The 71288-nt window shown below is 39.1% G+C and overlaps 6 protein-coding genes across 6 annotated transcripts; 2 read left to right on the top strand and 4 right to left on the bottom strand.

The window, feature by feature from the left end:
• The first annotated feature begins 21952 nt into the window (after window positions 1–21952).
• Window positions 21953–34887, top strand: LOC110729723 (protein ABHD11-like). Its single transcript, XM_021909512.1, has 5 exons — window positions 21953–22590; window positions 32090–32328; window positions 33264–33376; window positions 34062–34202; window positions 34316–34887. The coding sequence occupies exons 1-5, from the start codon at window positions 22326–22328 to the stop codon at window positions 34566–34568; spliced, it is 1011 nt and encodes a 336-aa protein (XP_021765204.1). The 5' UTR covers window positions 21953–22325; the 3' UTR covers window positions 34569–34887.
• Window positions 34835–35841, bottom strand: LOC110729734 (histidine-rich glycoprotein-like). The gene is made up of 2 exons (XM_021909523.1): window positions 35655–35841; window positions 34835–35518 (listed from the first exon to the last, which is right to left on the bottom strand). Exons 1-2 carry the CDS (start codon window positions 35763–35765, stop codon window positions 35027–35029), a joined length of 603 nt encoding a protein of 200 aa, XP_021765215.1. The 5' UTR covers window positions 35766–35841; the 3' UTR covers window positions 34835–35026.
• A 2503-nt stretch (window positions 35842–38344) lies between these two features.
• On the bottom strand, window positions 38345–40601 carry LOC110729717 (40S ribosomal protein S14-2). Its single transcript, XM_021909500.1, has 6 exons — window positions 40449–40601; window positions 40196–40315; window positions 40057–40102; window positions 39252–39337; window positions 39029–39158; window positions 38345–38679 (listed from the first exon to the last, which is right to left on the bottom strand). The coding sequence occupies exons 1-6, from the start codon at window positions 40449–40451 to the stop codon at window positions 38612–38614; spliced, it is 453 nt and encodes a 150-aa protein (XP_021765192.1). The 5' UTR covers window positions 40452–40601; the 3' UTR covers window positions 38345–38611.
• A 4481-nt stretch (window positions 40602–45082) lies between these two features.
• LOC110732193 lies at window positions 45083–46121 on the bottom strand. Its single transcript, XM_021912117.1, has 2 exons — window positions 45768–46121; window positions 45083–45676 (listed from the first exon to the last, which is right to left on the bottom strand). Exons 1-2 carry the CDS (start codon window positions 46119–46121, stop codon window positions 45083–45085), a joined length of 948 nt encoding a protein of 315 aa, XP_021767809.1.
• A 2488-nt stretch (window positions 46122–48609) lies between these two features.
• LOC110732184 (protein ANTAGONIST OF LIKE HETEROCHROMATIN PROTEIN 1-like) lies at window positions 48610–49762 on the bottom strand. Its single transcript, XM_021912105.1, has 4 exons — window positions 49508–49762; window positions 49189–49414; window positions 48850–49103; window positions 48610–48774 (listed from the first exon to the last, which is right to left on the bottom strand). The coding sequence occupies exons 1-4, from the start codon at window positions 49760–49762 to the stop codon at window positions 48610–48612; spliced, it is 900 nt and encodes a 299-aa protein (XP_021767797.1).
• Window positions 49763–51830: 2068 nt separating this feature from the next.
• Window positions 51831–54512, top strand: LOC110729690 (ubiquitin-60S ribosomal protein L40). Its single transcript, XM_021909469.1, has 5 exons — window positions 51831–51983; window positions 52107–52193; window positions 52345–52447; window positions 53911–53977; window positions 54205–54512. The coding sequence occupies exons 1-5, from the start codon at window positions 51881–51883 to the stop codon at window positions 54229–54231; spliced, it is 387 nt and encodes a 128-aa protein (XP_021765161.1). The 5' UTR covers window positions 51831–51880; the 3' UTR covers window positions 54232–54512.
• The last annotated feature ends 16776 nt before the right edge of the window (window positions 54513–71288 follow it).

Raw genomic sequence — 71288 nt, 5'->3', positions numbered from 1 at the left:
AGGGCATCCTCCTATATGCAAAAGTTCCATAGGGACAAGTAAAAGTTGTTTTCTCTTGGTCATCCGGGTTTATAGGGATTTGAAAGAAACCCGAATAACCATCAAGAAAGCAATAATACTTGTGCTTGGTTAGTCTTTCAAGCATTTGGTCGATAAAAGGGAGAGGAAAATGATCCTTGTTGGTGGATGCATTTAGACGTCTATAGTCTATGCACATCCTCCAACCGGTCACCGTTCTAGTTGAAATGAGATTACCATTCTCATTTTCAACTACGGTCATTCCTCCCTTTTTAGGGACCACATGAACGGGGGAAACCCATCTAGAACTCGAAATGGGGAAGGTGATGCCGGCATCAAGGAGTTTGGTGATTTCTTTCTTCACCACCTCCCCCATTTGAGGATTGAGTTTCCTTTGCCTCTCAATGGAAGGCTTAGCACCCTCCTCAAGTGTTATGTGGTGCATACATAAAGCGGGGCTAATACCTTTGAGGTTATCTATGGTATAGCCTAAAGCACCTTGGTGATCTCTCAAAACACCACATAACATTTGAGTTTGGCACTCGTTCAAAGAAGAATTCACAATAACCGAAAAAGTTGAATTGGGGCCCAAAAACTCATACCTTAGGTATGATGGTAGAGGTTTCAACTCTACCATTGGAACACCCTTACCTTCTCTTGAGGTAGCTACTTCTAATGCATCATGTGTTGTGATTCCCATGCACACTTGCTCATTTCTTGATTCCGTACTTCCTTCAAGCATCTCTTCATACAATGCCATCTCTTTGCTTTGGTCACCTATCTTTTCCTTGTTCAAAAGGACATTCTCAAGGGCATCGTTAGTAGTGAGCAAGTGCTCATGCATAGAAGTTACAATAGAATCAATAGTATCAATCATCATGCAATTATTAAGACTAGAGCTTAGATATTTCATGCTCTCATTCAAATCAAATTCTATCACCTCATCTCCTACTTTTAGTGAAATTTTAGCACTTTGAACATCTATTAAAGCACCCGAAGTAGCAAGAAAAGGTCTTCCTAGAATTATTGGAATGTTAACATCTTCATCCATCTCTAACACAACAAAATCCACCGGGATTACAAACTTCCCCACCCTTAGAGGAACATCCTCTACCTTACCCTTTGGGAATTTAATAGAGCGATCGGCCAATTGTAGGGTGATGTTGGTGGGTAGAAGTTCCCCTATCCCAAGTCTTTGGTATACCGAGTATGGCATTAGGCTAACACTAGCCCCTAGGTCACACAAAGCATTATCAATTTGCATCTTGTATATTGCACATGGGATAGAAAAGTTACCGGGGTCTTTTAATTTGGGTGGCATCTTGTTCATGATAATTGCACTACAATTCTCGGTGAGACTCACCGTTTCAACCAATTCACACTTTCTCCTTCCACTCAAAATATCTTTAAAAAACCTAGCATAGTTAGGCATTTTCTTGATAGCATCGGTAAAAGGAATTGAAAGGTGAATTTGTTTCAATGTTTCAAGAAATTTTCCAAATTGCACATCTAATTTGTTTCTAACAAATTTGTGAGGATATGGTAGTTTTTGCAATTGTTTTGTTTCTCTCTCTTTTTCTCTTCTCTCTTCACTCTCTTTTTCAAAATCTTTCTCTTTCTCAAATTCTTTTTCTTTCTCACATTCTTTCTCCTTTTCATTCTCATGGTTTTGCTCTCTCTCTTGTTCAAAATCACTTTTAAAGGGAGGCTCACTCATGTTCATTCTCTCATTGCTTTTTTTAGGAACACTTTCTTCCAAAACTTTACCACTCCTTGTTGATATAACATTTACGGGCCTCTTAGGATCTAGTCCTTGGGGTGGTAGTTTAGAAGTGCTAGTCCCTTCCTTCAAAGCATTGGCCAATTGTGAAATTTGTGTCTCTAGCATTTTATTATGGGTCATCACTTCACTAAATTTCTTTTCACTTGAGGCCATGAAAGAATTGAACATTTTAGTTTGATTTTCCATCATTTCCTCCAAGCTAGACCTACTATGTGGTGCTTGTGCATAGTGGTTGTCTTGGGAAGCCCTATTACCTCTAACATTCGAATTGGACGTATTTTGATTAGAAGAACCTCTATTATTATTGTTGTTCCAATTGTTCCGATTATTAGAGTTTCCCCCTTGGTGAAATTGCCCTTGATTCCCATAGTTTCCTTGATTATTATGATTATGGTTACCATAACCACCTTGTTGGTTGTAGTTACCTTGGGGATTTTGGTCCCTTTGGTTCCTACTTCCCCATTGATTTTGATTATGGTAATCGTAATCATTTCCTCTTTGGTTATAGGAATTCCCCCCTTGTTCTCTTCTATTTGGTGGTAAGTATCTTTGATTGTCATTCCTATGTCTATTATCATAAGACAAAGCATTGACTTGTTCATTTTCATTTTCATTACCATCTTCGTATTGGGGTTGGGGTTGGAAATCATAATTACAAGAAGAGGTATCATGGTCATAAGACCCACAATTTTCACAAAACAAACATCCATGAGGCATGTTATTAGAAGTAGAGGGAGAAGAGTTAGAATTCATACCTCTCCCCTTAGATTGGGAGGGATGCTCTTGTGTTGAACTAGAGGTCTCTAGTTTTGCCTTAATGGACGTCATCTCCTTTCCAAGGTTGGCGATTTGGGAGGTCAAATTGTTGATGGCATTAAGGTGATCAACGGAGTAAACCGCATTTCCTCCCTTGTTTAGAGAATCTCTCTCTCCTTCTTGCCAATCCATGTGGTGCCTCACCACATCCTCAATTATCTCTATGACTTGCTCCTCCGTCTTGTTCATAATCGGGCCACCCGCTCCTGCATCCAAGCTAGTCTTTCCTTGTGGGCTCAAGCCCCCATAGAAAATTTGAAGCACTTGATATAACGGAATTCCATGATGAGGGCACTCCCTTTGATATTCCTTGTATCGTTCCCATGCTTCATAAATGGTTTCACTAGCTTTTTGACGGAAACCTTGGATCAAAGCTCTTGCCTCGGCCGTCTTCTTTTGGGAATAGAATCTTCCTAAGAAAGCCGTGGTGACCTCGTCCCAAGTTCTCAAGGAGTTAGGCCTCACCTCCTTCTCAAGCCATTCAAGAGCTCTTCCTATCAAAGAAAAAGGAAACAACTTTAGTCTCACAAACTCTTGAGTTACCCCATTTACCTTGATCGTGTTACAATATTTTTCGAACTCGTTCATGTGTGCAAGAGGGCTCTCATGTTTTGCTCCACTATATTGCCTCCTTTCAATCAAATTAATCATTGCGGGCCGAATCTCGAAGTCATTGGCTTGAGTAACGGGTGGAGCAATGCCGCTTGAAGCTCTATAAGCTCCCGGAGTTCCCAACTCCTTTAAAGGTCTTTGAGGTGGTGGTTCCGCGTCACCCATTTGATCTCGACCCTCCTCGAAATTGGTCTCTCTAGCTGGGGGAGTAGTAAACGGCCTAGAACCGGCTCTTTTTCTCCTTCTATAAGTTTGCTCAATCTCGGGATCGTAAGGTGCCAAGATCCTGTTATGAGTTCTGCGCATACACTCTCAACAAACGCAATTAGTACCAAGGCTACAAGTGTAGCCAAAAAGAAACAATCTTTTTGAAATTTTTTTTTATGGTGAACTAGACTCAAGTAATCAATTAGCTATCAACAACACCGTTCCCCGACAACGGCGCCATTTTGATGGGCGTTAGAACGGTCGTACATTCCACACTCAATCAAACACATTTATTAACAAACACCTTACAAACCAAGCATAACGACAAGTAAGAGTTCGGTCCACAAGGAACGGGATATGATTGCCAAAGATCTTTACACTTAAGCTAACTCGAAGTCAATTGGTGAATTGGGGTTCGTCAAGAAGACAAACAAACTATGGTTCTAAATCAATGAATTAAAGATACTAGGGAATGAGATCCACTCAACCAAGGCAAATAGGCAAACGGGGAGTAAAATAGACAAGATATAGCAAGGACTATATGTAAAATCAACCTCATGCAATTAGAAAACAACTCACACTACTAAACTTAGATTCCTCATTAGTTTAGCAATAGATGATACATAATCAAATTACAATAAGTAATGACGTACTCAATTTACACTTCCATGTCAAATTAGGCATATCATACTATCAAGCTCCTTAGTCAAGGGTAGCTAAACCTATCATGAGGAACTAACAAGCAATCTGATATAATCAATTTAATTGCAATACAAACATCAATGCTTCTCCCACATTTGCATAGTTAACCCAAAAGGTCGAGCTTCACCCAACCCCTAGCAAGAAGACTACTCACAACTCATGTTTATCAACATGCAATCAAGAATTAGGGTTCTAAATACTTCAATAATTGGGGAAAAGTGGTTAACAATTGAAATAACTATCATCCAATAAAAAATTACCAAGAACTAAGAAGATTTAAATAACATGCAAATACCAAATAAAATCTGAAATTAAAAGGAAGAAGGTTGGAGAAATTACTAATTGAAACTTCAAATGTTGAATACAAATTGCCAAACTTTGAGAATAATTCTTGAATTTCACTAATACAATGATTTGATTTGATGAAAACTAAGCTAAATTAATCCTAAGGAATGTTTCAAACTAAGAGAGGTTTCTGAAAACTAGGCTACTGTACCCCCTTTCTAAATGAGCTAGAGGGGAAGTATTTATACTCCCCGAAACACATAGGGAAATCCGTCAAAAGAAAACGGATTCCCAGCGAGGAGCGCCCGCTCCACAATGAGGAGCGCCCGCTCCTAAGCTGGGAGCGCCCGCTCCTTTCGGCTGCACGCCCTCTCCAGAATGCTTCAATGAAGGATCAGATTTGAAAGTGTCAGGGAGGAGCGCCCGCTCCTCACATGATGCACGCCCGCTCCCCTGTTCCAGCAGCATGGGCAGATTCAATCTTCAAAGGGAGTAGAGCCCGCTCCTGGTGAGGAGCACGCCCGCTCCTAACAGCACCTGAACTTGGGCAGAATGTGGCTAGAGTCGAGGAGCGCCCGCTCCATGAGAGGTGCACGCCCGCTCCTAACAGCACCTGAACTTGGGCAGAATGTGGCTAGAGTCGAGGAGCGCCCGCTCCATGAGAGGTGCACGCCCGCTCCCCTGGAGCGCCCTCTCCAATCTTCAATCCTCTTGTCTTAAACACGATTCATGCACCGAAAGCCTGCCTAATTGAGTCCATAGACCTGCAAAACATGGACAAACACAAACCAAGAGGGGGGGAAAGCCGAGACAAAACATTTTCATTCAAAATTGGGTTAGAAAGAGGGGAAATGATCGCAAAATCGGGTTTAAATTTACACAATAAGTGGTCAAATAAACCACTTATCAGCTTCCCAATTGGGATCCAAACTCATATTGCAAATATCATAGAGGCTATGGTCACACCACCGAAAAGTGTTTCACCCTTAAATATCACATTCAAGACGTCATTGATTCAAATTGCCTTCATGTTCCTCCGAGCAACAAGAAGGCCAAGATTAATTACAATGGCGACAATGGCAAGAGCAGGAAGAACGACAATCCTTCTTCCGCTTCTTCCCATCAAAATTGCAGTTACATCGATGAAATCTGGGCTCTTGAGAAAAATGTTTTAAAGACCAAGGAACCAAACAGAAAGTTCACCCCAATTAGAATAAGCTACAATATCATCTTTGATCGACTCCATGCCAAGGGACTCGTCACTCCAATTGGACATGTGCAAGATCCACCAGTTGAAAGGAGAACAGCTAACTGGATATCTAATGCCCATTGCAAGTACCATCAAGGTAGGGGTCATACTACCGAGAGTTGTTGGAAGCTAAAAGTGGTCATCCAATATTTGATCGATAATAACAAGCTTCCCGTTCCTCCAGCTGGCAAGAAGACCGAGTGATGAACACAAAGCACGATGCAAGCTTCTTACCAAGATTTCATGCTTTCTTCTTCTTTTTTCAAACCCTTCCCCAATAAGTCTAGCATAGGCACCCTCTAGCATTTCCCTTAGATTTGAGGCACAAGGTATACCAATGATTTGAGGCGCCCCTTGTAGCCACATCATATCATCATTACCCCTTTAGAATATACAATCCTTTCTTGATAAACCATTTTGAGCCTCGTCTAACGATAGACCTCTCTTTTTTCAACCTACATTTACCTAACCTTGGGATGGGATGGTGTGCAACTTATGCAATTTTCAAAGCAAAATACAAAATCTTGAGTGATTTTTACCAAAGAAAATTTGAAAGTTCAAAAAAGCAAATAGCAATATGAACATGTCTTTGATATGAACACGTCTCAGATTGCGTCTCTTATCGAGTGCTCGGCACTATGCCTTAGAAACATGAATGTTAAGTGAGTGATAGACCGCATGATCGGGATTGCCCACTGTAGGGAATATTTCAACACTCAACTTTGAGCCCCACTGTGATCAAGCATTTAAGCATGGTGGCGCCCAAAGGGAAAAAAGCTAGAGCAAAAGAGTCGCCTACAAGTTTTAGGAACTTGTAAACCGTTCACGGGTGTGAAGGTTACACCCCATTCACAACCACGGAGATCGCTAACTCCATAGTGGTCCGGAACCATGACTGGATATTCGGGGATGATGGTACAAATCCAACCTAAAAGAGATTGAACCCGCCCTAAATAAGCCTCTACTTAATTCTTATGATGTTCATGTGCGCTTTCCGATCAATATACATACAACAAGTTAGCCTTAAACATGTTTATTCTATGTTGGTTGATTATTAATGCACAAATATTTCTATTATTGGCGATCACTTGAACTAAAATCATATTAAACCTAAATCAAATTATTTAGGCGTGATTTCAAATACAAATTCCTTTTAAACCTGCAGAAAGGGCGTGATAAAGCAATAACAATGAATAATAAATAATCAAGCAATGTATAATAATTATAATTGGCACGAAAAATCATCATCTTAAAACAATATCTCGAAAAAATATTAGCAAGATCCTAGGCATGATACTAAACGGATTAATAACAAACCCTAGCATGTCACTAAATCATAAAAATCAAAGCTTTAGCCTCAACATTATACTAGAAAGAAACATGATATTAGAAATATTAAAATAGCACCCTAAACATGATATTAGGAATCAAAAAAGCATCCTAACATGATACTAGGAATTAAAATAATAATCTAAGCATGATTTATATATCAAAGTAATAAGGATAGTAGATCTACTCACTTTGAAGCCTCGTACCTCTTTCTATCAAAACAATACACACTTTAGTAACTTCAAGAAAGATTAAATCAAATAATATAAATCAAATAAGAATTTAAATAGAGATTAGGGACCAAACCCTCAGAACTATCAACCTTTCACGTCGAGGGCGAAGGCAACTTTGAGCTTGGCTAGGTGTATTCAAATCTCGCAAAGGTCGTATGGTGTGTGTTTAGACTAAGGTCAAGAAAATCAAGAGAGAGAGAGAGAATAAACTTTAGCTTAGAGAGAGAGAGAGAAAGATGATGATTGTTGGTGAATGAAAATGGAGGAAATCATCCCCTATTATAATTCGAATCGAAATAAAACAGGTTTCATCGCGTGGCAATGGATTCATCGCGTCGCGATGGCAATATCGCAGCGCGATGCTTTTCAGAATATAAGATTCATACAGAATCCGACTTCCAATAAAATTGGGTTGGTCGAATATCCGTATTTATCCTTATTTTATCATAATTAAATCTATTAAAAACACTCGTTTTATTCGAAATAAAATCCTTAATCATTATCTTTTCAAAACAGGATAATTAGAATCTTAAACAACCTTCTAGAAGATTCTATAAGATTAAGATAAATCCTAATGGTTTTTAGAAATATAATGGACCCTCCACATGATCATTGGGTCCGCATACAAAGCTCAGTTTGGGCCCAGTTTAGTATTTTGGCCATAACTTCCTCGTTATAACTCGGATTTAGGGTTATAATATATCGTTGGAAAGCTCTTTCCAATCCCCATCAAACTACACAATCATTGGACCCAGATTATGGACTAAAATAAACTGTATTGGACGTTTTTAATAAATAGGACACAAAATAAATGATTTTAAGGGACACGAAATTAATTATTTTGGGTTTAAGGGCACAAAATAAATTATTTTTACTTAAAACACTTAAAGAAAGGTTAAAAATGGTCAAGGATAAAGGAAATTCACGAGACTCGTCAACTCTTTACCTAAAACGATAATCAAATACGTGAAAGGTACTCATCACTAGGTTTGGTTTTGAGGAGACACAATCAGGTGTCTACACCCACACTTATCTAAAAAAAGATTCAAAAACAAATTTCAAATGCAAAAAATAAGAAAAATGAGTTCAAAAGTGAGAAACTTCAAGCATACAAATACAAAGATTCAAATGCAAGGTTGCACACCTTAGGGGCTTATTTTGGGTCTTGAGCCTTTATCCCTTCTTCAACCTTTAGCCTAACCCCGTTACAACCTTTAAAAGACCTCTTTGAGGTATACACACACTTGTGCGAGGTTTGGTTAGAGCTACGTTCGGCCTGATTCCTAACGGGTACGTAGGCAACCTCACATTGGGGTGCGGCCATAAGAAAAAATGCATTCATTGATTCATATTCATACATGATCATATCAAGGGATCTCCAATGTTCATCCCTATCCATTTAGAGCTAGACTTGGGGGCTTGATCCCTACTTCATTAGCCTACCCGGCCTAAGAGTCACTATCATTTGGCTCTTCTCAAAATATTTTTCCACACCCTTAGCCTTTGTAGCTTAACCTTAGTGCCACTTTCACGCACATCACAGATACATAGCCAAATAATCCTTCCCTTAGTAACCCGTTGTCATGAAATCTTGATACAACCTTGAAGCATGCCTTGTCTTCTTCGAATCACACGCCCATAATCATCAATGCACCACAAAGTATGAAGTACTTAGCCTCCACGCCTAAGTTACCTAAATACTTTCATTATCGAGTCATCACTTGAGATAGTCTAGGATGCTACAATCCTTGCACCATGAAATACAACACCAATGCATACACTTAGTTAAGCTTACTTAACATGCATCATTACTTGATTCATTCTTTTCATCTTTTTCCTTTTGGGGAAGCTCAAGAACTTCATTTCTCACCAACACTCTACCTTCATTCAACTTCACGTCTTTCTTTTCGGGATAAAGTTGGTACCCTCCATAAAAATGACGGAAAGTTTTTGTTTTTCTGCGTTTTCGAGTTGCACGAGCACAATCACCACACTGAGTTGAGTCTGTTGAACGCACGAAAATTAGGTCGTTAGCTAACCTCCCTACGATCAAAAAAATTTATAAATCCTAAAAATAACCCCTAAACAAGTCTAGTGGTAAGTTCGGAGTCGAACCACTAGGAACGGTAATGCTAGATTGTTCTTAATCTAATGCTTAAGCAATGTCGAAGTCGGTTTATGGATAGAGGACACTACAACTACACTAAAACACATATAAAGAACAAGGTATGATAAAGTCTACTAGGGGAAAAGATCTGCTTTGTACAACTAATAAGCAAATGAGAGTCCATTTGATAATCAATCACGCAAAGAAAGAATTAAATTAGGAATTGACTACACACAAAAGTAATATCTTAAATTCCTAGCCTAGATCCCTCTTTGACTAGGTGCATAGAAGAAATTTACCTAAAATGCAATCAAATATATCAATTCTAATTCACCATACCTTGTCAAACTAGAACCAATATGTAATTAAGTTTGCTATCATGGGAGATCAATCCAATCTAAAACAAACAACATGCTATCATCAATTCAATCAATTTAATCACACAATTATCATCAAATTTATCTCAAATAACTCAATTAATCATTACAAAGCTTCACTCAACACCTAGTAGAAGGAAAACTACTCAAACATGATAAACAAAGCAATTAAAGAAATCATAAAGAGAAGAGAGAGTAAGAAATGCTCATTGATAAGAAATGGAGATCTTCAAATCATCAAATTCCTCATTTGATTATCCAAAATCCAAGAATACCATTGTTTTTTTTCACTTTCTCTCTCTAAAATTTGAGAGTTTCTCTCTCTAAAACCCTAAACTACTAAAATTTAAGAATGAAATATCTCTCCTTTTACAAATGAAGCCAAGGGGTATTTATACAACCCCAAATAGAAAGGACGAAGATAACAAGGAAAAAGACCCGGATACAGGTCTGCACGGGCGTGCCAAAGTTGGCACGGGCGTGCCAAAGTTGGCACGGGCGTGTAGACTGAGCAGAAACTTCAAAAAGCTAAAACAGAGTCCTGCATGGACGTGCCACATTTAGCACAGTCGTGCACAATCTGCACGGTCGTGCAACATTTAGCACGAACGATAGAATTTCCTAATAGAAGCAGCTTCGTTTCAGAAGACCATAACTTCTTTGTTACTCGTCAGAATAAGGCATGTGACCAGTCGTTGGAAAGCTCTTGAGATAAGCTTTCATCTCCAGCTAAAATCACTCAGAAATATATTTTAGATCAAAATATATAGGCGTTTTAAGTTTGATCTTTGCAAATCAAGTGCACATTTCTTCATTATTTGTTCTTTTATGTTTTACATTTCTTCAATCTTGAGCAATGAACTTATCCAAGTGTTCCTAAACATAAGAATAAACCAATAAAGTTCAATCTAATGCAAGAAGCAACCAAAAATATGCAAGAAAAGCCAAAATTGATCAACAATGACATTTCACATGCAAACACGACAAATGAAATAGAACCTTATTAAAACCAAGTAAAAAGATATCAAAACAATGAAAAACTAACTAGAAACTCCTAAAAAATATTGACATAAATGACACTTATCATCTGCACACGCGTGTCAAAACACATTGAGTCGAGTTGATTTAAACACATTGAGTCACACAAAGAGTTGAGTAACACCAAACCTTGGGTCAACCTCAAGATAAACATAAGAAAATTCCTACATAATCAATAAACACAGGAATAACTACGGTGCCGGAGGAAGAGGAACGTCGAATTTATCATAAAACTTTGCACTCCGCGGGGCCAACCCTTGACTAGCATCAGCACCACTAGTCGTCGGAATGGTAATGGTAGGACTATCCCACTGAGAACCTCCGCCAGCCAAGGCTAAAGGAAATTCACGAGACTCTTCAACTCTTTACCTAACTCGATAATTAAAGACGTGAAAGGTACTCATCACTAGGTTTGGTATTAGGCAGACACAATCAGGTATCTATAGAAGCCCCCACTTTGACTGAGTTTTGAAAAACGTAAGTTTCAAAAACAAAAGTCAAAGTATCGATAAGGACGGAGAATGATTCAGAACGTTCTGCGGTCCTAAACCATTCTTTTTACGCCAATACCTGTAGAAAAATGTTAGTTCTACAAATAAGGGAGTTAGAAACACGCATCTAGCACCGTCGAGTACACACATCTTGTCAGATCCAATTTGTTTGACAACCTCCATAGTGCTTCGTGAACGCCATCGAAGGCAACAGCGCTTCGCTATCTTCATTTGTAGTGACAATCTTCCACACCCAAGGGAACGTCGTAGAAGGTGACCATGCTTCACCATCTTCAGTTTTTGTGGCCGTGCCTTGCCACGGCAGTGCTTCACCGCTTCATTTTTGTTGTGGACATGCTTCGCGGGCCACGGCAGTGCTTCGCTACTGTTGTTGATGTTGTGGCAGTGCTTCGCCACGGCAGTGTTTCGCCGCTGTTGACAATCTCCTCCATGCTTCGGGACATCGTCAAAGACCGCAGTGTATCACCATCTCCAATAATCTTGCCATTGCTTCGACGTGACAAATTAATACTAACAACCTCCACTCCCTAGGGAAAGCTGTCGTAGACCTCAGTGCTTAGGTGATCCCCAAATTTTTCCAATGCTTCAGTATGCTGAATATGCGCTCCTCCAATGCTTCGGTGGATTTAACTAGTGTTTCGGTGCTTAACCAATATTTAGGTGCAATACGCTTTGCCAATGCCTCGGCGCGTTTTAGGTGTAATGAGCCAGTGCTTAGGCGCTTGTGCTTTGCTTATGAACCAATGTTTAGGTACATGTGCTTTGTAATGAGCCAATGTTTAGGCGCTTAAGTCCATGAGATGATCGTCGTCAGGCCGATCATTAATCAAGATCGTAATCGAGCCGAATACTAATCAAATCAATTGCTTTAGAGACTAACTGGTGTACCAAGGAGCCCAAACGCTGAATATGGTCCACATAATCCATTTATGGGGTCCTGAAAATCCATCTCTAGAGACAGGACACGCATCACGCGTCGTCATATTCCATCACGTCGCGATATTTTTGCGGTTTTTCGGATTTAAATCCTTTCTTCTTCATTTCTCGCTGCTGCTCGCGTTTGCTCGGAAGTTTATCGATTCTTCGAATTGCTCGTTCTTGCTTGTTTCTCAACCAAATTCGCTCAAATTTGTTGCAAGTCGACGCACTCTTACTCTTGTTTGGCGATCTATGTGAGTTTTGCTTGAACTCGTCTCTATTTGGATGAATGTCGAGTGTTTTATTTTTGAATTTCTGGAAAATTCGAAACATGTTCATGCTAATTGCCCAAGTTTTGTTGAATTTCTTGCCATGAAATTGCTTGTATATGTTTGTATGTTGCTTTGTAAGTATTTTAAGACTAGAATTACTCAATTTGGTGAAGAAACGAGCAATTCACCATTGTTGAGCACTCTAGGTCTGTGAGCACAATGTGGGCTGTCCTTCATGATTTTTTGCTTACTATTTGTGCTTAGTTTGTTTCCATAGTTGTTATAGACTTGCAAGAAATTATTTTTATGCTCAAAATTCTTATTGCGCGAATCAAAATCATGCTCTATTTTTGTACTTCGTACTCTTTTTTTTTAGAACATAGTATCATGCGGCTAGGTGAACTTAGATACTATAGAATCTTTAATTTATTGTTTCCCATGTCAACAATATTATGGCTCGACGTCGAGGTTCCGGCTCACGTTCTCGTTCGGCTCACCGGGAGGACGAACCCGTTTGTGACGGCAAGGGTGCTTCCACCAGTTGAAGCGGATGGCTTCCTGAGTGGGACGAACACACCCTATTGGGAATCGCTGACGAGCACGTTTGTTGCCATGGCTCGGGCAACGACGACATCGGAGATCTTTCCGATCGCTACATCAGGGAAGATGCGGTGATGAGAGCTCTTTTGGGAGTCTTGAGGCTTGACTCCCCTTATTCAATACGCTTTTGTTGTTCACCCTTTGCAATTCAGCCGACACGTTGTTCGAGGTTTAGTGGAGTTCTTCTGGTACACCACTGACACCTTCCACTTTCCATGGGGTGAGATGACTATGACCCCTCTTGACTTCTCTATCATCACCGGATTAAAGTTCCGGTCCACTACACTCCCAGCCAGTGGGAACCATACTTTAGCTTCTCTTGAGGCTATAGAGTTGCTGGGCCCTGTGGTTTACCGAGCCCGTGCTGAGGCTTAAGCGTTGAACAACAGTATGAAATCAGCCCGCAGGTCACTATTTGTGGAGGCTTTTTCGTGACGATGCGACCACCCCAGAGCAGCAAGTACGCACTTTTGTTCTCATTTTCCTGTCGGGGACCTTTTCTCCTGACAGGGGAAGTCGCGTGCTGTTGTAATATCTTTCTGTTGTCCGCGATCTCCAGCTGGTCGGGAATTACGACTGGGCCAGTCTGGCCTATGCTTACTTCCTTCTAGCGTTACGGCTAGCATATCGTCAGCGGAAGTGTGAGGCAAAGATTACTCTTTCCGGCTTCTGGAAGATCGTAGTGGTATTCATTTTATTTAGCAAGCTTAGCTTCTTTTTCGACCCTCTATCAAGTTATAGACCTTTTCTTTTATCACAGGTCTGGTTCTGCAAGTACTTCCCTTCTTTGGCGCCAGCGAGGCCTCAACCTAAAGGGATCCCCACTACTGCCAGTTGGGGTGAACCTATCCCGATTTAGCGACCACTGCTTCCGTTAGGGATGCGATTCTTGAGGTAAAGGTTGATCCTTTTATCTTGTGTTTATTGTTTTGCCACAAATCCTTGACTTGTCTTTTCCTTTGTTTATAGCACCCTAAGGTCCACTATCGTCCATGGACTAGACGGGGCGATTTCGGTCTGGCCTCTAAGTATACCGTTGAGAGGCATTTCTTCTGGGGTACCTACGATGTAGAGTGGTACCTAGGTGAGAGGGTGGCTATCCAGCACTCCTCGGATGTTCACATTATTCCTGCGGGTCCTCCTGAGCAGATGATGAGTCTGGGGCGGCTCCAGACTTATGCTGAGAGAGGAGCGATAGGGGAGGGATTGGTGGATCTATATCCATCCCGATCGTTCGTATGAGGAGGTGTTACTTCCTTAACTAGCTCACTTCCTTACCGTGAGGAGGAGGTTCGTCTTTTATCAATTTACTCAGCTCTTTGGGTAGGCCCTAGCAATGTTTAATCGTAGGATCTCATTTTTGCAGGCGGCGGAGGAGTTTGTGGGGTTTATTCCTCCGCGCATGTCCATCACCTATCAAAGGACGTACAGTCCTATTGAGGAGATGATTCCTCCATCTCCCGAGGAGTGGCGCTTGGTATCAAGCAAGGTCCATTCCTCGCCGTTAGACTTGGGTGAGTTTTCTTTCAAGCAGTGTATATATGTATATTTCGCTTTTCTAACTTTGTCTGTTGTTGTAGTTCTCTCGTGAGGTGGTGACTCGGATGGCAGAGGCCATGGATGCCTTCCGGTACCAGCTAGTGAGGTTGAGTCGTCGTGCGTCGTGTCGACATGCAGATGACATTTCCCCGGTACGTTCTTTGCTTATTTTATTTTTTGCTTGTTTTTCTTTTTATGTACTGACTTGTATTCTTGTTTTCAGTCTGTTCCTCAGACGCGTACTCGTTCGAGGCCAGAGGGCTCTAGGGAGAGAGTTGGGTCGAGACGTCGCCGTACCTCGGTGGAGATTCCAGGTAGACGGGAGGTGTCTGTTCCTACCGTGGTTTTGGAGGACGATGGCTCCTCGTCTGGAAAGGTGGTGAGACCACTGGGTCATAGCTCTCCAGTGCTCTGTCCTTATGAGGCTCCAGGTATACACCGAGCTGGTGGGACGTATGAGGTTGGTTCATCGTCGCAGCAGCCAGAGTCTACTCCTTTTGTTGGCGGGAGTTTTTAGCAGGGTCCTCACGGGGAGACCTAGTGGACAGGTCCGGCCATTTCGATTCCGCAGACTGGTGGTACTGATGCTGGTCAGGGATTGACCCCGCGGACCTTGCAGTTCTTCGACACATTCGGTGTTCCTCCAAAGTTGCGTCCTCCGGCACCGTAGTTGTACTTGTATTTATTTTGATTTGACTATGTAGGACTTTGCTTATGTATTGTGGATTGACTCTACTATTATTAGATTGATGTATATACACTTAGACTCTATGCCTTTATTTTTTCATTTTATGTGCATGTGAGTGTGTGACTGTGACAAATTTTACGCAAAATTTCCGCCATTTTTAATATCATTGGAGGGTATCCGACTTTCTCCCCCAAAAAGAAAAAATAAAATGAGGTCAACAAACATAAGTTTAGACTTGAAAATCAAAGAAAAGGATTCCCAAATCAAATAGGATAAGTGTTCGAAATTTGGTAGGAAAAAATAAAATTGGATAAGGTTAGGACAAAAAATCCGGAAAAAATCGAAGTACGAATACAAGTCAAAATCAAATTCACGCGCGCGTTGCATCCCTAGCCTTAGGATTCATCGCGGAGCAATGGAAATATCGCGGCGCGGTGGTTTCGGGGAAACCGAGTCCGCATAGAACTCGATTTCTTTTATAAAAAAAAAAAAAAAAAAAAAAAAAAAAAAAAAAAAAAAAACCCAAATATGTCGTTTTCAGTATAATACAAACCGTTAGCAATCTTAATCTTCTGTTCCCATCAAGTAGTCATGTCTAGAAATTTTTGTGACACAACTCGTGAGTGGTGCCGGTCGTTGACCGCTAAGGAGAGAAAAGAGCTTGACTTTTTTCACATGGGGGGTTTATTTGGCATCAAAGGGGTAGATCTTGACATTGACTTTATTCATACCGCCCTAGAATATTTCTAGGTTAGGTAATGATGAGATTAGCCCTTTGCCGGAAGAATTTGGTGCCATTCTTGGTTTTCCCTCTCTAGACCTTGCAGTAATTCTCAGAATATGTGAATATTACTACAAAGATTTTGAGTGATATTTTAACCTTAGGGAAAATGATTTAAAGACCATAGTTGATGGTAGTGAGGTTGATCTAAGAAAATTTGCGTATTTTTATTTTAATAGACCAAAATCGGATTCTTTCCATGTTTATAAGAGAAGAGCCTTCCTCTTTTGCATGTTTAGCCAATATCTACTTACTAGTGATAGTATGCATGTGGGTCAAGCTATTTTAGCATCTGTCATGGAACAAATTGATGCAGGGAGAAATCCAATGCCATTATTATTGGAGAAACAATGCTAAGCTTGAATGGATTAAAGAAGGATCCCAAAGCACCACTTCGAGGATCTCCCATTTTATTATAGGTAGAAAATTAATATTTTTAATTTACAGAAAATCAAAAATATTTAATTTTGTAGAGTAGTAATAATTTATTTTTATTCTTGAAGATTTGGCTAATGGAAAGACTTGAGCTACTTAGTCCTCCTGACAATATTGAAAAGTACACTCCAAATTGCCTTGTGAGAAGGAAGAAACGATTTTCTTTGAAGATGGGACGCCAGGAGTGGAGTAGAATCTTTGAAACTCGCGACTTCTCCATTAAGTGGGTCATTCCTTGGTGGAGATTTAAGAAGATGGTCGGAGTTAATACTCAACCTTCTTGTCGTATTCCAAGTTTGTCGAAGTTGACCTTTTATTACCCTTCTAGGGTAAGGAGACAATACGGTCTTGCTCGAACCATTCCTTCTAGAGATCTTCGTCGACCCTATGAGTATCCTGTGTCGCGGAATGTGGAAAGATTTGATGACTATTGGTGCGCTAGACCCTTGTGGGAAGTTGTCTCCAATAGAATTTCTCCTCCTTTGTCTAGGGAATTTAGGCAATGGCTACTTGGTAGAACTCAAAAAGACAAGAACAAAGTTCGAAGCACCAAATTCTAAGGGTGTGGAGAAGACAAGTGTTAAAGACCGCTTAGGTGATAAGAAAGTACCTCCTAAAGATCGTTTGGGTTCAAAAGTTGAATTCAAGACTCCTATCATGCCTAAGAAGTTTTGTGAAGGACAAAGGGAAAAGGAAAGCTGGCCCTAAGGAAAAGAAGGCATGGGTTGAAAAGAAAGTTGGTGTTTTTGCTAAAGGAGAAACTATTTCCTGTAAGGTTTTGGTTAGATCATCCAATGGTTCCCTACTGGTAAAGGAGCTAGGAGATGAAGAGGATACCGACAAGAATCGGAAGAGGGCTAGGAAGGAGAAGACAGATTAGAGCATTACTTTACTTTCAATTTATTAGACAATATTTTATTTTCAAGTTAATTTTAATTTCAAGCTTTTATTTCATCAATAATGTAACTTTTATCAATGCAATTTTTAACTTTTATTAAAGCAATGAAAACAATTTGAAAATAATTCTAGTACGGAAGTGGAAAAATTCTCGAAATTAGCTGAAACTATTCCAGTTATTCGAAATTTCAAAGCAGCAAAAACCCGACTCCATCATGGCGCGATATTCCCATCGCGGCGCGATGGCATCATCGCAGCGGTGTTTTTTGATCTGGTGCGACGCTTGATTTTTTTGCGATGCTGAGTTGACGTGTTGTCGTAAAAATGCGAGATTTTGAACGATTAAAGTGGTCACACCCTGTAAAGGGTTGCCTACGTACCCTTGCTAAGGAATCAGGCCAAACGTAGCTCTCTTGAGTATAGAACTCAATTTAATCATGGGTAGAACTTCTTAAGTTGGTCAAGATTTGTCATGTTCGAAAATTCGATCCCATCCATATCCGTTAACTTAGCGGCTCCTCCAGATAGTATAGTTTTGACAATGTACGGTCCAGACCAATTAGGCCTAAACTTGCCTCTTGGACCAAGAACATTCTTTCTAAGTGCTTTTAACACCAAGTCTCCTACTTTGATGTTTCTTGTCTTGACCTTCTTATTAAAGTATCTAGCCATGCGAATTTGGTAGCATTGGGTATGATGTGAAGCTTCTAGTCGTTTCTCATCGAGTAGAATTAGCTCTTCATACCTTGCTCTTGTCCATTCGACCTCATCAAGTTTACTTTCCAATGCTATGCGTAAGGAAGGTATTTCCAGTTCTACAGGTTGTACGGCGTCCATTCCATAGACTAGGGAGAATGGCGTATTTCCTGTGGATGAGAAAATCGACGTGTGATAACCCCAAAGAGCAAATTGGAGTTTGTCAGGCCAATCCTTGTAATTTTCTGTCATATTTTTTATTATCATTTTTAAATTCTTATTGGCTGCTTCGACTACACCATTTGCTTGAGGCCTACATGAAGAGGAATGGTGATGTTGAATTCCATACTTTTGAAGTAGATCTTCACATTCTGCTTGAAAGTGAGTTCCATTGTCACTTATCATTTCATGTAGGACTCCATATCTACATATGATGTTTCTTCGATAAAGAGTGCTACATGCTTTGCGGTGATTTTTGCATAAAATGCTGCCTTGACCCGTTTGGTGAAGTAATCAATGGCGACAAGAATGTATTCATGACCTCCTGTTCCAGGGGGAGTGATTTTCCCAATGATATCTATTCCCCAAGTTGAGAACGACCATTGAGATGTATAGGTGTAAAGAAGAGACGGTGGATGTAATACCCCGTATTTTAAATCATTCAAAATGAATTATTTATGGTGTTTTTGAATAATTCAAATAGATATTTTAATTAGAAAGTCTATTTTTAATTATTTAATAATCTTGAAAATATTTTATTTCATGATTTAAAAATATTAGGGCATATTATTTTATAAAAGGAAACTTTTAAAGTTAATGAGTTTTTAAAGAAAGTCAAAATACTAGTTTGACTAGGAAAGGGATCATTAAGAATAATAAAGAATATTTAAGTAGGAGTGGTGAGAGAGACTATGAATACCCATCATATGCCTAGGGTGAGTGCACCCAAAAGTAAACTCTCTCTCCTCTTATTTTCTTTTCCCCTTAATTTTTCCCCTTCCCCTTTAATTTTATTTTGTTTCAATCACCACCCACACACACCCCACAGCGGCCGGCCACCACCACATGCCACCAATGGCCGGCGGCCACCACCACCAACGCACCCCAGCAGCGGGGGCCACCAGGCGGGCGAGCGCGCGACAGACGCTCAGCCATGGTGGTTCGTGCACCCTTTTCAAAAGAAAAAATATTCTTTTGATTCTAATTAAATCTACCCTAAATCTAATTATTGTTTTTGGGTTTTGTGATGATTTTACGATACTTGATGATAAGTATTTTGTATATAAAATTTCAGATTTGGTTTTTAATTAAAAAGCACCAAATTGAAAACCCTAGGTTTCTAAATTAATGTTTTTGATGGAATTTTATTGTGGTTGATTAAAACTATTGAAATTAATATTTTTAAACTAAATTACAGCAAGTTTATAAGATTTAATAATGCTGGAATTTTTATATAGTAGTTATAATTAGGTTTCTTGAAAAGATTTTTAATTACCCATTAATTAGGAATAAAAGTAAGGATTTTAAATTAAATTTCAGATTATTTTAGAGAGTTTATGAGTGATTTAAAGAGTGTATATATTGCTGGAAATTTGTGTGGAAGAGGTATTAATACTTCTTTGTAATTTTGGTTTGTTGGAGACTTTCAAGTGAGTGATTTTATTTAGTCGTGGCGATTTTGAGATCATATTCAAGATACGTTCGCGTACTTGGTAATTATTTGAATATGTAGAAGCTTGCTAGGTTTTGATAAATTAATTCCAAGTAGTATCATGATAGGTGTTGGTTGGAATTTGTTGATTGAATTGATGTTGGTAAATGATTTGTGATGTATGAATTATTTATGGTGAATTGGTGATTGGAATTAATTGTATTGGCATGTTGACTATGAACCACACTTTTATTATTGGCATGTTAGAGAGCATGTTTAATTAAACTAAATGTTTAATTTGGTTGAGAATATGAAAAGGGAATTTTATTATGGTTCATATAATTTTTATTGATGTTATAAGCATGAGGAAGGAGCAATTTAAGTGTCTATGTACACGAGGATTAACTTATATTTTGGTGCCTAAGTGCACTTAAGGTGTTTCTAACACCGAGGGTAGGATTTGAGGTGCTTTATGCACTTAAGGTGTTATTTAACACCGAGGTAGTTTAAAAAGGGTTCAACATTAAATTTATGTGGTCACTAATTATTCAAGAATTAAATTGGTATGTTTGATTGCTTGAATGAGTTATAATGTTTGATTGTGTTATATTTTGTGAGTCATCACTAAGTCTAATAATATGTAATTAACGTAAAGTGAAAGAAATTACGCACCAAAACTCTTAGAACGTATATACCTTGAGTATGAACATATGGGGGGGGGGGGTTATGCGACTTTATATTTGATCATAACTTCTACTAGGAGTATAGGACACTGTATTTTCCTTTTTATTATGCGTAGGAATTCCGCCACTTACGAGTGGTTTATTTTATACTGGAACGGTTAGCTCCTGTGTTAGTACCCCTTTATTGGGGCAGGTTAGGGGGAAACTCGTTCGATGCGTAATCAAAATTAATTGGACATTGGTATTTGTCTAGTTAGGTGTTGAGTGTCTTGTATGCTTGTTTACAGGTGCAACACGGTAAGTTGTGTGTTGATAAGATGATAGCACGTTAGTGTGTTTTTATTACGCTTATGTACTCAACATTGCTGATTGTGTGTTTGTATGTTTGTTTGGCCTTGTCTTTACCTTGGCCCTACGACGACCCATTTCTAATGGCGAGTAGTGGGGACAAGTAGAGATAAGCTTTTTAGGTGATGAAGCATTTACATAATGGGCATGAGTGAAGACCAGCTTAGTTCTCATAGGAATATGATGTGTTTTATTTGCTGTGAATATTATTTATTTCAATGTGCTCATTAGACTAACGTAAAAGTTCTAATATTGTTTGGTTTTAAGGGCCTACAAGGGTTCCAAGTTGTAGGTTGACTTTGTTTGACTATACTTTCTTTTGGTTTTACTTTTTAAGTTGACTTGTTTTAAGTGATTTCAAAAGATAGTCTTCCGCTGTGAGTCTTTGATATTTGCCTTAGCCGTTTTCACGGTGGCGGTAATGTCTTAGATTTTCCTACTTCGTATTTTAAAAAGGGAAAAACAGGTATTTTAAAGGAAGGGAATTTCTAGGGTGTTATAGTGGAACGTGCTGTAAGTTCGCATATATTTGGCATTTTGGACATCTTTTCACATATTGATGGCAATCTCTATTCATGGTAGTCTAGTAATATCCTTGGCGCATTACTTTTTGGACTAGCAATTGCCATTCATGTGTGTTCCACATGCTCCTTCGTGAATTATTCTCATTACTCTTTGAGCTTCCTTTTTGCCTACACATAGGAGAGCCCTTCCTTTAAGTACTCTTTTATGTAATTCGTCGTTTATGAGCACGAATTGTGATGCCAAAAGTCTTAAGGCATGTTTCGCACTTTTGTCAGCATTAGGTGGATATTCCCCTTTGGTGACATAGTTGAGGATGTCTGTATACCAAGGTTCTTCTTCTTCTTCTTCTTGGGTTACTCTTTCATCCCCAATAGCTTGAATGTAAGCAAGTTTATGCTTTTTCTCTATAGTTAAAGGCGTTTACTCGATTTCCTAAGGAATCCTAACCATTGAGGCTAGTCTTGCCAAGGCATCCACGAATTGGTTCTCTTCTCTTGATAGATATGTGTATTCTACCTTTTCAAGTTGATCAGTAAGGGTTTCTAAATATTTTGCCAAAAAACAAAGTCCCCAATATACCGTAAACCCCTCTTGGGACGAAGGCAAACTAATACATAACACTTTACTCGCTAAATCATACTTGGAAAAAGCAAGCTGAAACTTGCGTTCCCGAATAAGGAATTACCAGAACACTAAAATATCATCGGGACAAGCCAACAAATCAAGGATACGAACAACATGCTTGTCATTAAACTTAGCCGGAAGATGGAACTCAGCAAAAGCAGGACACAAATCCATCTACTTAACAACCCGATAAACCGCACAGAACACCTATAGGGTCAACCACCCACTCCAACTAATTACAAACCCAGCCACATTCAAGGCTCAACAACCAAAAAACAACCAAAGAGTCAAAGACCCAAAACAACACACCGTAAAAAACCAACCAAACTGAAGAAAACTAAACTTAATTAACTAAGCAATATAGAACAGCCACCACCTCACCTATAGGCTCCCGGGAAAAATGGCGAGAACGATTCGAAACAAACTCGGATTTACTCAGTTGGTAACTCGGTCAAACATTCTAGGGTTCAATTTAGGGCTAATATCATGCAAAAGTAGGAGATTGTTGGAAACCCTAGCATTTGATGAAGTAAGATCTTCGAATGCAATTGATAAGCCGTCTGATTGTACTGCATTCATTCTTCATGGCCTTTTGGGTTCCGCAAGAAATTGGCGATCATTTGCTCGCAATCTTTCTTCTTATCTCTCTACTAATTCCTCCTCTGGTAAATTCCTTCTCTTTCTTTGATTTTTTGCAATTCTTTTAGCTAATTTTGTGATTCAATTTTGTTCAACAGAGAAAAGTTGCAATTTGGATTCTAAAATCTGTAATTTTTCTAGTTTTGTTTGGATTATTTTATGGTTGGTAATTTTTTAATGATTTGTTAAGCCGTTTTAAGCCAATTTTATAATAGACGCTCAATTTTAGTTAGATGATTGTATCTGTATTTTTTTTTTTTTTTTTTGGTATTATTGAATTATAGTAGACGCTCAATTTTCAGTTGGAGGGATGGTATAAAGATAATTGTTGTATGGTGGTGAATAGTGCATATAACAATGACATTTTTCGTAATTGAAAAGGCTGGTTGATAGAGTAACATTGAAAATTATGAATTAGTACTTAGTGTGTAAATCATGGCTCGGGTTTGTGAGTCATTGTCATACCCTTCCTATGGCATTGTTTTCTTATCGGTCCGGCTTGCTTGGTGCTACCTGATTCGTTTATCCTTTAACAAACTGCAATCTGAAGAAGAAAAAAATTACATTATTTGGTATGTCCAGGACTCCTAGTAGTACGCTTTTGGGCTAATTTAAAAATATAGGTAGTGTTGCCTTCCGGCACTCAATTTCAACCAACGAATTAGGTAATGCTAGGTGATTAGGGGATTTTGCTCCCACCAATCGGAATGCGCCACGTGGGCCAATCAGGTCCTGCCAAGTGTCCCCCAGTTGGACCTCTCAGGGCTTGCCACGTGGCACACGCTTATTCGTCCACCCTGGACCTATTATGTCATGACACGTGGCATACTCCATGCCTAATGAAGAAGTCGGCCACCTAGGCCCAACTTCCGAGGGAAGCCCAATCAGCCCAAGGTTAACCTAAACCTAGGATTGGCACGTTTCCCGAGGTTATAAATACCTCCCTTAATCCTCATTAAGGGGGATTACGCAGATTACACACATTAAACACTCTCACCTAGATAGACCCAATCACTTTAATTTCCGCATTAATTACTCCTTAATCAAGTACTAACTTGACCGTCGGAGGCGGATCTCCAATCATCCGGAGCATCCGTTTGTTTTGCAGGTACAGGCGCACGGATCCAGTCTCGGAATTGTAACTCTCCCGCAGGACATCAGAAAACCCCGAAACATTTTTGGCGCCGTCTGTAGGGAGAGTACTTCTGAGATGGCATCCACGTTTGTACCGGCTCCTGAAGAGAGACGTCCCCTGGACGACCCTCTAGTTCAGTCGGACCACGATACTGAGAATGAATTTGAGGTTGAAGCTCACACAGCTTCAGACAGGACCCTAAGGGCCCGACGTACCCGTCATACCGAAAGGAGGGAACGGGAACATCTTCAAACTGGAAGTGAGCCAGCAGGCGCATCGCCTGTTCGGCAGCAGCCGACTGATGGATCTGCTCCCATCACAAGGAACGAACTCATGACCTTCATGAGGGACTCAAGGGAGAAATTCAAGATTTGATCAACAAGAAGCCGCCTGCGGACAAGGAGCAGTCGGCTAAGAAACCCTCCACTTCACGGAAGAGGAAGCCAGTTCAAGGGCGAGAGGCGACCCCTCATCCTAAATCTAGGAAGTGGGAGCCGCCTGCCCTTGATTTCACAAAATACCGTTTTCCTACTCCAGGAAAGAGGAAACTTGTTTGTCATATTCAGGCGGACGGGTCGAGGAAAACATACACAGATGCTCGGCTACTGCTAGAGCAGAAGAAGAGTGACCGATTGTCAGAGTCGGCCTCTACTTCAAACTTCCAAGACAGTCTGCGCAATACCTCGATGAGGCATACTCAGTCGTATCATGAGAGTCAGTCAGGCGGCACCTCCCGTCAGTCCGGCTTTCATAGCGACCAGGCGGTACCAAACTTACCGTTTGTACCGCAACAACAGTATTTTTTGCAGCCACCTCCGTTTGGTGGACATGCAGCAAAAATGTCCAACCTATGGATTGGCAGCTACGGTTGCTTAGACTTGGCGAACAACCGTCGGCCTTCTCCAAGGAAATTACTGAAGCCGCTCAGCCGGCCAAAGTGAAAAATGTATTAGTAGGCGCCTATGACGGCACTACTAACCCAGAAGACCATCTGATGGCATTCACCAACCTGATGTACCTTCAAGGGGTTGATGATCTCACTTGGTGCAAGTGTTTCCCAGCGACTCTCAAAGGAATCGCACAACAATGGTTCGGCAACCTGCCGACTAGTTGTGTAAATAACTTCAGGACGCTTGCTTACTTATTCACCTCCAACTTCGCCATGAACATCCCTGCGAAGAAGACGACCCTTGATTTAGGAACGATTCAGCAGGGCGAGAAGGAGGGGCTTCGTTCTTACATTAGGCGGTTTAACCTGATGAGAATACAGATTCAAGGGTTACCGGATGAAGTAGCCTATACTGACTTTTTCAGAGGTCTCAAAGACGGGTCGACCTTCAAATTTGATTTGGTCCGAAAGAGGGTGGCGACTCTTCAAGAGGCCTTGATTGAAGCGGAAGCCTATATACAGGCGACTGATCTTTGTAGTACGGTAAAACAGTCAGACGGGAAAAGGTCCGACAAAAGAGAAGGACGACAGAAACAGTCGTCAAACAAAGATGAGAAGAGAAAAGAGGTCTAGGCGGCTGATTCCTCTAAACAGCCGGCCAGAAGAAGAAAAAAGAATTCAAACCATACTCCCCAAAGTATGCGTTTAACAAGGATAGCCAATTTATCCTAAAGGAAATCAAGGGACGGATCTCAATTGAGAAGCCGGTCCCCATGAAGGGTTCTGCAAACAACCGGAACCAAAAAAAATTCTGTGATTATCATGAAGATGTTGGTCATCACACCAATGAATGCATCAGTCTCATGCGGTATCTGGACCGCCTTGGCTAAGCAAGGTGATCTTGACACTTATGTCAAGAAATCTACGGGGAACACTTCCTCGAAAAAGCAGTCGGCCAAAAAGAATCAACAGGCCGACAGCTCCGATACAGATGATGCAGTCGTCTACACCATTGCAGGCGGCTTCTCAGGAGGCGGCCCCACTATTAGGGGCAACAAAGACAATATCAGACGGCTAGATGTAAATTCCGTTCACCAAGAACGGCCCTCCAAATATTCATTTCCTGAGATTGTCATCACTGAAGAAGATCTAGAAGGGGTAAGAGGGCCGCATGACGACCCTATCGTTATTGAATGTAAAGTGGCCAACCAGAGAATTGGCCGAATCCTCATAGATACCGGAAGCTCCTCAGATCTCATCAGTAGCAAATATCCGTCGAAACTAAAATATCAGACTGATTGCATACATCCGGCTAGGACGAGAGATACTAGACGATCTTCACTCTGGTTACTGTGCTTCCCATATAGGCGGTAGGACGTTTGCTCAACGGGCAAGGCGGCAGGGCTACTTTTGGCCTACTTTAGAAGCAGATGCAATGGAGATGGTGAAAAAATGTGACAAGTGCCAAAGGTTTGGCAAGCTAATTCACCGTCCGGCTACTGACCTCACTACCATTCATAGCCCACTACCGTTTGCTAAGTGGGGCATGGATATTCTGGGTCCATATACGCCTGCTACAGGCGGAAGGAGGTACATACTTGTTGCAGTCGACTACTTCACTAAATGGGTAGAGGCGGAGGCTGTAAAGGGAATCAAGACGAAGGATGTAATTTCATTCATTTGGAAAAATGTCATCACTCGGTTCGGGGTTCCCATGTCTATGGTTTTTGATAATGGTCCCCAATTTGAGACGCCTGTTCTCAAAAGCTGGTTGGGTGACCAAGGAATTGCACACTACTTTGCATCTGTCGGTCGTCCACAAGCAAACGGCCAGTAGAAGCCTTTAATAAAATCATCTCAGACGATCTCAAGAAAAAGATTGAACGAGCAGGCGGCCTATGGGCGGATGAATTACCACATGTTCTCTGGGCCATTAGGACGACTGAAAAAGGGGCGACTAGAGAAACTCCATTCCTCCTAACTTATGGTGCGGAAGCTGTTCTTCCAATAGAACACTACGAGCCGACTCTTCGAGTAATGCTATATGACGAAGAGGCAAATTGGGAAGCCATGCGCCTGGCATTAGACTCACTCCCTGAAAGGAGGGGCAATGCTGTCTTGCGCCATGAAATTTACCGCCTGAGAATGACTAGATCATACAACAAAAAAGTACACAGGCGTCCACACAAAGTGGGGGACTTTGTACTTAGAAAAATGGAAGCAGTTGGTAAGGCTAATGAGTCTGGCAAACTAACTCCCAACTGGGAAGGACCCTACCGAATCTGTGAAGAGGTCAGGGACGGTACCTACCGTCTGGAAACACCAGACGGCCAACCGTTGCCTCGAACTTGGAATGTAGATAATCTTAAGAAATATTTCTTTTGAATGATGTAAATAGTCAAGGGCTACTTAATAAAAGTTTGTTGTTTCATTCAATTTTGTACTAAGAGGGGCATGCCTACTGACAAACAGTCGGCTACTCTCCATGTTTAATTTTTATTCTTACTTAAGAGGGGCACGCCGCTTGTTTCACTCAACCGGCTACTCTCCCATAATACAGTTCACCAAGAACTATCAAAGGCTCATGGCTAAAATGATCAGACCAGGCGTCAAGCCAACTGATCAAAATATAAAAATTCAATTCGACCTGTCCCAACGTTATAGCAGGCGTCCGACGGCATCCATCCGGATGAAATTCGTTGCAGATAGCAGCTCCCTTTTGGGTGGAACATTGTTCTATAAAATCATTACACGGCACCTATACGACTGTCTAAACAAGAAAACCACGTAGCTGTTTCCCGGACAAGGATACCTCTCACTTAACTGACTAATCAGGTCAAACAAGTGTTCGCAGTAACCATCCGTGTCAACCAACCGACTGGACTACTTGGAATAAGAACAGTCGGTATCTTATGAGTTGATAGCCAACAAACATTGGCGAATAAAGGGGAGCAACCGGTACCCACCGCTTGAAACCTCTACTACTCAGTCACTCGGCAACTAGGTAATAATCATATTTACTTGGTCACTCCTTAAAAATTTAGTATGAAACTAAAAAGGTGTTCATACAGCACCTGTTCACACTAGATTAAATGTGGCGGGGAACAGTCGGCCTAGATTGCCTAAAGTCTCTAGCCTAAAAACATGACAGGTAGGAAACCACTTTCCTACTTGGTTAATTTTACAAATGACAGGACCGCCTGCCTAAAGGGGATCCAGTCTTTAAAATGGGTCGAATACCGATTGGATAAATGGCCGACTGATCGCCTAGCCTGGAAACAGACAACCAGTCGTCCAGGGGCATAGGCGGCGTGACTAACTATCCGTACCTGTCTGCAACTATCGGCCATGTAAAACAGTCGGTATAGTGTGCAATTGGATATCAGAATATTCAATACTTAAACAAATTTGAAGCAAAAAAAAAAAATTCATTAAAAGGAAGCCGGTCATTAAAGACCGGCCAAATATTCAAAGCCCCGGCCCCCTGGCCGGGTAAATACAAACAAACGGCACGCAGGCCGTGGAAAGAAGACATAAAGCTTAAGAAGGGGGCAGATCTTCAATATTAGCAGCTGCCGCCTGGTCAGCACTCTTTTTGTTGGACTCGGCTTCAGCTGCATCCTTCTTCGATGCATTACCCCCAAGCGGCACAAGCGCCACTACCGGCTGCTCCTCCTCCTCCAACGCCTCTTCCTCAGCAGCCGCCAGGATCTCTTGATTATATCTATCAGAACACTGGCGGTACGTTTTTTCCCAGGAGGCAAAGTCGGCATTGGGGAAGAGGCGGCCCCAAGTCATGCGCTGGATTTGAGCAGAGTCTTCCATCATCTCCCGGACCAGCTCTTTCTTTTCTTGCTCGGCCTTTTCCGAGAGCTCCTGAGTAAGACTCTTCTCCTGGGTCACCAGGCGTTCCTTAACAGCCGCCAAGGATTTCTCCAAGGTGTCGTATGAGGACATCTTTTGGCGAAGAGGTCTCAGCTCGGCCTTGAGATTGTTGATGGTCGCCTCCAGCTCGCTATTCCTCTTCTGGGCCGCCTCTAACTGAGCCCGGATAGCGGCGGTAGCCTGCGCCTGATAATAAAGAATATCAATTGTCAGAACCTCATTTTGGGCAATTTGAAACATTGTCTTATCACAGTCAGAGGCGGTCATAGCTTTTGCAGCCTTTACCTCTTTGTTCTTCCTGTCAAGCGGCTTACGGAGGCCGTTTACTCGGAGCAGGGCCTAAGTAAAAAGGGGAACAGGCGTCAGTTTCCAAAAAAAAAAAAAAAAAGAGGCGTCCTGGAATTCAAATACTCAAAAATATGTTAAGTATACCTCAGCAAGGACTCCTGCAATCCCGTCTAGGTCAAGGGTGCCGACACCCCTGACCGCCTCCCTTTTAGCTGGAGGAACGGCCTTGATCATAGACTTGGCCACCTCGACCAAGTCAGGCTCCTGAGGGCCGGCTGCATTAAGCATAGACAAACGGATTAGACCTAGTAAAGAAGGGAGGAAGTCTAAAATTTACAAGGACAACTTCATACTTCTAGGCGGCCCAATTGGAGTTTTGGAAGGAGTGGCCGCTTGTTTCCTGGCAGAACCAGGAGAGCTCGCAACAGTCGTCCTCCGGGCCTTGGAGTCCGGCTGTTGGGAAGAAGAAGCTCTTGGAGCGCCCGTCTAAAAAAGAAGAAAAGAGTCAGTATATGCATAAACACAACTCCAAAAAGAGAGTGAAAGGTTCGAAGCCCACCAAGGGTGCCCCTTTGTTGGGGGAGTCGGTTGAAGACTGTTGCATGATGGAGGCCCGCAACATGGCCGTCTCAGTCTTGGAGGCGGTAATTTTGCTCATGGCGTCCGCTGCAAAAACAAATAGCAAAGTTAATAAAAGTCATAACAGAAATGCATGGAACAACAGAGTATTCGACAGGCCGGCTACCTCTTGAACACCGACTGCTGAGGCCACAGGCAGCCAAAAAGTACTCGTCGTAGAGCCATTTGAAGCTCGGGACGCAGTGCAGGGGTACTTGCTCTCGTACTCCTGAAGTAGAGTTCACCTTCGACTCTACTTTGAAGAGTCCTTTATCTAGGATCTCTTTCTTAGCCTTGGGGGAACAGGCGGCATGCTGCGGCCGCCTGCAAGAAGGGGCGGATTCCTGTTCCACCTGTGAAAGCGCTTGTTCAGCTCTGTGTCTGAACTCTCAATGATAAGGAAGGTGCTCCGCCAGTCCTTCCATTTGTTTGCTTTACCTCTTGTCATGAGGTAGCCCCTGTGGCTCGTCAATTGATACCAGCCGGTACCGCCTGCCTTAGGGGTTCGGCTGAGGTAGTTCATGTGGGCGAAAGCCTCGAAGTTCAGCGCCACCCCGTGCAGTTCGCACCCGGCCACATAGCCGAGTACGTTGACCCAGGAGTTCAGGGCTAACTGCCATAACCCCAACTCATACCCATCCAAGATCCGCTGAACAGCCGGATGTAGTGGGAAGCGCAGCCCAGCCTTGATGGCCGCCTCGTAGCAACCAAAGCAGGCGCCATCATAACTAGTACCAGCCGGCCAGACGACTGTGTCTTCTGGATCCGGCACGAACACTAAAAAGCCGGGGCCCATTGTGTGGTTTGCGATAAAGCTCCCCACTTTTTCTTGCATGGCCGTGATCCGGCCCCGAGGTACCGTGCAGTAGTAGGGGGTATTTTGCTCTCGGTGAGAGGCGGATGGCTCCGCCCAATTGTCCCCCTTCTCAACTGCGTGAGAAAGCCTCGCCTCTTGTAGGCGACTGTTTTTCTCTTCTGTGTCCAGAGAAGCATGGCCAGAAGAGCTAGACTCGGATTCGTCCTCTGACGAGTCCGAAGAGGACGACTCCTCCCCTCTCCCAGAGGGGCCCGCCTCCTCTCCTTTAAAAGGAGCAGGAGAGAATGTAGAATTGTCAACTGTAAAATGGAAAGGGGTCACTTTGACTCCTCCCTCAGAACTGCTGGCTTTCAAGCCGCTTTGTTTCACTTCCACATCTGGTGCCTGGTCAGATGTTTCACTAATCGGCACCCGGTGGGAGGAGCCGTCTGAGTTCGAGATCCTAGCCGTCTTTTTTGATCCGGCCATCATGTTCTGCATAGACACAGATACAGTCGGACTTTGTATAAAGGGCAAAGATGGGTCCAGAAAAGGGCAGGCGGCACTCCTAGTCCTAGATTCAGCCGTCCCCGGTGACCGGCTGATCGCTAACCTAGGTCGTGTCGTGTGCTTCCGTGGTGCCATTTCAAAAAAAGAATAAAGTAAAGAGAAAACTAAGAGTAAGAGAACCGACGGTTACCTGAACGAGTGACGATTGATGAAGTTCTGAAAATCCTTTGCAGTCGGCTTGTCAGAGCAGGCGGTAGGCAGAAAGGGTCCAAAATGTCAGAGCAAGTTCAGGGGTCCGAATGTTCTCTCACAAAGTTCTCAAGTGTGAAAATGACCGAGGGCAACACTCCCTTATATAGGCGAAGTGAGAAGGCGAAGGGTCACTTCCGGAATTCAAAATTTGGGCGGGAGAATCTCTCGGCCTTTCGCCGAGTGACACCTGTAGCAGGTCGTCGCCTGTTACAGGGCGACACCTGTCACAGGTAACACGTGACCAGTCACGTGCCACCTGTGAGGGGCAAATGATTAGGGGATTTTGCTCCCACCAATCGGAATGCGCCACGTGGGCCAATCAGGTCCTGCCAAGTGTCCCCCAGTTGGACCTCTCAGGGCTTGCCACGTGGCACACGCTTATTCGTCCACCCTGGACCTATTATGTCATGACACGTGGCATACTCCATGCCTAATGAAGAAGTCGGCCACCTAGGCCCAACTTCCGAGGGAAGCCCAATCAGCCCAAGGTTAACCTAAACCTAGGATTGGCACGTTTCCCGAGGTTATAAATACCTCCCTTAATCCTCATTAAGGGGGATTACGCAGATTACACACATTAAACACTCTCACCTAGAGAGACCCAATCACTTTAATTTCCGCATTAATTACTCCTTAATCAAGTACTAACTTGACCGTCGGAGGCGGATCTCCAATCATCCGGAGCATCCGTTTGTTTTGCAGGTACAGGCGCACGGATCCAGTCTCGGAATTGTAACTCTCCCGCAGGACATCAGAAAACCCCGAAACACTAGGCTCACTTGATAGGTGGTGTCTGGATTCTTTGATGAGGATTGGTGAGACTGTGGCCCTGTGTGGATCTCTGGCTTGGTTGTATCGGATCTTCTGATTTTATTTTTTCATTAATATAAGGCCTTACTTTTCATTTCGGAAACAAAAGATATACTATTTCCGAACTCTGATTTTGAGTCTAGAGTTCTAGACAGCTTTGTGTTTGGACTTTTGTTGTAAGTTGTTAGGTCCATTCTTGATAAGGAAGGAATATATGTATGTAGTGAAGCAATGATATGCAACAAATCCTATGGTCCAAAATTCCTGATTCTCATTCGTTCTCTATACAACTTATTGCAAAGAAGTGAAGAACTGTATGATCGTAGCTTTATCATTTTGTAGAATGGAGATTGGTGCTTGTTGACTTAAGAAATCATGGGAATTCAGCTGCGGTGCAAGATCTTCGCCCACCACATGACCTGGACAATGCTGCTGCTGATTTGGCTAATCTAGTGAAATCTCAAGGTTGGGATTGGCCTGATGTTGTTATAGGGCATTCCTTGGGTGGCAAGGTTGCATTGCAGTTTGCTCAGGGTGGGTCTAGTGGAGATTATGGTGATTCCATATCATTGCCAAAACAGGTATGAATTTGTTACCGCCATGTTTTTAAATGAAGAGTTGTTCTTGGATTTTTGTGTTGAAACAATTGCATATTAGTTTTGTAATTAATAACCTAGAATTCTCGAATTGTCAATTTGTCATCCATTTGTGAGATTATATATGCATTGTGCATTAATGTTTTTATGCACCCCTTGCTTCTATAGTACATCTGATTCTAAATACTTTGTAGCATTAGCTTTGAAGTTTGAACAATGTTTGCTGTGATACGAAATACTGTAGTTTTTTGCTGTGTGGTATTGCTGGGTAAAAATGATGAACATCAGCTGCTGCTGGTCACTTGTCTGCTGATGCCTGATTGTGACATAGTAGTATGTGATTTCAAAGAATTCTTGACTTAATAGATTTCAATTTTGCTGCGTGACTTATGTGATAAACGGTATTCTATATGTCCCCATTTGTTTGTCCCATTAACATTGTCAGTCAACTTTTAATTACTTTGACTACTAATCATTACTATCCTAGAAAAAATAATATATTCATGTGAGATCTTGTTGGATTGTTCTTAATGTCTATTTTAGAATATCTCATTTTTAAACTTTTTGCATAAACAGAGTTGGAGATATTCATTTTCAGACGTGTCTTGAAAACCATAAACAGTCAAATGGGGCAAACAAATAGGGGAAGAGGGAGTATTTTCATAGGCCACGATATAGTGCTCCTGAAAAAATTTAAACTAGACTTTGTCGTTATCATGTCTTTTGTCTTGTATGCTATACTGATGTAGAACTTAAATATTGGATCATTCTCTGATACAGTTTCTTTCTGATTGTATTTCAATATGATGATTGGGTATCTTTTGACCATCATATTAGCTGCACATTTCTGGCTTGCTCTTTACTTTTCAACTTATGAATGTATGTTGCTTTAGCTTCCATATTTACATGATGCAGAACAGTTATGGGTACTGGACTCGGTTCCTGGAGTCGGGAATCCTGAAGACAGTAGTGGAGAAGTAGAGAAAGTATTGGAGACCTTGCAAAGTCTTCCTTCACAAATCCCTTCTAGAAAGTGAGGACACTTGAAACTTTCTTCTTGTCAAGATCTTTTATATTTTAACTTTTTATTAATGTGAACTAGCTCATGTCCTTGGCCAGTTAACCCTCTTAAGTCTATTCACTTTGTTGTATTAGATAATTGTCGTTATATCATCATTAGACTCACGAAAATACATCACTTGTAAAAAACCAAATGAGCTACTCTCTTTTAATAATCATTAGACTTCACTTGTTCATCTTGATTCCTAAACTTGTTGGTGGCTGTTGAATCTTACGAGGCTGACAAACATAGTGAAATGCTGCGCTGACAAAGTAAGAGCTGGGGGTTTGACATTGGATCCCAGGAATTATACTGCTTATTCTAACCAAACATCTGACTCAGCTCTTTAGCTTTTAGAACAATCAAGTCATTCATACTGAGAAAGTGAGAAACCTTTACTTTTTCTCTGCTCCCTATTCTCCCAATTAGAATGCAAATTTGGTTATAAGGTTTGAAGAGCACAAGGAGTTGAAGCACCAAATATCAGCTCAGTAAAGAGCTACTGGTTGGTTGAAACAAGAGATCCTGCTTAGGTCTTGTCGTGTCTAGAATTGATCCGCCACTTTCTTACGTTGCACCACTTATTTTACTCTTTGTGCTCAAAATTTTATCTTTTTTCTTATATAACCATCATGGATTGCGTTATAATCTCCTGCAGGTGGCTTGTGGAACACATGATAAAGCTGGGGTTTTCAAAGTCATTGTCGGAGTGGCTAGGCACCAATTTAAAGAAATCTAATGGCCATGAGACATGGGCATTCAACCTCGAAGGTGCATTTCAGATGTTCAATTCTTACAGGTCTGCCTCATTTTTTTTTTTCATTTTTGCCCATATTGTTTGCATTTGTAGTATATGCTTAGTTTCTCAGCCCATTGACCTTTTGCACAATTGTGGGTCTTATTTAATTTCAGGGAGAAGGACTACTGGCCTCTCCTAGAGAACCCTCCAAGAGGAATGGAAATTTCAATTGTACAAGCTGAGAACAGTGATAGATGGGATCCATGTGTTATACAGAGGCTTGAATCTCTTATTAGGAAGGAAAGAGATGGATCTGAGGGGAAATTTTCTCTTCATGTTCTTCCTAATGCTGGGCATTGGGTTCACGTAGATAATCCAAAGGGACTCTTGGAGATTATTGCTCCCAGGATTGCTTCGTTGAAATAAGGCTATATGGAGGATAAAGAAAGTTCTTGGTGTCTTCTACAACAATTTATCGGTAGCTATTCTGGTTTAAAAAATTTCTCCCATCCAGTCTTTTCCAATTGACTGCAAAGGTGTGCATGAGACAAAATAATTACAAAACCAAGTTCTAAGTTGCCATGTGTAATGAAGCTTTTCGTTGATTTGTCAGCAATAATATCTAATTAATGCTGTTAGTGGGTTCTATGCTGTGCATTGTAAAATTGACTGGTTAAGAGAAATTTCTAGCATTTGATTAAACAAATTCGACATTCATTTCATTAATAAATATACTTTTCGGATGATGGGAACAGAATTGATGAATGCATATATTGCCGGGCATGGCTGTAGATGCTTGAGGTACATTGTTTCTCTTTACAACTTTTAAATATGGTGCAATTGTATTGATTGTTATTTGTTCGATTGAGGAGCCTCAGTGGGAATTAGGAATAATGTTTATGGTGAGGCTTTTTATGTTGATGATGGTGATGGTGGTGATGGTGATATAGATGATCTCCATGACGATGACTTTCATCGGGATGGGGAGTCGCTACTGCAAACTGTATTGGAAATTGAGCAGCCTCCATCGGGTCCAAGACATGATAGTGAAGTCTACTATGGTGATCTTCATAAGGACCTCGAGCTTTTACAAGTGTCTTTGACAAAATATGAGCATCGGGGGTATGGAGATGGTGATGAGCCCTCTTATGGTGGTGATGATGATGATGGCGATGGTGGTGGTGATGGTAAAAATTTGCCTTCATTGGGAAATACTCTGAAGCCTTATCTTCTTCATGGTAGACATGATGACGACGACCATGAAGGTGACGTTGCTTCTCACTAAGACTGCGATGAAGCCATCCTGAGGCTGATTCTGGACTTGGGGTCATTCCAAGATTCAGATTCGCTGAATTCAACTTTAAGGGATAAGCTTCCTGTATATCAAGTCCAATAATACAGTAAGGTTGAATATACAAAACTACAAATAACTTCAAAAACTTTTGTTATACTCTCTAGTTGCTGCTAACTAAATTAACAACAACTACTGAATAATTACGAAGTATATGTTACCTTTGAGTTTGAGTTGACATCCTGCTGATCAATAAGATTATCGGATAATACTTTATGATAAAACAATGCGAAACAAAGTAGAAATGAAAACATGCTGGTTTTCATCGTCATTGTTGTAAACTCACGTACTTCAGAGCTTACAGAAAATTTTCCAGAATTACGATTAGTTATGCATTTTTGGTGTTGATGAGTCGATTCGATTTCTGTTCAGTAGCATTTATCTACCCGAATTGACATGCTGTAGGTATAAATTTGGTGATCTAATTGGTAAGATTTGAGACTTTTTTTCAAAAAGGATGTTAGGTTTAAATCATTGGGACTAGATGTGATCTAAGATTTAGCTTGGAAAATTATCAGCTCCATAAAATTTAGGAAGCTCTTATATGTTTGTTGGGTATTGGATAGGATATTGTATTGTGCAAAACGCGCAAATACAGATTTTGTTGAAGGCATATTATGCATTTGTGTTTGTATTATGCATGCACTACTAAGTTTTGAAGACCTTTTGTTCTTCCACTCAACCATTTACAAATATTTCTATTCATACTCTGGATATATATTTCATACTCCGTACATGACATCCATATCGTGTATTTCTGTAGGTTGAACATTAATCGCTAACTTATCAGAATGGGACCTTTATTAGACCCCTGAGTTTACGAAACACTAACGAGGAATCTGTAAGGATCCAAGTAGTATGTGACAACACCTACAGGGGTCCATGCAGCCAATCAACTAAATAGCACACCCCTAATCACACATTATCAGGGTGACATAGTCGCAGTACATTATCAACAAACACCTAGAGACCAGGGAATGGATCAATGAGATTCAAAGAGTGCACACTCTGAGATATAGGATGATCATCAAAACTGAGATGTGTGCTACCACGGTGAAAACACACCTCCGCAGTTAACAACATCCTTTTGGTAAAGAATGAGAAGTTTGTATCCTGATAAATTATGTGGTACTAACAGCTGATCACCTGAACTACAGAGAGGTAGGGCCTAGCTTCCATTTCTATATTATTCTTCATCCTTGAAGATAGGACATGTTGTTTTGCTGTTCGGCTCTTCCACCTTAAATCTGATCGAGGTTGGCTGAACTGCTGAACATCAAACTTGGGTAAATGATCTGTGAGTGGATTTAGTTTTAAAAAAACAAAAGAAAAAGAAAAAACCTATAATCACTCTGACATCAACAGAAAGGCATCGTGCCTCTTTCGATCACTAAACAGTCTGGGTCCTTAAACTTGCAAAAGTTTTGCCAATCGAAGAACAACATTGTCTTCATAATTTACGCAGATGACTATGAAAGGCAGGCAGGCAAGCTTTATAACTTGCAAAAGTTTTGCCAATCGAAGAACGTAACAGTCTTATGAATTGAATTAAAAAACAATTAAAAGTAGCGGAGGATGAGAAGAATCAAGAGTCAGACCCCTACTTACCATATCATTGGAACAAACACGGGACATTACAGGACTAACAAGATCATCAGATGTACCAGGTTGGAACAGGGCTTCAAATTGAGCTTTTAGTAGAGCATTCATAACTCAGGAGGAGTAGAGCAACATAAAAACATCTTCATCACAAGATATCAAGATATTCCACATTAGGAACATCGAGTAGAGTAGTATCTTACTCCTTTGATTTTCATCCAAAAACTACTCTGAGGGGGTCAAGAATTAGGTGTTAAAGGATTGGACAACAATATCAACTTAAGGTCTGTTCTGATTTACTGAACTGAAATGAAATTAAGCTGAACAGAACAGATCCCTAGTCAGACTCACGGTCATCAGCTGAGTTAACGTGTATAGCCAGATGAAACCCTTGGAGTCTAGCATACGCAAAAATGAAAGAATTAGATTTTACAAAGATCCATGTTCGGTGTTGGACAACCAAAGATAGTCGAGGGCGCCTTATAAGGTTCTTTGGAATAGCAGAAATGTCAAGTTCCTTGATTCGGCGGATTAAGGTAAAACACATCCCGTTATTAAGATGCATAGGTTACAACTCAGCATACCAATGCCCTGATATGCACAAAAAACATAATTGCAAAAATAACATAATTGGGACTTAACATACACAACTAGCACAAGTGAAAGTCTAAAAATGTTTCAATTCACTCATAAGAATTATTCTTGCAGGATCCAGTATCAGTCAAAAAAATAAAAAAAAAATAAAAAAAAAAAAAAAAAAAAAAAAAAAAGCAAAAACCTCTTGAAAATACGGGAATGAGTTACCAAAGTTGAGGCTTACAGACATGAAAAACAGCTTCGCTAGCCATCACTTTGACCAAACACTAATAGCAACATTTTTTGTGAAATAGGATCAAAACATCAAAGTATGTCAGCTAATGATACATTGGAACTGCTAATCCATCTTCTTCATAAACATTACCATTAATATCTTTTCCTGTTTTGAGAATCTCGTTGATATAACACAGTTGATTTTAGCTCCCTTTCAGATGCCTAGCAGGCGTAGCAGCTACCAGCCTACCACAATATGATTTGAAGGCCAAAACCCTTCCATTTAACAACCAAACTAATCTACTACGTAATTATAATAAGCAAGATATTGAGAATACTCTTGATATAATGGGTCACTAATTATGAAGCTTAGTAAACATGTAATGGTAAACAAGATTTGGAAGTTTTGATCAGGAACGACTGAAGTACAAAATAAAAAGATAAATCAGTTAAATCAAGTCAATATGCTAAAGAACCAATGACAACAGAGTGTAGCAACACACTATCATATGATCCAATAACTGTAAAGTTATGTATTCAACCACCATCAAAATTTCATCTCTTAAACAAAACTCCATAATAATGCTTAATGCAATCTCAAACTACAAGAAGTTCGACTTCAAAAATGAAAAGCAAAGGCTTCAACAGCAACTAGACTAACAAAGCCATAGTAATAAAGACCATATGACCAGTGTTGGAACACGATAATTCACAGCCTCCTTCCCCTTCTTCCTCCCTTTCTGCGGGTACTGTCTGTTGGGATGGGAGTCACATCCTCTGTAATGCAGATACAAGTGCATCAGTACAAGGGTCGTAAAATTATATGGAGGTTCTAAGCACACTCAAACAAAAGAGAATCGCAAGCAAAAACCAATGTTTAAGGGCTAAAGATCTCACAAATAAGCTAGAAATTCAATAATTTAGGCTGCAAGATTATAGAAAATACAATCGTAATTACTACTTCAGGAAATTAAAGAGCGATTACGCTCAATCATTCCATAATTCCATAAAAATTTATTTATCTAGATTAAAATTGAGTACATTACGATTTAAGAGTAAAAGGCAGCACAATAGATGTGTTGTATTATTAATTAAAAACAATAAACATCAGGTGTAAGAACCATACCAATACGGCCAATTTTCATGCCTGAACGGGCAAGAGCTCTGAGTGCAGACTGAGCACCAGGTCCAGGAGTCTTGGTCTTGTTTCCTCCAGTAGCACGGAGCTTAATGTGGAGAGCAGTGATGCCAAGTTCCTGTAATTCAGAGCACAAAACCAAAATATCAACAAGCATTCAAATGGGGAGTAAATTATCCTGTCTAGTCATTAAAATTAAAATGAATAATACCTTGCATCGTTGTGAAACATCTTGGGCTGCAAGCATAGCGGCATAAGGAGAAGATTCATCTCTGTCAGCCTTGACCTTCATTCCACCTGAACAATCCAGAGCACACAATCAATTTAAAGCAAAACCACCAGACAACATTAAAAAAGAATGGCAATTAAAGGACGCAAACAAACTCTGTACTTGACATGAATAATTTTACTTGCAACTCTATGTCCAAGAGCGATTATCTTACGCGCGGTAAGGGCGTAATGCTAGTCTAAGGGTTAAACAATACTTGTTTAAATACCAGGATAGTCTAAGATAAATTTACAAAACCATGTTCTGTTGTTGCAAGAAATTGAGTACTATTTGTCAATTATAAGGACACAAATCATGCAACGACAACTACAATCAGATGATGTTACAAATAAAAGATTACAAGGAGATTACATTTACCCTAAACTAAGCTTATCAGAATTTTATATCAAAACATGTAGCAATAACCTCAAATTTCAGTACTTCTCAAATTGCCACATAAAAGATTAAACTTCGTTTTCACAATATACTCTGCACAAGTTAAAAAAGGGATTCTTTAGACAGGTACATTAGTACTATCTTAAAATCAGGTTCTCAAAAATCAAAACATGATGCATTTCATACATATAAACAGTTGATCATACTTCAATAAACAGGAAGAACAAAGCAACCACATCAAATTACTCGATCAAAATCGTAAACACTAATCATTCAAATGCAAAATTAAGAACCAAAAAGTCACAACCCTTAAACATTGACTGACAAAACCCTGAAAAATCAAATATTTAACCTGTAATACGAACAAGGGTTTCTCTGCCAGACAAATCAGTGACATGCTGCAATTCCAACAAAAATCAAAATCAATAAATAACACAATCCAAAAAACAATCAAATTATACCAAAAAAAACCAGTTAATTTACAAACTTACAATGAAGGTATCATTGAAAGAGGCGAAAATGTGAGCAACACCAAAAACGTGCTCTCCCTCTCTAACAGCAGGGCCAAGAGTGACGGTCTCAACCTTAGGCTCTTTAGTCTTTCTCTTCGACTAAAATCACCACCATTATCATCGCAAAAGCAAAAATCAAAATAAAAAAAAATCAGATCTTCGAATTCCGAAAAACAACAAGAACATAAATTTGCAGAAATTGAGGAGAGAGGAGGAAGAAGGAGAAGCTTACCATGGTTGCAGAAGACGGAAGAGAGAGAAAGGGAGCAAATTAGGGTTTTTGCGGAAATGAGGTGAAGTTGTGAGAGAGAAGAAGACTGAAGTAGAGGAGGAGGTCGATGGCAAATCTTAAATAGCTAGGGTTTTGTGTTTATTGGGTTCATTTTTATTGCCCTCTTTTAATTAATTGGGCTTCATTTCGTTTTGGGCTTGCTTTTTTTCTTCTTTTTTATGGCCTGCGCACTTCGTTTCTTAAGTCGTGTGGTCCGGATCGGGTCCATATAGTCTCCAAGTCGGGTCAAATTGCATATGGGTTGTCAATTCAGGTGTTTGAGTCGGGTTCGGTGAAGTCAAGTTGAGTCGAGTCGGGTCTATTTTAAACTTGAGTCACATTAAATTATTGTGTTCATGCGAGTCAAAATCTATATCAAGTATTTGTCGAGTCGGTTTCGGATTTGGTTGGTCGGGTCAGATCAGGTTTTGACACCTCTACAATATGGGTTGAATTGGGTTTGACCGGTTCAGTCGTATTGGGTCGAATTTGATTTTGGACACGTCAAATCGATTGGTTTTTAAGGCACGAATTATTCATTTTCCTAGTACGGGTATTATTGAGTCAAGTTTGGGGATGGGTTTGTACAGACTAGGTTTGAACCGCCATACTTTGAATTTATTTTACTTAAAAATTGTTAGTTAAATTGTCTTGTAATATTTCAATCTTTATACCAAAGGACTGTTTTATTAAGGTTTGTTAGATTAAATTTGTTTTTAGTTTTGTTGGAATGAGTTGTCAATTCTTGTTATTATTATGTTATTGTTATTGAGGTTCATGGAGGTTGATCAAGAAATTCATGTTAGTTGATGATTTTTGAAAATCAATAATGAAGGTTGAGATTATGCTACATTGCTACTATCCTTGTTTACCTTATTACATTATAAAGGTTTTGTGAAAGTTATAAGTAGTGAATTTATTTTAGACTGTCTAATTTTTTTTTACTATATCAATAATTACATAATATTCATTTGTGGTAATCCTTGTTTAAAAGGAGTTGCATGGTGTAAGCAAACGAGTTTTATTTGTTTAAGTTTATGAGTTTATAAAAATATATAAGTTTTTTTAACAATATATAAATTATAAGTTGATAGTACAGTACACAAAGTTATTCCTTAGTAAACATGGGTTTTTGCTTGTGATTCTCTTTTTAAAATGTGTCGTTATTAACTAGATCGTTATGAGTGTTGAATGAGACTATGTTTCGGATTTATCATTGAGTTTATGTTTGTGTCTTTGAATGAACTTTATTAAATTGAATTATTTTAAAATAATGAAAGTTTATTTACTTTTCAAAGTGAAAATGATTTTGTTCCAGTTATGTGTAAAGAGTTTAGGTATGGTATACAAAAATATGAGTAAAAAGGTTTGATTAATTTACGTGTGAACTATTGGAAATGTTCATTTTGATATAAGTAACAATTTGAGATATTGTGAACTAAGTTTTACAATTTGTTTTGTGAAGAAGCTATTAATTTAATTACCACACCTATGAACATCGTTGTGTATATATATGTGAATAGTCTTGCAAGCAGAAAATAAAAAGTGGGTTGATGGACCTCTAATTCAAAAGTCAAAAGGTAGTGATTACCAACCCCTCTCCTGTCGTGTTCTCTCCCTCAATTAATATGAAAATGTGAATTTAACTCTATTAGAAAAAGAAAAGTGATATTTTGCAAACTATTATGGGTCGTTTAGTTGAGGGTATTCATCAAATGGTAAGGGAATCAACTGTCATTATTCCTTTTGATGTTATTTGTTAGGCCTTTGTTCCCATTTCCTTCACCCTCCTCGTTACCCCAAAGTGTTCCAAGTTGATTCTCTACCCCTCTAGGTATTCTAATTCCCTTTCCTTATCAAACACCACACCACCATACCACCACCAATTCACTAGCCTCTTGCCTTACCCCCACCACCGAAAAAACGAGCCACCTCACCGACTCCCCTCCCCCCACCCCTACCGCCCCTCCCCTTCCCCTCAAATGCTCAACCAACATCCTCTCCCCCACCCCCCAAAAAAAAAAATCCCTCGAAACCCCTCCTTTACCCCCGAAACCCCCTCCTTCCCCCGAAAAACCTTATAAACTCCTTACTCCCCCGAAAAACCCTATAAACCCTTCCTCCACCCCCAAACCCCCCAACCGCTCCTCCCCTAATCCGAATCCTTATCGACTAATTGTTGATTCATTGTGTTTGATAATTTAAGTATATTTACCCATGAAATCCCTATAAAATTGTCAAATGAGTGTTCAAACTAGTGTAAGATATGATTTTTATTATTTGAGCAAAAGTTTGTTTGAAAATCAAAGACAATTAAAACAATATTTTTAGCCACTTAGAGTATCATTAATGGTAAGCTAATTGCCAAATTAGCTTGCCATACCATATAGTTTGTGTCCCAATAGTTAACTATTAGCTTGTTATAAGAAGACCCTCACTTTCTCAATTAGCTTTTTTAAATTTTATTTTATTAATATTATCAATCATCCATATTAAAAAAAATAAAAAAAATTATGAAGCAGTTTGGCCAAATCAATAATAATTTTTAGCTTTAATGGTCAAAATAGTAGCTAATAGGAACTTTAAACATGTTCCTAGCTACAACCGTTGGATTTGCTCTTTAAAAGTATTCGGTGTGATAGTTTGTACTCAATTTCCTAACCTTGTTATATGAACCTGTCCTAGTGGGACCATACTTTATTAATGGTTTTGTAGGTATAATATAATATATGAAAGCCCATTTTGGATCAACCTATGATTATGCCTATGGAGATTTGTTGAGTGGCAATTATTTGAATTAAGCTTCATTTCAAGAATTAATTGTTTGTGATATCTTAGGTTAATTCAAGAGTTTTGCAAAATGTACTTTTTATTATGAACTATATTATAAGATAAGTGTAGTTATTTGGTGTTAAGAGTTCTTAATTAACATGTTTAAATCGGGCTATTGTGATACATTAATTAATAATAACATAATACTAAAACAGACACCAGAAATGACACGTGTCATTTCTTGGTGTTGTTCTTTTCCCTTCACTTCCTAATAAAATATTCATTACTTTATATAATTGTGATTCACTTTCTTGAAAAAAATATTCACCACCTCATAATCTCATATAATTCAAATTGTATAAAATATTCACATATTTTCCATATCTTTTATTGTATAAAATATTATTCTATTATCTTTTACTTTTTTTTTTTTGTGTTCCACCTGGTTCACCAGGCTATTTGAGCTAATTCAGAAACAAGGTTCAATTCTAAGTATAAATTAAGATTCAAACTATTTTAGTTTCATTAAACAATATGAGGATTTTTTTTTGATAGATTTTGAATTAATATTATAATTCATTGTAAAATTTTGTAAAAATCGTGCGTGGCACGGGGCTAAATCTAGTTAAGAAGTAATTGTGAGTCACTAGCTCGCTGCTAAACATTGTGAATGTAACAATGGGTCAAGTCTTATTTAAGGTTCATAAGCATGTTTTCTTGACAGCATACACCTGCAATAGCAAAAAAGAGATAAATACATAGAATTCCTTCAAGTCTTTAGTAATAAAAGAAAAAAAAATACTTAATGATAAGATGCAATCCATCATTTTTCAACTTAATTAAGTACAAGTAACTTAATTCTTCTTTCAGATTAGAGAAATAATGTTAAAAAAACAAGCTTTATCATTTTACTAGCGATTTTCAATCGTTATATTTCTTTTACAAATTCTTATATGTGGTTGTGGCAAGTCATCATAGGGGTTATTAGTTCGGTGTTACATAAGTTATTTCATCAATGTTATAAGGAAAATGTATTACAAGTAAAATTTGAATAATTACGAATACAAAATTATTATTTCGTTTAATACTTTTTTTTCCATTAATGTACAAATAAGATCAAATCAACTCATTTCCATCAGCAAAAAAAAAAAAAAAAAAAAAAAAAAAAAAAAAAAAGAAAGATCAAATCAACTCATATGAGAATGGATGTTTATATTTTTTAGGCAATTAGAAATAAAAATTAGATCAACTAAAGGGCCGTTTGGTTCGCACAGGGGAATCGGAATGGAATGCAGAATGGAAATGCAGAATGGGAATGCAGGAGAAAGAATAGGAATTCCCCTAATCTGGGCAAGTTGTTTGGTTGTGCCCAGGAAACGGAATGAACTGTTCATTGATTCCCTTTACTGCTGTTTGGTTCAAACTAGGGAATCAAACCAAGAATTTTAAAATTTCTCTCTATTTTTTCATATAATAACCTGTTTTTATATAATAAGCACAAAAGTAAGAAAAAAAATTTATGTTCTTGTAATATGGAATAATAGACCTGTAAAATGAAAAAAAGTCACGAGTGCTATTTTTATATTTTCCATAATTACCTGTAACATATAAAATAAAATATAGTTTCCATATTTTCCTGTAATATTTCAAAATAGACCTGTTTCATATCATGTTTTTTTTAAAATAATACCAAAATATTGTTCAGAGACCACGGCATTTTTAATCATACCAAAATATTGTTCCGAAACAACAACAAAAGTTTTAAACATACCAAAGTTCATAACACCTAATTTAACACAAACGAGGTAACCACGACAAAAGTTTTAAGCATCATCGTTTTCCCTAATAAGACTCTTAACATAACTACTTTTCAAAGCGTCTGGACACTTTGAAAATATCATAAGCTTGTGTGGTTTCGAAGCTAGATGTTCGGCAACTTCAAACACTTGTTTAGGAGTGACACCCTCTAAATTGAGAGAGAGTAGTTCTTCTAGCACTTGTTCACTCTGCTGCACTAATTTTTTCTCTCTTTCATATGTATCTTTTTCACGTTCATTAGTTCTCGCCATTACATTAGCCATAGTGGAAAGATGAACATTCATATCTTTCATGAATGTTTGTAAGCTAGCCAACTCGTTCGAACTACCAGCACCATCACTTTTTCTCCTTTTTTTTGCAGTTTTTTCAGTCTTGATTTTTTTTGAGGGAGGAGAATTAACAGTGCCAGAATCACGGGGTCCCTCATCATCACTTGAATCAAGTATAACCTGCGAAGGGGCAACTTTTTCCAAATGGTTAATTGCTTCAACATAACCTTCAGATGGTTTACCAGTAGCATAGTCTTTGTCATATATATTCTGCAGTTCTTGAAAGTGCGGAAAGGAAACTCCATATAAATTTTTGCAACTTGGATGACTCTGCCAAAGACAAAACAACTCATAATAATCAAATATAACATCATCAAGTATCTCAAACATTATTAAAATGACTTTAAATAAGATGGCATACCTTACAGTACTCGTCATAAACAGCTCTTTCAATAGAAACCATTTTTCTTTCATCATCCCAAACAAATCCGCTCGTGTTTAACATTTGAGAAATAGCTCTAAACTTGGCTACAAGTGTCTTCAGTCGAGAATCTATGTGTGGTGAAGCCTTCAAACCACATCCAGGTACAACGTTACCGATAACCTCCTCCAATCGAACCATGTAACCACTTCTAAACCCATTGTCACACCTCCAGTGAGGGTCAACAGCTAGGTCTGATAATGCTGATACAAGAACCCTATCTTCTTTAGCAGTCCAAAACCGCTTGTTTCTCCCCCTTCCACCTCCACTAGCATTAGCACTACTTTCATCCATCCTTCTATAACATTTGATCCATAATAACATGCAAAGATAACATTTCATGTATAAAAATGAAATTAACCAAGAAAATAATCAATACAAAGTATCTAAAAGAAAGTAATATCGAGTACAAATTAGGGGTGAGCAAAGACCCAGGGTACCCGGTACCGGACCCGGAACCGGTTAGGATCCGCCGGGTCCGGACCCGGAACTGGTCCCACCGGTTCCGGGACCGGGTCCAAAATGTCGGACCCGGTTGTAACCGGTTCCGGGACCGGGTCCTAAAATTTCGGACCCGGTACCCACTGGGTACCCGGTTTAAACCAATTCCAGTTCCGGGTACCCGGTCCCGGATCCAGACAATCCGGGTACCCGGAACCGGTACTGATTTAGTTATAAAAAATTATTTTTTTTTTAAAAAACCCAACAATCCACAGTCCAATACAACATTAGGCCCATTTCATCCAATTCATTTCTGCTAGGGTTTCTGTCAGCCACTAAGCCTCCTCATTTCATTGAATTCATTTTTGCTAGGGTTTTGTTCTTCTCTGTTCATTCTCAATCTTCTCTGTTCTCCTCTGAAAATCTCATCTTGTCTTCTTTCGTTCTCATCAATTCACTGATTCTCGGTCTTCTTTCGTAAGTATTTTTCTCTTGGTACTCAAAATCTCATCCTCTCTTTCGTTCTCATCAAGCCACCGAACGACTGTCTCTTTCGTAAGTATTTTTCTCACTTTGTTTGCTTTTTGTTTCATCTTGCATATGTAGATCTCTGGTACTGTTTATTGCTGCTTGCATTTTCTTTGGAGATAGTTAGAGTGTTTATGTTAATTTTAATTTTTATTTTCTTCAATTTCTGAGGGTGTTACGAGTGTTTAATATGCTGAAATCAATGAATTGGTACAAATTGACTGCACTTATAGTCTTTTTCTGCAATTTCTGGGTGTTTGAATAGATTCTTATTGAGTATTAATTGGTGGGTACCATTTTTAGTTGCTGTACATGTTTAGTTCAGTCATTGCTTTTATAGAAGTTGTTGTTTGGCTGTTAACATTGTGGTGTTGATCTCAGTACATGAGGTGGGTACACTGGGGTTTCGTTTTAATGATGTTATGTTTGCTGCTTGCATTCTCCCTGATAGAGTTAAAAACATTGGAAGAAACAGAGTCAATAACTCAATGTTCTATCTTTTGGCTTTTACCACTTGCGATGGATTAGTGGAAAAATTGCTTTAGAGGAGATATTTCCCAAAGTTCAAAAATTTTTTGTTGAATTTTTTTCCTGACTGAATGATTAAATAAAAAAATCATACTACACTACACTACAATCCCATCTTCTGATCACATTCACCTTGCATCTTTGCAATAGTGTTTTTTTTTTTTTTTTTTTTAATCTAGTTATCATGATATTGGTTTACCTTGTTTTTTCAGATTTTCAGATCTATTTCTTGTTTTATTGAGCTGGTCTTTTCTGAAATTTGTAGTTGTGGAGAAAGATGTAGATGGTGATGCATGTGCAGGAACTACAGTTGGATTTCTATGTAGAATTCTGCTTGTTTAAAAGGTTTTTATAGAGGAGAAAGTGTTTCAACAACTAAAGGAACCTTCTTTTCATAAGATTAATTACCATTTTTTCTTCAAGTCATCTAAAATTTTGGAATTCAGTAAACAAATGAAATATTGGGCCTTTTTTGTTATTACCAGCCCACTTACTCACAACCCATTCATCTTATAAGGAGTACTTATTATTAAAACCCTAAAACTACTCTTCACCGCCCACCAAATGCACTATCTTCACAAATTTCACCAGCCAATATCACCTTATAATTCATCAACCACCCTTTTCCATATTCTTAGATCTATATCAAATTCTTATTTTTTTTTATTTTTTGTTTTTTTTTTTGACGAAAAACATATTATGAACCTGTTCTCTCTTACAAATTCTCATTCATGGCATATGAAGAAGTCGGAACCACCACCACATCAACGAAGAACACGTCAATGTTAAGAGAATGAGAGAAGAGGTGATAGTTAAGGGCGGTGACCCGAAGAAGAAGCTCGATTATATATTAAATTATAATTTATATAGATTATTTGACTCATACTAATTTGGTAGTGTATAATTCATGTATTGGTTAGATTTTAGATCTTAATTTGTTCATCTCAATATTCTGGAAATTTTCTATGGTTTCAAGTTTTTTAATGGCTGGTCAACTATAACACCGGGTACCCGGTTCTAGAACCGGTACCCACCGTTTCCGGTTCCGGGTCTAAAATTTTGGGACCCGGTTGATACCGGTTCCGGGACCAGTTGCAAAATCTTAGACCCGGTACTAACCGGTTCCGGGACTGGGTCCTTAGTTTTTGACCGGGTACCCGGTTTTGCTCACCCCTAGTACAAATACAACATCCATAACTTAATATTTAAAAATCAGTACATTGAAATAAACATACAAGTCTCAAGTTCAAATATAACAAACAAACTTTAACAAAAATAAAAAGTATCACAAAGTAAGTCTGCGGTTTCTAGCCCTCCAATCATTGAACATAGTTTGGGCCATTGTATTTCGAAAATTAGTCCAGGCATTAGTTACATCAGTGGAGGTTATATACTCAATATCATCATCATCACTGTCATCACCATCATCACCATCACTGTCACTACTTTCCTCATACAAGTCATCATCATCATCAAATTATGAAAGCATGTATCTTGTTACCAAGTTATGTAGTAAGGCACATACAACCACAATGCGACCATGTGTTTGTAAACTAAACCAAAAAGGACTTATAAGAATTCCCCATCTTCCCTTGAGTAACCCAAAGCATCTCTCAATCACAATTCTAGCTTTTGCATGCCTTAAGTTGAAGTATTCTTCGGCGGTTAATGGTTGTCTGGCCCCCCTATTCCACTCTTTAAGATGATAAAGGTGACCTCTATATATTGCAAGAAATCCCTCTCCATTAGTATATCCTCCATCACATAAATAATAACAACCTTGACAAATAAAACAAAAAACAATTCAATTCTACTCTCTTTTTAAGTCAATCTAACATAAAGTACACTACGTTAATCAAATTACCTTTTGGAACTTTCAAACCATTAGGCCTAGAAATAGAATCTCGAAGAATAGGACCATCATGTGCCGATCCCTCCCAACCAGGTAAGACATATGTAAATTCCATTTCAGGTGAGCATACTCCTAACACATTCATAGCAAGAGTTCCTTTTCTAGTACGATATTTGGATCGATCTTCACAAGGAACATTAACTAGAATCATTGTACCATCAAGAGCACCTAAGCAATTCTACAAAACAAACAATGTCACTTTAAATTATCTAATAATTTCTAACTTTTTGTTTGTTTATCAAATTATAGTGTTGGTTTTATTTTATTTTACCTTGAAATATTTCCACCTTTCATCGTCGCAGCCCTCTTGTATTGGAGTTGGTTTCTTAAGAAGAACAACATGTAACTTCAAGATTGCTAACAAACAAGCATGAAATTGCCTACTAATAGTTTCACTACCTCTATAAAAATGTGCACCCATCATTCTATTTTTCTTATGGTGAGCTAATGTGTATAAGAACCCCACAACAATCTCTTCCAAACATGTGTTTCTTGTTTCATGTAATCCACCAATATCTCTAACCATCTCTAAAAGTACACCGAATGTGTATCGATTTATACGAAGATAGTTCCTACACAACGTGTAACTTTCTCTAATCATTCTATTCAAGTTGTGTAATCTCATTTTCTTCTTGTGTATCTAACTTAAGGTGTTGAGAATTGTATATTGTTTTTCTTAACGAGTACACCAACAAATGTAACAACACAACATAATTAATCATAGTAATTATAAAACGAAGGTGGTCCCAATTTCTCTTCCTTTTCAAAGAAGAACCAATACGAGCCATTTTCTGTACAAAAGAACATCAACAACACCATATCATTGAAAAGTTTACATATTTATACAAAAGACATATAGAAGTCTCAACTTAACAAATAATAGAACATGGGAAAGCCAGCAATGATTATAGATAAAACCAACTTAAGGATATGCAAGTACCTGAAATACAATCATGTCTCTATAGTGACACGGGGAAGAGCTAAACCAAGGACATGCATTATTTGCTACTCTATACTGTCACATGAAAATAATAAATCCCTAAACTAATATATCAGCAAATTCAAAAAGTTGTTACTCCTATGGATTCGTATTATTTGAATTTACATCATGCATAAGTTGCTAACCTTGAAAAATGAGATCATAAAACAGGCAGCAAAATCAGAGAGACTATTATTGATAGATGAATAAGTGTTATGATGGTGATTCAGCTTGAAGCCAATATAACATGTCAGTAAGAAAAGAAAAAAAAAAGTCCTTGGAGGTCTGTGGTAGCTGGCTTGGTTTTGTTACTCCAGTCATTGGAGGACTGCAGTGTGTGTGTGCATAGCACTCAAGGGTAATGCACTAGCCCCTGCCCCTAGTAGAGTGTTAAGCCTCATAAGCCTAATGTTATCAACCTAATGCTCTATGGCCCAGAAAGAAGGTTCCTGATGAGACTTCAAATGCTAAATCGTGAAGTCCATATAATTAAACATACAATTTGAGGCACAACCAATTCAGTAGAGTAGAATTTTTTTTTTTTTAAAAAGTAACAAATTCATGAACCCTAAGAATAAGACTTCTATAAAAAAATTCAACAAAAACTTTCGAATTTAACAAAATAAATCCCAAAAAACATATGAGTTCGTGAAGTATAAGTAAAAGAAATACGAATTCATGATCTACAAGTAGAACAAATTCGAATTCAATTAAAAAAATGCAATATCAAGAACACGAAAGAGAGGAAGGAGATGCGTGGGACATCAGACATACCTACTCGGCGTCGACGTTGGAGTGGCCGGAGAAACGACGGCAGAGGCGACGACTACCTCAGGTTCAAGCTTCAACTTAGGATTTGAGAGAGAAGGGAGATGCGTGGGTCAAAGCTGGGCGTGGGCCGGGCTGGCACGCGGGCTGCCCGACACGACACACTAGATGGCCCGGCCCGGCCCGACACGAGCACAGCAGCGGCACGACACGACACGTGGAACGGTCGGTGGGCCGAGGGCCGTGCCGTGAACAAGGAAATTGAAATTTGGCACGAGCACGGCGGGCGGCACGAACACCGGCCCATCGGCACGGCCCGCCAGGCACGATACTTTTATAATAAAATTAATATTTTTTTTAACAAAATAATAAAGCAAATATTAAAAAAAATAAAATAAAAAATAAATGGGCGGCACGGGGGGTCGGCACGTGGGCCGACTTGTGGAAATGGCCGGCACGACACGACACGACTGTGCCAGCATGACGGCACGATGCCCAGCTTTACGTGGGTGTTTGGGAGATGAGAGGGAATGAGGAGGAAAGAGAATGAAAAAGGTAGGGGTGGGGGGTGGGGAATGAGTTTAGAATATTTTTGGGTAAACCCAAAAATTAAAAATGGAGAATAAGAATGACAAAAAATGCAAAACAAACACTCACAAACGTAATCATTCCCATTCCCTTTCCCTTTCCCTTTCCCCATTACAGCGAACCAAACGGCCCCTAAGAAAAATTAATGTGGAGTAATGCTAGTTGTAATTTACGGAGGATCGTTGTTTTACCGTCCCTTTGCTACGAGTAGTAAAGTAAATATTCCAAAACCCTAATCAACGCCGAACTATAAATAGAAGCTATGAAACCTCAATTTTTCATGCCGTCGTCTGAAACAAAGCTTGAAAGATGCAGATCTTCGTGAAAACCCTAACTGGTAAGACCATCACCCTTGAGGTCGAAAGCAGTGATACCATCGACAATGTCAAGGCCAAGATCCAAGACAAAGAAGGTCCCTTTTCATTTCCCTTCATCTTAGTTTCTTCAAATTCATACCTTTTGAATTTCAGATAATTTTTTGTTTTATTTTTTGTTTATCAATTCTAATTTTTGTTGGGGTTTTCGAAATTTGCAGGAATCCCTCCAGACCAGCAACGTTTGATCTTCGCTGGTAAGCAGCTTGAAGATGGCCGCACTCTTGCTGACTACAACATCCAGAAAGGTACAACATTTGATGGTTTTTGGACGTTTTTTAGTTGATTTATTTTGTGGGTTTGCTTAATTTGTTGATTAATTTTCTGGGTTTGTCAAATTTGTTGATTAATTTTCTGGGTTTATTTATTTGTTGATATATTTTCTGGGTTTGTTAACAGAGTCAACACTTCACTTGGTTTTGAGGTTGAGGGGAGGAATTATCGAGCCTTCATTGATGGCTTTGGCCCGTAAATTCAACCAGGACAAGATGATTTGCCGCAAGTATGTTTTCTCACTCTTTTATTTTTGCTGTTTTCCCTCGTAATTAAGGATGAAATTATTGTGGTAATGCTAGATTAAGTGAGATTAATTTGCATTGTATTGGGACATTAACTTAACCTTGTCGGCAATTACACCGTGCTAATGAGGATATACAAGGTCCCCAAATTAATATTCCATTCTTCAACTTTATCAGCTGACTTTACTTTTCTCTTGCCAGTTGATTTTCATGGTTGGTACATTTTATGTATTATTGTTGGTTTCATTGTAAATTGAAGTGCTGTTTGAGTATTTGAGCATTGGTTCTGTGTGCTTGGTTGTGGGCTCTGCTTGTGCTTTAGTGTTCGGCCTGTTTGCAAACTGAAAAAGGATTTACCTTTGAGTTCACTTTGCGATATTAGGGGGAAAACTAGTTTAATGGGGTTTATGATGTTTCATTGAATGGTTGTTGTATCATGTGCTCTTTTGAGTATGCAGAGTGTGGAAGTATGTGTTGATGTGTGTGTGTGAGGGGGGAGTATCTGCTGGTGTTTTTTACTACCTTTTGCTATGAAGGTGAAGTTTTTTTCTTTGAGCTTTTGTTAGTTGCTTGATTTGGTCTTGTTGCCTTTGGTGTTATGCCCCATTTGTGCAGTAGGATTAGGTGATTGGGTTAATATAATTTTATGGTTATCTTTCTTGGGGTTTAGAGTAGGTAGAATGTATAGCAGTTGCTATGTTGAGTATGACTAGAATGTTTATACATTTTTTGCACTATGCTTAATGAAAACGCCTCAACATTGAGTGTGGAAAGGGAGAAAATAAGTGAATGGGGTGGGCGGGCATGTAACTCATTGATAGGTATGTAAATGTTACGAGTAGAATGGTTTTGTTGGATCCTGAACCTTGAACTTTATGAGATGGGAATTGGGATATATCAGGCTGATTTTCACGAGTCTGAAGAACGATAACAAACTGGGCTGTTTCATCACTCAAAGCCTTACAAACTTACAGTGCATCTCTTCTTGCATCCTCTGTGTTTCCTTCACATCAACTTTGTTTCGAATTATTCCCTTGATGTAGATATCTTTTTTGGTCAAGTGAAGGGGGTTTATATGACAAACTTTGGCCAGTGATGTAAGGAATATATTTGCTACTCTTGATTGGATTCATCATGGATCCATATGATGATCATTTTCCACCAAGATCTCTGAGGCCACTCCCTGAATTTTTGTTGCTACCCTTTTGTATTTTTATTTTGAGACCAGTACCTGATGCATCATTCCATGTCTTGTAACAAGAGGTTCATCCCCCATGTACTGGATTATATTACATCAGCTTATTTCTGAATTATTACTTCATTTTCATGCTTTTATGTATATGGATTTGATATAACCAATTTTTCTCTGTCTCCAATTCTATATTTTGGTCTCATTGTCTGCTTGATTATAGACTTCTTTGTTTGACACTTTTCCAACTTCTTGTAGGTGCTATGCGCGTCTCCATCCCAGGGCTGTGAATTGCCGAAAGAAGAAGTGTGGGCACAGTAACCAGGTCTGTATAATTTTTCATTGTACTGTTAGATGGTTATTGTGTTGCTCCATTCTTATCTCATATAATAATAACATTAAAATTCTTTTATAAAAACAATAATGAAAAGCTTGTACAATTAAAAATGTAAACTAAAGGTTGCCTGTGTTGATGTACGAGCCCATTGTCCAATATATACTGAAAGCTTTGATATGGATCAGTTGCTTATTGTGCTTTTTATAATGTCGTAGCTGAGGCCAAAGAAGAAGATCAAGTAAGCTATTGCAGATTGCTGTATCATCATTCAAGTTGGCTGTCATGATAGTTTCAAAGTTTTGGCCGGGTGTATTCTAACCAAGGTTGCCCGTCAATTGTCTGTATTGTGTTTGTACCTTAAGTTAATGTTGTCTGTATTTTGTTCTTTGGAAACAATTACTCATGTTGGCCGTAGGATGATGCAGTTTTTGTTTGTGTGTCATGTTTTAGAATGGTTGAATCTGTTGTATTGATAGAACAGTCATGATATATGGAGTAACATTTTGGTCTATGATTTTGGAAATTTCTAGTAATTTTGATTTTTGACGTCGTTCCATCTCTCAATTTTACGTGAAATCTGGCTTATTACGTATATTGCTCTGAACTTAAAGTAATCATGCAACGAGAAGACCTAATAACATAAAATTTTAACTTTTTAAGGGCTCAAGATGGGTGTGTAACTTGGTTGAACGAGTGACAATTTTTTCTATTGTTTGCTGTTGCCTATTGAGGTAAATGATTTAGATAGTGTGCAAATTACTAAATCCTGAAACTTAATCGCTTGGGTTCGGTCTAGGTCTCTCCTACAAGTGTAGTAAAGAGAGAATCAGCTCCTCCTTTCTATCGTCTCTAGTTAGATTGTAATTGTAAACTAAAGTACATGCTCAATGTCGTCCCAAAGTTGTGATTTAATATGAGCTATGATACTTGATTAATTTAAACATGTCAATACTCAATACGAGTAGTTGCTTAGAGTGCTAACTGCTAAGTGTTTCACTAGCACATGTACATGACTTTTGGATTATTAGACAAACACTGCCTTCGGAAGTGCTCAATTCTCTGGTTAGAACTAGCAAAATTGATATAGGCCAACGAGTCAGAAATATTAACCTTGAAGAACAGCTTGAGCCTGAAAACTACAAACGTGTTATAGGTAATGTTGCAAGTAGGGTAGGAAGAAAGCACGATTTTTCTGAAATCGATCTCTTTAGCAGCCAAAGTCAAGTGAAGCACTTTAGGTTTCCGATTCACAGCAGAAGAAATCAACTCATTAACAAGAGACAAGTCTTTAAATCCTTTCCTTACTCGATAAACCAAATGAACTCCCTTAACCAACTTGCAGTGTTGTAATACATGACTAACAAACCCCTCAAATTTCTTTCGCCTTTCCTTATACTTAAGTAAGTCAAGAAAGGTCAACAAAGTCCAAAGATACCTCCATCTCGACAACAAAAGAAAGTTCTAACAGCTTGTCTAATAGGAATCTTAGAAAGAATTCCGCCCACCAGCACATTATCTGACAAGCTGCTAATCGTATCCTCTCCGCCGTTCTCACCCTTGCTCAGATACCGGATTTTTTTCTTCATTTTGAACAAACCTATGTCTTCATGAAGGCGTTAATGGAATCAGAAATTCGTTGGCTGAAATCGTAAACAAAAAACTCCTCAAACAAAAATAAATAGACAAGTATATACTTCCAATAATATTGCAAAAAAAGATGAAATTACGCATCCCAAAATACATTTTATATGTTAAATACGTAGTATCTATAATTGTATAAGAGTAAAATTATAAAAAGTTGATATTGTGAAAGTATCTTATGAGACGAATTTAACAAAATCCCACGTGATTATATTATATGGTCATACAAAGTGATAAATAGTGCAAAAGTCCAATTGTTGCAATATTATTAGAACGGAGGAAATATTATACGTATAATGCAAACTCATTCTGTTATGGTTTTCTCAAACTATTTATGTGTTTTTAATGATTCCCCCTTTTTATATCCTCTTTAACAAAATTTACTCAAATTGTAGTTTCATATATTCATCTTCTTTGGTTTCACTTTACAATGTCCTTATGATGATTTGTGCCAAAGACTCCAATTTTTTGTGGGATTTTTGTCCTTCTAGTTGGGGTTTTAGAGTAAAACCCAACATATAAACGCACTTGATAGCATGATCTGCACTTGAATTCCAATATTTTAAACATACATTTATTTGTTTATGACAATACACATAAGAATTGTAAGTATGAAATGATGGGTTTTCTAAACACAGATAAAACTACTAGTATTCAAATAGCAAGAAACAAAACTGCACATAAAAAATAGAAAAAAATCATGCAATATGTATAGAGAACAAAACCCAATTTTCCCCAAATTGAATGAAAGTTAGGGTTCTAACAGGGAACAAAATTGAGAAAGACTTACCACTTACAGTTACTGAAGACGTAACTAGCTAAGATTTAACTACGAAGTATATTTTTGTAAATTTGTAGCTATCGACTTATGCAGAGTGAAAATGTAAAAGTAAGCTAAATAAAGAGAGGGGGAGAACTATAGGCCATAGTTCCTATAGATTTGCAAATATATAGGATGGCAAAGTTGTTATTAAGTTGAACTTTATGAAAGGTTGGTGGGTCTTGAAAGTGCCAAGTGGGACCGAAGTGGAACGGAGCTGAGAGAAAAATAATGGGGCATGAAATCTGAAGCGGGAAACCAAAAATTACCTACTCCCTACAAAAGCAACTTTTTGCATAAGTTTAATAAAAAAATAAAGAAAAATAAATGATTGAGGAAGGCTTCAATGGCGATGAGTGTTTCGCCATGAACACCAAGTCACGATTCTTATAGCTAAATTAAACCCAAAATTGCACTTAATTTGTGAATGCGAACTACATTTTGACAATGCGAAATCGGTTAGCTGATATATTGAGAGTTGATTCAGCGGAAGCATTGCGGGAAGGTGGTGAAGAAGGCCATGGTTGCACAAGGGAGTTGCAGTTTGATAGTGAGAATGTAAGTGTTCGAAACCCCTATGTAGCTCGTTCTGTTGTGTATGAGGTATTTTTTCTAGTTAGCCGTTAGTAATGCATGAATTAGGGTAGTAAACAAAATTGAATTAGCTGAAAAGTTAGGGTTTTTTTTTAGTGTATTTCAATTATTGGCATCGTTTCAATTTATAGTGTTGTTGATAGTGATTGTGATAGTGCTTAAATTAGTTGGCATATTGTTTAAATGTAAGTCATTTTTTGAGCAATTGATGTTGGTATTGTTAGATTGTTGAATGTAACCTAATTAATTGAGGTGAGTGTGGTTAATTTGTGTTGTGTATATTGAAATTTGGAGTAGGTTGAAATTAATATTGAGGGTTGTCTTTAAATTTTGAAATTGATACTTGGAAAATGGTTGTTCATTGGTATGATGCCAATGATGGTTTCTGTAGGCATGAAAATGATGTTATGTATATTGTAGATATTGTACTTTGTTACTTGTGGTGGTGTTGTGTATATGATTGTTTTATGGCTGTGTCATTGTTATAGGGGGGTGTTGGTGGTGAGGATGATGAATGTGGTAATGAGGAGGGATTTGAGAGTGAGCATGGGTATGGAGAAGGAGACGAGGAGGAGAATGAACAGGGATCAGAAGATGATGGAGAGGAATGGGGGTCAGATAATGAGGGAGAGGAATGGGGGTCAGATTATGAGGAAGTAGAAATGGAGGAAGGAGTTCAAGATGCAGGGGTAGGGGCAGGAAGTTCTTCTTTCATAACACCAAAGAAGAACACTGTATTGGTTAACACTATATTTGGTGTGGAAGAGGAAGTACTAGCCCCTACTTTGGGTATGGTATTTGGTAGTTGGGATGAAGTAGATAGTTATTTTTGGAGGTATGCTAGGCAGAAGGGGTTTGGTATAGCGAGGGATGATGCTGGGTTTGCCAAGGTGAAGAGGGAATCGGGAGATGGAACGTATTGTAAGCAGAAAAGTAATGCTAAGTGGACTTGCGATTGCTACGGAAGACCTTCCAGGAAGCGTAAAGTGGATGTACTTATGGAAGGGTTGGTGCAAGATGAGGAAACAGTTGTGAAACGGAAGATGAAAAAGTGCGGGTGTAGGGTGGAGTTGTATGCTAGTGTTGATGAGGAAGGGAATTGGGTTGTTCGAAGGATACACTTGGAGCACAGTGGTCACATAGTTACACCAGGAAAGTCAAAGGATGTAACAATGTTTAGGAAGCATGAGTTGGAGGTGAAAAATGGACATTTGGTGAACCGGATGTGTAATGCAAATAAGTCTAGGGTGAAGGTATCGCAGAAGTACAGTTGTTTTGCGCGGGAAAAAAACGGAGTGGATGAGATGTCATTTACGTAGAAAGACTTGGAGAATGCAGTGGCTGAGAAACAAAGACTGAAGCTTGCTGAGGGTGATGCGAATGGCATGATAGAGTACTTCAACAAAATGAGTGCAGACAATTAAATTTTTTTCCATCTTTGTAGGTTTGGGATGGACGGTGCATTACAAGATGTTTGGGTAGATGCAAGGAGTAGAGCTACGTATGAGGAGTTTGGAGATGTGGTCTGTTTTGACAATACATACCTGACAAACAAATTTCACCTTCCCTTTGTTGTGTTTATCGGTGTGAATCATCGCGGGCAGAGTATACTATTTGGCTGTGCATTGATCTCTTGGGAGACGGCAGAGACCTACGAGTGGGTGTTGAGGACATGGATACATTGCATGGGAGGAAAAGATCCTATCTTGATCCTAACCGATCAAGATTCGACTATTAGAAAAGCCGTGCATATGACGATGAGTGACACTTGTCATAGGTGGTGCATATGGCACATCCTTCAGAAGTTTGGGGAGTACGTGGGTAAGCATGAGGAGTATGAAGCTGTGAAGGATGACTTAGAGAATATCATCTATGGTAGTTTAGATCCCGAAGAATTTGTAGATCGTTGGTTGGACGCAGTTGATTATTATTAACTACAAGAAAACAGTTGGCTAGAAGGTAAGGTTATTCAGCTTAATGTTTTGTTTTTTGTGTGTACCGTTTTGGTTAATGGTTGTTAAAGTTGATTTATCCTACACCTATTTATAGTCTATATTTTAGATTGTTTAATGTAATTTCATTTTGGGTGTGTAGTCCATGTCATGATCTGAATCTAGCACTGAAACAGGGATTGTGAGTTAGTGTGCAGGAAGGTGGAAGCAGTTCTAGTGTTGTGGTATTGACTGAAGTGGTTTTTTTATGTACCATTGTATGTACTGGTTGTATTTTCTAAAACATCCAGTGGTATGTTTTTGTACTACTGATTGTATCAGTTGCTTGAAGAAGGAATCTGTGTTATCTTTGTGTTACTGGTAGAGAGTATTCATTGTTCTCTGTAATTTGTATGAAAGGTACTGATTGTATCTTTTATATGATATAGACCTGTATGAGGAAAGGCACATGTGGATCCCAACCTATTTGAAACATTTATTCTGGCTGGGATGAAAACAACGCAACGTGCGAAAAGTTTCAATCATTTCTTCAAAGGATATGTTGACAAGAACACAACCTTGTCCGAGTTTGTGCTTCAGTACTGCGATGTTATGCAGATAAGGGTTGAGTCTGAAAGAGTAGCTGACTCAAACATGCTCCGGTATGTGAGGCAGTTGTTGACTGATTTCCCTACGGAGGAGGTATTCCAGAAGTGCTATACAGACGCGAAATTCAAAGAAGTTCGGCGGGGGTGCACCAAGATGTTGTATGTGCATTGTCTAGATCAAATAGAAATTGGAGAAAGTGTGATTGAGTTTATAATGGAGGACCGTGTTTGGTTCAAGCCAAAATATGCAAAGAAAGAGTCTGTGACAAAGGTGCGGAGATGCTATAGGCTTTTGTTTGATAGAACCACATATGAAGCAACTTGTGATTGTAAACACTTTGAGTGTCATGGAATAGTTTGTCGACATATGATTATGGCGTATGACCTTAGTGGTGTTACAATTGTTCCTGAGAAATATATTCTTCGTCGTTGGAGAAAGGACGTTCAACGGAAATACACACGAGTAAAAGTAGCTTACCATGATCCACTTAAAACCGATGAAGTGAGGCAGTATCACAAACTTATGGGGACTTATGAACCAATTTTCTCTAAGGCTTCTGCTTGTACGAAAGCCGTTGAGGCTGTGACAGAGTTGCTGCAACTAATGGACCTTAGAGTGGATGAAGTGTTGGCAATGGTTGCCAAAAAGGAGGATCAGGCAGCGAAGGCCAATGTAGATGTTGTTGAAGGTGAAGGTTGTGAAGGTTTTGTTAGGACCCCTTCTTCTGTGGCACAGAACAAGGTACGTGATGCCACAACTACGCCAGTGACAGATCGATCGGGTTTGCCAAACACCACCACTCCCGTAAGTGGTTTCCAAGGGAGTTGCGAAGGATCTTCCCCAGGGAAGATTAAAGATCCACCATTACCGAAGAAGAAGGCCCATCGTACTTTGTATTCGAGGTACCCATCATGCACAGAAAAAAAGGCAAAGAAAAAGCTGCTAGGGCTAGAAATGCTGCCAAGAAGCAAGCTACCCAAACCCAAACCAGTGTATCGTTGTCAACGAATGAATTATGAATATATGCGGTCGGTTGGAGGAATACAAATGAGGGATTTAGATGGTTCCTTAGGTTACTTTATCGCTGTAAGGGGAAGAAACTCTGGTGGGGGGGGGTGTTAGCTAGTCTACTTGGTTTGACTCCTGGTACAAGAAGGTCTAATCCCAATTAGTGTACGAAGTTGTTGTTTTCTTTGTTTGCAGTATTAAGTAAATTTCCCATTATGTATTTTAAGTGGTATCCATTTTCCCAGTGGTACATTATGAACAGGAAGAAATGTACCGTTTACTGAGATTAAGTACCAGTGCTTGACAATGACAATAAAGTACCAGAATTGAGACAATGACAACTTATTTATATTTTATATTATTTCACATTTGCAGCAGGAATTTTTGTTTTTCCGTGGCTGCATTTATAAGTAAATGTCCTAGTGTATATTTTAAGTTTTACTCATTATCAAAATGGTGCATTTTTTATAGGCTGAAATGTGCTCCTTTACCAAACCATTTTTGTAGATCCAGTGCTACATTTCATTGTACGTAACTGTATCATTAATAGTGTGAACAAATCCAGTGAGCCAATTATTAACATATAGAATACCATTGAGACGATTCAGATTATCTCCATGACTTGTGTAGGCATAAATATGTTTAGAGTCGTAGTAAATTCTATCCTCTTTGGGGGCTCATTATTTGGGCAACATAAATGAAAATCCTGTTCGTAATGGTACATTTGATTGGCCGCATTCATAACGGTACATCTTCCCGGCTTTACTGTACCACTATGTTTTATAATGGTACTAAATTCCATCCTATTTGGGGAGTCAATATGTGGCCAAAAGAAATTCAAATCCTTTGATAATTTTGATAATTATATGTAACAGGGTGTTACTTATATCCATGAAATTATATCAATACAATCCAATGGTGATTGATTCATGTTTTGGTTACATGTACCTTGAATTCGTAGTCAAACCTTTGGGATTATTCGTTCATTAAGTTATTCAATCAGTTTGTAATAGAAGAAACACGTCCATCTACCCTTGTTGTGTGAGTTTTGCATTTAGTACTTACTTCATGCTTGTCGTTACTCGGTATCACGATTTTAATGATTTAACCTATAACCGTGTACTGTACAACAAGTTTTGGGTGTATTACACCTAATCAACAAGGCCTTAATAGCTTCCTTTCACCCTAATTACTATGAAAATTAGCAAGGCCCTGCGAAAAATGGTACTTTTGAAGATCAGCAATGTACCATTGTATACAAAATGGTACATTTAATTTATTTTAGGGTATCAATTATATGGTCACATTTTGGATGGTGCATGTGCGCCATTCAAGGGTACCATTGCACGTGGTATTTCACCACTGCCATTGTAGTGGTACATTCGCTCGGCTTTATTGTGCCACTATGTTTTATAATGGTACTAAATTCCATCCTGTTTGGGGAGTCAATATGTGGGCAAAAGAAATTCTAATCCTTTGATAATTTTGATAATTATAAGTCACAGAGTCTTATATAAATGGTACTATATCAATACAATACAATGGTTATTGATTATGGTGTTGGTTACTTGTACCTTGAATTCGTAATCACAACCTAGCTATTGGATTATTGGTTCATTAAGTAATTCAGACACTTTTTAATAGAAGATACATCGTCCATCTATCCTAGTTGTGTGAGTCATGCCATTAGTTCTTAATTCGTGCATGTCGGTACTCGCTATCACGTTTTCAATGATGTAACCTATTACCGTTTACTATACACAGGTTTTAGGTGTGTTACATCTAATTAACAAGGCCTTAATAGCCTCCTTTCACCCTAATAACTTTGATAATTATCAAGGCCCTACTGAAGTGGTACTTCTGAAGATCACCAATGTACCACTTTGTACATAATGGTACATTTTATTAGTTTAGGGTACCAATTGTATGGTCACATTTTGAATGGTGCATGTACGACATTCAAGGGTACCATAGCACGTGGTATTTTACCACTATCATCATAGTGGTATATTTGCTCGGATTAATTGTACCACTTTGTATGTAATGGTACTAAATTTCATCCTGTTTGGGGAGTCAATATGTGACCAAAAGAAATTAAAGTCCTTTTAAAATATTGATAATTTTATGTCACATAGTCTTTTATCCATGTTATTATGTCAATATGATCCAATGATGATTGATTCATGTTTTGGTTACATGTACCTTGAATTCGTAATCACAACCTTTGGGATTATTCGTTCATTAAGCTATTCAATTAGTTTGTAATAGAAGAAACACGTCCATCTACCATTGTTGTGTTAGTGATGCACTTAGTACTCAGTTCCGGGTTGTCGTTACTAGGTACAAATTTATAATGGTTTAACCTATTTCCATTTACTATGCACAGGTTTTGGGTGCCCTTAAGCCCAATCAACAAGGCGTTAATAGGTAATTTGTATCACAATTACCAAGACCGGACTACAGTGGTACTTTTCAAGTTAATCAACGTACCATTATATACGAAATGGTACAATTGTTGATCGTTTACATGCAACGCACTGTTGGTGGTACATACATGTACCATTGGTTGTACCTGTGGAAGTGATAAACAGTCATAATTCAACACTTTATTAAAAGTGGGTCCTAAGCGAAAATGTTTGTGGCACGAAAGAACAAAAAGTTTCCCGCTCTGGTGGGGCTTCACCATGAAATAGTTGTCCCTATATATTTTTCTTCTAAGACTCAACACGGTAAATCCCTTTTCACTTGTCCCTCCTTTTGAAACACACCATATCACTGATCCACTACAAACGATGTCTACCATGTCCTCTGCCTCTTCTGGGAGTCGTATAATTCGCCGTCTGTGTGCATCTACTGACATCTCATGGATATTTGCCAAAATTTGCAATTGCTTAGGGGACGATGCAACCCTCGTCGAATATTGGATCTCGGTGTCCGAGATGTATCTGAGGAGGCCATACTATAAATGTTGCCACTGCAGGTACTGGGAATGGGCTGTTGATTCTAACCTCGTCAAGGATGGTCCACCAAACAACATCGGCAGGGTTGTTCGTAGGGTCGAGGTATTGGAGCACCAAAACATAAACATCGTTAAGTTTGGGCTTACGCTTTTAGTAATTGTTGTGTTATATTTCAAATCGTAATTAGAGTAATGGACGATCAATTAGTTCAATTACGGGTAGAAGTAGGTAAGTATGGTAATTCACATGATGCACGCAACTATGTATGAAACGTAATATTATCAAAATATTATTTGCGTTGTTGTGTGATAAAATTGCAGATGCATATCATTGAAGTTGATCAACACAACCATAGTTAGAGGCTACGTAAGTAGTTGAAATTAATGTTAAAATAGGACATTCACAGTGGTACTAAACACACAACTCTTTGTACCACTTACATGAAAATGGTACATTATAGACAAATATAAATAGGATATACTGTCAATGTACCACCCCAAATTACAGTGGTACATTGTACACCACGTGCTGGATAACAACCTACTACATATTCTAGACAAAAGAAATAAACTAGTAGCATTACTAGATACTAATTTTAACCTACTAACCAGTGGTACGTAACAAACACAACCGAGTACCACTTAAATGAGTAGTGGTACGTATTACATACTAAGAAGTACTACTTGAACAGAATGGTACAGAATATTGTAGGACCAGTAAAGCTACGATGTACATATAAAGAAGACGCAACTTAAGAAGACAATACTACATAATTCGCAAAAGTTAATAGCAACAACATGATCCGCTATAGAAAACACATATTCAACATACCCCTCCCACGGATGTTCGTATGGGTCATCGTAATCAAGCTCATGGCCGTCCTAATAATCACCAGAATCAGGGTTGGACTTGTTATCGAACCTTTGCTTTGCCTCGGTCAACCGATTGACATACCAAGCTGGGTAGTTGTTGTACTCAAATGGCTCCCTTGTGATGAGATCTAAGTGTTGCATCTCATCATACCCATTTTCAGCCAACATTTTACTTCTAAAATACATGCATTGTTCTTCGCTCGAAGGGATCATGTCAAATGGATCCTCTTTGGAGAAATTCAGCCACTCTACAGTGCCGTGAATCAAATCTTTGTCGTAGTCCAACGTGAAATCATGGCTAAGTAGTAGAAGACCTAATTCTTCACCTTCCTCATAGTGGTTATTGAACATGTACTCTACATTTTGATGCCAATGATGCATTGGGAGAAAAAGCTCCCAAAATTTAATCAAGTGCCTACAATAGTATGGATATCGCAAGCAATCGATGATAGATTCTAGCATATGACGAAGGTTAACACTTACAACAATTTTGTAAGCATCGATAACGTAGTGCATGAAACAAAATGCTTCCTTCTGAAAGTACCCAGGACCTCCTATTTTAAAAGGAGTTAGGAAAGGGTAGTCCAGATGGAAATCTATCCCGGTGATGGGATTTTCAAGCCCTCCACGAGAAATTGTGGCTGACTGGTGGGAGAACATCATCTCTTTACCTCTTTTAGGGAGGTAAATATCTCGAAAAAAACCATTTGGGTCATGATAAGGCCCCTTGGGGTCTTATCAAGCATCACTCTCTTGTTAGCCATCACTTTCTTATTTCTTTGGTTCCCCATTTTTGTGACAACTTCTATTACTGAGTGAGTTGAGAGTCTGATGAGTACCATATATAATGCCATTCCGAATAACATGCAATAAATTGACTCCCAACTACTTTGTTTATCATTAAACTATTCCAGTAGTATAAAAATGTTCCCCAATGGAGGACAGGTTAATGGTACAAAGCATGATACTGGTTTATGTAGAAAATGTACCACTGGATCAAAGTAGGACGGTAAATTTACCGTGTTCAATTGACGAGTGTGTACCGTGGAACAACTACAATTATTTAATAAAGGGGGAAGGTGACTATGACAATTAGTTGGATAATTAAAGTTTACTTTATTACAGTAGGTTCTTGTCATATCTTAGAGTAAGTGTCATGTACTGTGGTATATTTAACAAACTTCATGTAGTGGTACAAAATAACCTCACTGGGTGTGCTAATGGTAGAAATATATGCCATTGAAAAGAATTTTTGCATATTTTGACAAGACACCTCTGTGGCCTAGTGCTGCACCTATACCGTGTACCAGTACACCTAGTGTAGAAGGGTAAGTAAGAAATTCACGGTAAAATGGTAAAAAAATCCTGGTATTCAAATTTTAAGTTTTCCCTCCCGTAAATTCTTGTTAACTCCCTCTCCCTCTTAACTCCCTTTCCTCCTCCCTCCTTCACAAATTCTCCTCTGTAACAGACGAACCAATAGCACCCTTCCCTCCCATAACTTGATCACTATAATGGCAAAATATCAAATTCCCATCTCATTTGTGTAGGCCGTACCCCACCCACAAAAGCCCATCATGTACTTTCAGAAATTAGAAAGGGAACACAACGAAATTAACTTAAATGTAGTGAAGTATTTCAAGACAACAAACCAATTAGTGAGTGATTTATACCACCTTGTCAGACACTTGAGAGCACTTCTTCTTTAATCAATGTGCTCCCCAACCGATTTCATGGTTCTCGAAGACGGCAGCCCTGTACTTGGCCATCTTCCTCTTTTAGAGGATTTAGTTATCTGCTACAATGAGGGAGTAGTTGTGATGATATTTTGGCTGCTACAGGCCTTCTATTCCTCTTCTTCAGCTGGAACGATACCGACCGGGTTGGCTAAAACAATTGACTTGGAGCCCAATCTGAACATCTACGAGGTACCAATCTATGCCTTCCCTATGAATTGGCGGCACATATTTGTTGGGTCCTACACGGATACGCTCCATGTATTTAGGGTCGATAGTTAAAACACCCAAATGAGGCTTCAAGCAGAGGGTTGCATGATCAAGTCCAAGGTCCACCATTTTCTACCCATCCGTAAACGCTACCACTGTGTAAGTTACAGAGGAGAATATCTGGTCTTAACCCGTGACCACAAGAGAATCACTAACTTAGGGTCATTGGCTGTGTGTTGGAATGCCAGAGGATGCACAAGGCCTTCATTTGTTCGTCAATTCACAACTCTGCATCAACATTTTAACCCCGTATTAATTATCATATTGGAAGCTCGTATTGGTAGCCACTACGCAAAGAATTGACTTTTGCGTGATCTCCCAGGTCAATATGAAGTGGAGACATCTGGTCCAGATGGAAAACCCGGAGGAGTTCTGTTGTTTTGGAACCAAAATCTTCTTATAGGGAATTTCTTGTATAGGTCAACTGTGCCAAATGGAATGGTTTTGGATGTTGTATTTTAGGTATGTTTTTGGTTCACATTCATGGTAATAAGTTCAGTGTGTTAAACTGTTGTTAATAATTTTTTTTTTTCATTTTGAAGGCAAGGCCACCTCCAGGATTGACTGTAATCCCACCCCCTCAGCAACATGAACTGAACAACTACCCATGCAGCTCAGACGAGGAGCTGCACATAAACAGCTTGTACTTCACCTCAGGCTTGGCTTTTGATGGGTCGAACCACCACTTGGGTTGGGGAAGGACCTTTGATGTTGATCATGAAGGAAGAAGGCTTCGTAGAGGGGGGGTATTACCGGTTGTTCTAATTACTTCCTTACTATGTTATCTTATTTCCTTTTGTAAAGACTATTATGCATACTAATGTTGTGGAACTATCATTTTATTACAAAGTACTTGTGTTAATAGTACTTGTAATTTCTTTTAATTAAAAAGTATTAGTATTATCATTGTATTTGAGAGTACTTGTGTCACGTTAGTGTACTGTATCATTGTCTTCTAATTAAAGTCAAAGGTTAGTAAAAGATCATAAAGTAAAAGATCAGTGGTAAAATCCCACCCTTGGATAGGATTTACATACCCCAAAAATGTACCACTATCACACACACACACACACACACACACACACACACATATATATATATAATAATAATAATAATAATCTTATAATGTGCCATTAACATCAAAGTTGTCCCATTAACACATCATAGCATCAATGGTACAAACAACACCCTAAAAAATGTACTACTGAATAAGTATGTTTTGAAACAGAGCAATAATTTAACTAGCAGCATGAACAAAAATCCAAAATGTGAATTTGTTCCAAGGCCCCCGCATTCAACACATAACCATTGTACCCCAAAATAAATAACTACCAATAACACGTTTGAAACCACCAAAATATCATAAGCCTACATCATAATATCCACAACACCACCTACTTCTTCCGTTGTGTCTTCCTGACTGAAGGGATGAGTGCTTCTAGGTTGTCAACCAAGTCATTAGTCTTGCATTGCAGGTCATCCAGAAAGAGGTTTGCTCTAGCGTTAGGAATCTTTCCTTACAAACAAGATTGTAGATGGTCAGGTGAAGGCCACTTCCATAAGACCTGTATTTAAAAAACAATAACAAATGATGCAAAGAGCATCCCTAATCCTCACCACACTGAACTTGGTTGTGAAACTTCCAGCACAATACTTGATGCAAGCCAACATATAAACACTGCAATAAACCCTACATATTAAGCATGGGATGCATAAGTTGAAAAAGCTCCTTTGGACATCCAGATATTACAACAACACATATATCCAAATCAAACATCAAAATAAAACTCACGTATCCGAAGGGCCGAGAACCTCAAGTATGCATCTTATCCATCCACTTATTTCTCCAGTTTCCACTCGGGGTCACTAAGGCTGAATAGCACATCAATGCCACGTAGATGGGTCCAGAAAGGAAATTTTTCAACAATTATATAAAGATAGTCATACTGTCTTTACCATAAGGCCATGTACAACATACAAAATTTAAACAAGGCCCATACATACCAGAAGATCAACCTCAGCAGCATGTTTGTTGTAGGGTTCAAGGTAGAGGGAATCAATCATCCTAAGTTTCCTCGCCTTCAAATCAACGGCTAAGCACCACCAATGTGAGTCACCAGGAGATTCAGGCGGGACTTCGAGGACCAGGATGAAAATCTGCTTAACTATTTCATACAAGAGTGAATACATCTGGTTTAAGTATTTCAATTTCATTGCATAATTGGACTTGTAAGTTTACCTTTACCGTTTTAATCTCATGAAATTATAGCTTAAAAACAATTTCCCATATTTCTTCGCTATGTGCTCTTCATTGGCCTCTTCCAACATTAACCGAACCTGCAACACACATACTCAACTCAGAAATGCATTTCACAACTTCGAATCCATTACACAACCAAATTTCTTACAAAAAGAAAAATTGTACGTACTACAAAGCATGGATCAAGCAGGATACGCTTGCTCCGGTTCAGAAACTCTCTGGTTACCCAATGCTTTGTGTACATCACACTAGCCAAGACATAGCCATCCACAACCCTCGCTCTGGGGTGAACAACACCAAAGCAGTCCCTCTAGTTGGCAGCCACGTCATTACATGATATATGCACAACACCAGGGCTGCAATACACACATAGTACCAGAAAAGTTAGGTACGATAGCAATAACACTCAGTCAGCACAACAAAGAACACTCAGACAGCACAACAAAGAACACATCAAATAACACATAAATATATAGGACAAAATACAACAAATATCAATTCGGGTCTTTTAACTCCTTCCAACGCCGCACGTACTGGCAGCATCCTAGTCTCTAGCGTCGGGTGCCTACGAGTGTCAGACCCTTTGCTACACATCGAGGCAACTGCTGCCGCAGTAGGTTTAACAACCCTCTTATCAGCAGTTCCTGACTTTTCATTGCCTGTGGACTCCTCTTCAACATCAGAGTTTGTATCAGTAGAACAGACATCCACCAAAACAGTCGTCCCCTTAGACCCGACCAATCCCAAAACTACCTCCCCTTCCGGGGGAACTTCATCATCCTCCTCCTCCTCATCAGGTTCATAACCCGCACTTTGAAAATTAGTCCCATCATCACCCTCATCCATTTTAGAAACAAGATTTTCTGATTTCACAACAGCATCTAAATCATGAACACCTCCAAAAAACTCATCTTTATCCTCACCTTCAACACCCATCGGCGCTACATCCTCCTCACCCTCAGCAGCTGCATCCTTCATCCCCTCAGCAGCTGCATCCTTCTCCCCCCTACCCGCTGCGTCCTTCTCACCATTACCAGCTGCATACTCAATGATTCAATCTGCAATGCTCCACCAAACCCTTCATTTTCTCCAACTCCACAACTGTTGAAATAAACTCACAGTCTTTTTCCTTCGGCAACGACTTTTTACCAGCCTTATTCGCCGCCAAACTAGCACCCATATCCTCAGGCTGCCTGTCAATTGATTGTCCTACCCCTTCCATTTGTTGACAGGTGGCAATCCCCAACCTCAGTCTCTCTGAAGTGGCAATAGAATTAAACTCATAGTCCTTTTCCTTCGGCAATGACTTTTTACCAGCCCTATTCGCCGCCAAACTAGCACCATATCTTAATACAAACTCTCAAACCGGACCTTCACGGGGTGCCAATAGATGGTCCTCACCATAGGCAATATTCAAGGACTGCACAACCAACAAACTTAATCAGAAGAACACAAGTACACAACATACGGTGATGTCCTATAACAAAACAATGAGTTTAACACTCACCAGCAACCGACCAAAGTCCCCTGACTCCTTTTTGTCATCTGCAACAACTTTATTTATTTCTTCCCGTGACCACGCCGCCAACCTCGGAGTCACTCCCCAAGACATAGGTACCCGATTCAGATGATCAAGATAAAAGATCTATACAGTTCCACATTCAAGATCATGTCAACATCTAATAATAAACAACCCCTCCACTTGTAACAAGCAAAAACATTATTCAATGAAATTTTATAAGCTTAGCTACATTCCCTACCAGCACAAATAAAATTCAACCTCCACGGCCTGCAATATAGCCTTTTTCAGTAAATTACTTCTGGAACTTCCTAGCTGCTGTGCACATCCAAGAATAAGTCAAAGTGCACCAATCGTAGCTCGCAACATCATTATAGACAGTAAGAGCAGGTCCCATAGCAACAATCAGATTAGTGGTGTTTGTGGTGGTACACAATAAGTACCCCTTCCTAGCAACCAAAAATGCAATCTTAAACTCAAACTTCTCCTTGTCTATTTTAATAGGAAACAACTTTCCTTTTTTATCAGCATGAACCAACGCAGCCGCAGATGCTACCACATGAATGTTATCCCCCTTCCCAAACATTCCAGAAATTCTCTTCGATTCAGTTTGCAACACTACATCATCCTCCGGAATCATAGATGGAACTGCCTTCGAACCCTTGGGTATACCAAGCACCCACTCCACCTGAGAAGGACTCAGAGGAAAAACCTAGTCATCTCCAAATATAATGGAACCATCTCCTTCAACCCTTGTCAATAGCCAATAAGAAATTTACGGGGTAAATATTCCAGCAGTATTGTTAACAACCCACCAAACCCCATTTCCTTCACCAAATCCTTCCTCGTCTTATCAAACTTCTTAACCAAACTTCCAAATGCCTTCACACCATTCAAATTAGGAGCCTACACAAGTCACAAGACACAACAGAGGAATAAACAACTCATACAATTTCAAACAACATATCTAACCTTGTCATAATCCCTCATATGCATTCATCGTATCACTACATGCACTATCACTTTAATATTGGTGGTAAATTACATTTATTTTCACATTATCATTAGTTAGTATCATT

This window comes from Chenopodium quinoa, unplaced genomic scaffold (assembly GCF_001683475.1).
Source record: "Chenopodium quinoa cultivar QQ74 unplaced genomic scaffold, ASM168347v1, whole genome shotgun sequence".
Lineage (NCBI taxonomy): Eukaryota > Viridiplantae > Streptophyta > Magnoliopsida > Caryophyllales > Amaranthaceae > Chenopodium > Chenopodium quinoa.
Note: the sequence above shows the minus strand (reverse complement) of the source record. Positions and strands in the feature narration are given on the sequence as shown.

Excerpts from the sequence above, each read along its gene's own strand:
- LOC110729723 (XM_021909512.1), top strand. The coding sequence starts at position 22,326 with ATGGCGAGAACGATTCGAAACAAACTCGGATTTACTCAGTTGGTAACT. Across the intron at positions 22,591-32,089 it reads CTCTACTAATTCCTCCTCTG|AATGGAGATTGGTGCTTGTT; the intron begins GTAAATTCCTTC and ends ATCATTTTGTAG. Across the intron at positions 32,329-33,263 it reads CCATATCATTGCCAAAACAG|TTATGGGTACTGGACTCGGT; the intron begins GTATGAATTTGT and ends GATGCAGAACAG.
- LOC110729734 (XM_021909523.1), bottom strand. The coding sequence starts at position 35,765 with ATGACGATGAAAACCAGCATGTTTTCATTTCTACTTTGTTTCGCATTG. Across the intron at positions 35,519-35,654 it reads ATGTCAACTCAAACTCAAAG|GAAGCTTATCCCTTAAAGTT; the intron begins GTAACATATACT and ends CTTGATATACAG.
- LOC110729717 (XM_021909500.1), bottom strand. Across the intron at positions 39,338-40,056 it reads AACCCTTGTTCGTATTACAG|GTGGAATGAAGGTCAAGGCT; the intron begins GTTAAATATTTG and ends TGGATTGTTCAG. Across the intron at positions 39,159-39,251 it reads ATGTTTCACAACGATGCAAG|GAACTTGGCATCACTGCTCT; the intron begins GTATTATTCATT and ends TCTGAATTACAG.
- LOC110732193 (XM_021912117.1), bottom strand. The coding sequence starts at position 46,121 with ATGGATGAAAGTAGTGCTAATGCTAGTGGAGGTGGAAGGGGGAGAAAC. Across the intron at positions 45,677-45,767 it reads TTTATGACGAGTACTGTAAG|AGTCATCCAAGTTGCAAAAA; the intron begins GTATGCCATCTT and ends TGTCTTTGGCAG.
- LOC110732184 (XM_021912105.1), bottom strand. The coding sequence starts at position 49,762 with ATGGTTAGAGATATTGGTGGATTACATGAAACAAGAAACACATGTTTG. Across the intron at positions 49,104-49,188 it reads TGGTTTGAAAGTTCCAAAAG|GTTGTTATTATTTATGTGAT; the intron begins GTAATTTGATTA and ends TTATTTGTCAAG. Across the intron at positions 48,775-48,849 it reads CACATGGTCGCATTGTGGTT|GAAAGTAGTGACAGTGATGG; the intron begins GTATGTGCCTTA and ends GACTTGTATGAG.
- LOC110729690 (XM_021909469.1), top strand. The coding sequence starts at position 51,881 with ATGCAGATCTTCGTGAAAACCCTAACTGGTAAGACCATCACCCTTGAG. Across the intron at positions 51,984-52,106 it reads CAAGATCCAAGACAAAGAAG|GAATCCCTCCAGACCAGCAA; the intron begins GTCCCTTTTCAT and ends CGAAATTTGCAG. Across the intron at positions 52,448-53,910 it reads GACAAGATGATTTGCCGCAA|GTGCTATGCGCGTCTCCATC; the intron begins GTATGTTTTCTC and ends AACTTCTTGTAG.